Source organism: Telmatherina bonti, assembly GCF_933228915.1.
Source record: "Telmatherina bonti genome assembly, chromosome: 14".
Lineage (NCBI taxonomy): Eukaryota > Metazoa > Chordata > Actinopteri > Atheriniformes > Telmatherinidae > Telmatherina > Telmatherina bonti.
Window position 1 is genome coordinate 10,766,730 of NC_136612.1, and position 50,765 is coordinate 10,817,494.

Genomic DNA, 50,765 nt, shown 5'->3' on the forward strand with positions numbered 1-50,765 from the left:
CTCTGTGATCATGTGACTCCAACAAGGAGCCGCTGGTGACGTGCGAATCAGAAGTTACAACACTGGATGAGGACTGGGAACTGGTTTGTAAAATGCAATGGGAAACTACCAGTTTAACCAAATGGAGAGACTTTGGTTGAAAAAAAAGTGTTTTTCATTTTACTTCTCCAGCCCAAAAGAAACCCGGAGACAGAGGAAGTGGTTGTTGCAGATCATGTGGCCGGTCATTTCCATCTATTCTGGGTCTGCCCAAAGTATCCTGGCAAGCTTCCCACAAATATCTAGAAAATGTTTTCTGTACACGAATCCGCTTTGATTTTTATATTTATAACCAGGCTTGGAATTTCCTAACATAATCAGATTCCTGATATTTATCAGATGAAGGCTTACTGAGAATTATATTAATGGCAGCTAAGAAAGGCTTGAAATGAGAAAATGGCTCCAGGCAGATTTAAAGAAGTGTACAATATAAGCTTATACTGTCACGGAGAGGCTTCAGATGGATAAATTTAACCAGGTTTGGTTCAAATGGACCCTGCATATAGAAACTTACAGAGAGAGTGGATTTTGTTTTTATAATGTGTATTATTAGAGATGTAGTTGAAATGTATTTCCACTTGTCAGGTTGTTTATGTTTGTTCTTTTTACTTCTGCAGTTTTTTGCTTCTTATTTTCTTCGTTTTACAAAAAGAAGAGAAAGAAAAAGGAAAGAAAGAGCAACTATCTTTTGTGTTTGGCAGAAATAATGACTTAAAGGTAGAGTATGTAAGATTTTCAATATTTTCAAAATAAATTAACTAAAGAAAATAACTACAATCATAATTAGATAGTTTTTTAAACATGTAGGTTCCAGTCCGTCCATATTTGATGCGTTATTAAATTACAAGTTTAATTAATGACAAAGACCCTTCTTGTCATTTATTATTAAGCCCATTTATTGCAGAGCGGCTCTGAGCTACAGCTCACAAGCAGTTCCTGCCTTCATTGGAGCTGGCAAGGGTGAGGGGTGAGTTTTGCTCATTACTGCCAACCTGTGGTCGTTTGTGGAGGTAGCAGTTTTGTGGTTTTGCTCACGACCTGGTGTTTGCCACCTGGTGGTGGAGAGAATCGCCTTGAAATCTTACATACTCTGCCTTTAATGTTTGTACAACCAGGCTGATGTATATATAAGTTCTGTCCCATGGGTAACAGTGGCTCAGGTGGTAGAACTTCTTGTCTTGTGACCTGACGGTCGGTGGTTTGAGCCCTGCTCCCATACACTGCTGCAGCCGTGAGGAGGCCGGTTCCCAAGCCTGGATAATTACAGGAGGTCAGGAAGGGCATCTGGTGTAAAATGTGCCAATTCTGTCCAGATTTTATTTATTTTTTAATGTGTAGTGTTTAATTTTAAATTGTGCAGTGTTGTTGTTTGTTACTTTACTGTTCAGCACTTTGGGCAGCTGCTGCTGTAGAAATGTGCGATATAAATAAACTTGAACTTGAATGATTCATTCATTGATGACTGCTGGGATAGGCTCCAGATTCCCCGCGACCTTTCATCGGACCAGGTGGTTTGGATGATGAATGATTTCATGTTTATTTTCCTCTGTGTCTGTCTGTACTGCCTTTCAGCCCAACAGTGTTTTACAGGTATTTTCAGGTGTTTACCTGAATATTAGAGACAATCAGCACATCTGTTTAATGTGTTTTCATCAGTCGAAGAGGAAAATTACAAACATTGCATCCTTGTTTGTCCTGGGTCAACAAATATCTTGACCCAGGACATGCTCGGGGGGATTATATACTATTTCTATTGGCTGGGCTGGTAAGGATGGATGGGCGGATGTATGAAAATGTTTATATTTTTGAGGAAACTTCTTAAAAACGAATCCAAGAAGATTAATTAAAAAAAAAAAAAAGACATTAAAAAGACAGAATGACATCTAATGACCTTATTTTGAACAGAAGCGACTGTGACTCTCCAGCAACATGTTGCTGTAATTGTTATATACTTTGTTGTGGCCTCTTACAAAACTTTTAAACTTTTTAAAGTTTAACAAATACATTTATTGCAATTATGCTGATTGAACCAATTGTTTAAATATTAAGCATTTACCCTATATATAATATTTATTTACTGCTGCATGTATAAAACATTCAGTACAACTTCAGCAGTTCTGCAGCGCCCTCTGCAGGACAAAGTAATCACTAACTAAACTAAAATGTCTGTCTGCTGAGTCATTTCGGTAGGAAAACAAATATTTATAAAGAAAATCACGTAGTCAGCAAATCCTTTTTTAGTTTATTACAGAATTTATGAAAACTGAGCAGCCACAATCACCAGTGTCATCAGATAAAGTGCACTTTATCACAGTAGTGTCATAATCGTAGACTCAGTCATAGTCGACAGACATGACAACATCCGATCCTACTCAGTAATGCACATGATGACTAATGCACACTTAATAATGCACAATATATATTTATATACAATTTAGCTCTGTTTACTAAGCAACACTTTGGCTGACACACACACATTACAAAGCATGCTGCTGTCGATATAAAAGTGTTTTTGAATGAAAAACATACACACATGTAAACACTCTGATGTGCAAAAGGTGTGGACTAAAGTTACCACTTTCATTTATAGCTGACATTCGGGTAGTGTTAAATTACATTCAGTGTACAGCTGTAGAGTTGGAAAACATCATCTTATAAATATATCTATTAGTTTGGAAAATATTGCACATTTTATGTTTTGCTGAGAGCTAGCTTATTAAGTTGATAGCAGTTTACACTTATGTCAGTATGCTAAACATACAGCCACAGGTAGTTAGCTTAGCACAAGGACTGGGTTTAGCTTTAAATTCATTAAAAATTACCCCTTGTCATTGTTAGTGTTGTCTTAACCATCAAAACAATCACGTTACATTAAAGTATTAAATTTTCAAACATGAAATTATTTTTCTTCTCTTTTTTTTTGTTTTGGTCCCTTGGTAGCTATTCGTGTATATTTTACTGATTCAACCAGTTAGCTTAGCACACTAAAACAGTGTTGATCTTAGTTAAGCTAAGGTAACTATTAAAATCTCAGTATATAATACTTTCAGACTGATCTATTTATTTTCATGGCAGAATCATTTATTTTAAATTATCTTACTTCTATTGTTAAAATCCAACCACTGTTTAGTGCAATCAGGGTTAAATTTCTAGCTAGTTAGCTTTGCATTATTTATGCTAACCAGCGGAACATCAGTACAAACTACTGACTGAAACAATGTTTTTCCAATATTAAGGAGCCTTCTTTTTTATTATTATTTTCATTTTCTAGTCAAGTAAAACCAAATTCTATCTTTTAGAAATAAAGAATCCAAGTAGGTATAGAGGCCCATTAGCTTAACACACAAAATATGTTTAATTTTGAACCTAAGCTATAGCTAAAATAATTTCTAACAATTTGTTTATTTTCTTGATGAAGTTATTCATTAAATTGTTAAGATTTTCCCAAAGTACGTCCATCCAGCTAGTCTAGTACAATGAAGGGTATTGAGGTTGAGTTTTAAGCTAATAAATACATGCTATTTTTCATTTTGTATTGATCATAAACACAATTAAATTACTCATTTAAACATCATTTTCAAAACTTAAATACTTTTCCTTTATTTTCCAATCTTTTAATGCTAAATTATTTTACATTAACTAACTTATTTTATATTTACTGATTTATGAATATAACTAGTTAGCACATGAAACAGGATTAATCTTGGAGCTAAGCTAATCTAACAACTTATTCAGTCAGTGTATAGACACTTATACTTAATTTCAGACTATTATTTATATTCCTAGTAAAATAATAAATTATCCTAATTTCCTTGATAAAACCACAACCATTTATGTTGCCACACTGATAGCTTGGTAGATCTTTGTGCTAAGCTAACATAAGTCCTTTGAGCATGAGCGTATAATTGTTATTCTTTTTGTTTGTTTGTTTGTTTGCTGGAAAAGTATAAACTGAGAATCATATTTAAAAAATTCAACTATCATATTGTAAATATGTTCCTCCATAAAGCACAATAACCCCAAGAACTGCACTGAGAAATACTTCTGAGGCAGGTTTCCACAAGTGGGTGCAATACAGGTCATTGATTGTACAGAGAAAATACTAGACAAAAATATTCAAACATCCTCTACTGGGCTAAAAACAAATCCAATTCAGTAAGAAAATCACAGTATTTAGTTAAAATCCCCCTGTACAAGAAGCTGGGACTGAAGCAGTTGGCAGTGTTTGCAGTACAAAGGCCAAAGAAAAGGCCCCAATGCCAGAAAGATGGATGAGAAATGAGACTGGATTAGAAATGTAACATAATTTCTCTCTGATTCTTACAATCCAGCGAGTTTAAAAGCTTACGAACATTTACTTTACACTTAGATATGGTTTTCTGAGATAGTGATCAAGAAAACACGTCAATCAATGCAGAAAAATTATAGATATTATCTGTACCGTGATATATACGTGAAAGTATTCAAACACAAGTAGTGAATCCAGTGAACCTGAATCAACACACTACATTGTATAACACATACAATCACCAGTTTTACAAAGTCACTCCATGTTAACTCGTTTGTGTGTCATTAAACACTTTGTCAGCCTACGTCTACAACAGAAATTTAGATCAAATCTCGATTGTTTCTTCTCAGACCTATGATCTAATCAAGCTGTAGATCAACTGAAAGCAAGTCAAGTTTAATTGAGCTTACTTTTGTTTTTACATTAACACTCTACTGCCCTCCTTAAGTTGCTCGTTGGTTCCACAATTTGCCCTCATTAGCCAACCTCTGGTTTAGCTGACAGAGCTGCCGGAGGAAGCCATCGTTGGGTCCGATTTCTCTTTTCTGTCTCACCATGGCCAGAGCGGTGTGAACGTCCATTTTCTGGCGAAGCATCAGGTAGGCGATGACTAAGGTTGGCGAGCGGCTGTAGCCTTCCCTGCAATGAACATACACTTTACCTGCAAAAGAAAGAAAAGACGTTTTTATCAAAATCTCAGCACTTATAAAGAACACAGAAGTTTCCATTCTGTTTTCTTTACTGGAAAAATGATGCATTAAAATGACTGGATAGAAAAAAAAAACTTTTATCGCTGACAAGTTTAACTGAGGTGAAAAAAGAGAAATGGTTGAAAGGAAAGTAGCTATGGGTGCTACTGCCACACATATTACAATCACTTTGTGTTTATTCCACTTCTTATTCAAGCATCCTGTTTCTCTGCATTATTGTATAATGTATATTATTGTAAAAATACAATAATGTGATTGAATACTTTTATTTAGTGTTTATAACCGGACATTGGCGTCATCGTGCCTCTTCTGTCATTCTCTGAAACACACACACCATACTGTAGCTGTGTTTACATCTTACAGCCCCTTGTGCCGGGCGGACACTGTGCGATTTTAGAAATCTGACTGTCGGGGAAATGCTCCCACTGCACGGTTTGTCCCTCCTACTCTATTTGACCCTACGACATGTGTACTCATACTGTACGACTGCTGTCAGCCACGACTATTGACAACCATGACTACTTGTCGGAGTCGGTCAGTGTGTGACGGCACGACGTGCTCGAGTGTGAACAACGAAAAACAAAGGTTCCTAGTTCCTATGACAACCACAGCGTGCCTGACAACAAGATGGCGAGCAGGCAGCAAGTTGTTGCAGTTGTGTGCGCTGTCTTGTGTGCTGAAACAAAATAAAAAAAGAAAACCTCGTGTTCTCTCCATATCTCTACTAATCTCTCTTCTAGCAGCTGTGTCCACCGCACACGTCTGAAGTTGGGGTTGCCCGCCATTGTTTAAAGCTCCACCGGCGTCTTCTGGGCAGGTGCGAACGTAGAATCGTGACGTAACACCACTCACACTGTACGAGCGACGGCAAAAATTTCTGACATGCCAGAAGTTTGATCGGAAGGTCGCAGCATCATCGTTAGAATGTAGCAGCAATTAATCCTTCCTCGTGAGTGTTCTCACACTGTACGGCTCACGACCTCCCGACCGGACATCCCGGCGCTACGACGTTTCCACGATGACGCAGCGTGGTCTGCGACAGCAAAATCGTGGTGAAATCGCCTCGAAACCGCACAGTGTCCGCCCGGCATTACTCACACCAATTAGGACCATAGCTGTCACCACGGCCACAAACTTGCTCCGTCTTTGTAAAACGGCTGTCCCACTGAGGCATGGAGGGTAGCTGCTGTGATACCCATCTAAATTTCTTCTGAATTGTTCTCATTTTTAAAATTTAATCACCTTTAATCTATACAGGTAGGGCTGGGCAATATGACGATTTGTATCCTTTGGACGATAGAAAACATCTATCGTTTCATTTGAGGCTCTGTTGTTTACGCCACGATAAGGTGCTTCACTGCAGTACTGCAGTATGCAATTTACGGCATGCACGCTGCAATATATGAACAAACATGGAGGAAGACGGTAGCAGACATGTTTCAGAGCAGGATAATTCACTAAAAGATGAGCAGCCAACCAAAACCGATGAGCTTGTTCCTGAAACAGGGAAATTTCTGTTGCATGGATGCGGTTTGGATATAAAAAGACCAACGTGGAACCGACAACAGACTAGCTCACAGTCCCAACAACGGACTCCGACACAGCTAACTCATTTTATCACCTGTGCAAGAATGAGGATAAGAATACATAATAAAGAATAGAGTCAACCAGCAAAAACAGCATCAATTGGCAGCAAAAGCTCTCATAATAAACTCCAGACATAAAGGCTGCAACGGGCTTTTACCCGTGGAACACCATACGGCCATAGTTCCCCCAGATGGAAGGAGATCACTGCTGCTGTTGCCTAGCAACATCTGACACATAACTGATGACTGACACTAAATTACACAAACAGTTTTATATGGTTATGGGGATATAAAATGAGCTGAATCGGGATATGAGATTTTGGTCGTATCGCTCAGCCCTAGATGGAAACACATAAAATATGTTTTTGGACCAATTTATCTAAAAATTCTTGGAAACGATGCACTGCAAAACAGGTCAGAGCGGTGCCACTTGCAGCTTTTCTTTTCTTTTTTATTCAAGTTATTAAGAAAGTTTAGGTATAATTTAATTCTCTACCGGCCTGACCTCTGCTATATACTCTTCCAGACCCTGCAGAGCGAGCTGTGTCCATGTGTAAGTTTAACGACACCTAGTGGCGGGCAAAGAAACTACTTCCAAAGCTGTTTTAAAATTAATAAAACATTCTCATTAATTCTCATTCCCTCCTAAAATGGCTCTGCCATCAATCTGTAAATGTGATTGTAGTGAAAATATAACATTTTAGTAAAATCAGCATCACTTTCAACAGAAACTCGCTCTATGTAATAAATTTCATTGTAAATTAAAAAACTCCCAGTCCTCACCAGATGAATTATTTTCAATTATTTAGCCTTTTTCTTGTGTTTATACACAGAAATCATAATAAAATGTAATCTTGCAAATTTCTGAAAGAGAAAAACATTGAAAGACTTTCAAACAGTGTTGAGGAGTGCTTTTCATCTCAACTCTCATCCTCTGACCTTTTCCATTCTTGTACGCCAGAGCCTTCTCAATAAAGTCTGCTGCCTCTTCAAAGTAGATGCTGATATCGAAGTGGTCGGTGTCACTGGCTTTTACGCCGTGGTAGACGATGCCTGTGCCGGCGTAGTACTCAGAGTTGGTGTTCACGTGCATGAAGGAATTCCCCTCTGCTGCGTTCAGGATGTGGGTGATGCCCAGGCGCTTCAGGCGGATCACATTCATCGCCACGAATCTGCATGGAGTGGTTTGGGGAAAAAAAGACATATTCACCATGATGATTTCCCATTGAGCTAAATTTCATTTCAAAAACTATACAAACATCTGTATTTGGACGGAAACCGAACAATATTTCAGGACAAGGTTGTAAAATTTCAGATTTTGTGTGGGATTTTTCCATTTAAAAAAAAAAAAAGATCTCCAATCAATCAAACTTTATCTATACAGCTCTTTTCATTCAAAAGTAGCTCAAAGTGCCTTACATCATAAACACATCTTTAGAATATATATATATATATATATATATATATTATATATATATATATATATATATATATACATATACATATATATATATATATATACATATACATATATATATATATATATACATATATATATATATATATATATATATATATATATACATATATATATATATATATATATATATATATATATACACACATATATTATATTATATATTAGGGCTGTGACGATATGCTTTTGTCCCGATTCGATTCGATTCCGATTTTTTTGGGTGCCGATTCGATTTAAATTGCGATTCTCACAATTCTTCAATATTGCTAATTTTTGTAGATTAAAAGCAAGAAAAATGTATAAAACTTTTTTTTCCTCATTATTTCTCTTGATTTCAATTAGGGAAAACAACACAGTAGCTAGAACATCATTCTGCTACTATAATACCCAAGATGACAAGTAAAAAGATCAATAAAAACAATAAAAAATGACCAAAATTTTGTAATGAATTTTATTTATTTGGAAAAAAAAAAATCATTTTTTTGTTAAAAAAAATTTATTTTAAAAATGTGAAACAAAAAAAATCCCGATTTTTGATTTTTTGATTCAATTTTCCCACCCCTATTTTATGTATGTATAAACCATTATAGACTCAAGGTAAAAACAGAGTTCAAGAACATACACCTGATCACACACGTCACTTGTCAGGACAAAACAACAGAAGGAGTTCTTTAGAGTTTAGCGACCAAGAAGCGCGACATGTAACGTTCAGCTTGGTCAATCAGTGCCGCTGGGTGGTTTTACTAACTTATTAGTGCAAGGTGTTGGTTAAGACACTCACATTTTCATACATTAGTCACATGAACTAATTTATTTCTTACAATGAAATTAGCCTTTGGAAATTAAACCAATATGACCCATCTCTTGCGTAATATTATTAATCTAACAATATCAATCTATAGGTGCCTTTGCATTACACCGAGAATTGCACAAAAACTAAATATCGCAATAAAAAATGCTCATGGAAACACCAACATTTCAAAAAAATAAAAAATAAAAAGGACTCAAATATCACTAAAAAGTGTTTACGCTCTTATGAGATGGTTTTTTTTTAGACGTTTTGATACAGAAAAATATCGCAAAACTGTAACGGAAACACTTTTTTGCATTTAATTGTCCCCATATGTGACATGAGGGTCATGACCAGTTCCTTTCCGGTAAAGATGGCGCCATGTGGAGCAAATTATAGTGAATTTCAGAGTATTAGAAAAGAAAATGAGGCAAAAAAAAGCTTCAAAAAGCCGTACCAAATTCTGAATTTAATCGTTAGAGTACTCGATTACTCGTGGAAATAATCGACAGAGTACCCGATTCCAAAAGTAATCGATAGTTGCAGCTCTAGAGCTAATAGCCACCATCAAGCAGGTAAAGAAACAACACGACTAAACTCATCCAGTTTTCTTTCATGTAGTAACTATAAGGGACAGTCAGCGCTTTCACCATACTGGTACAAAGAGGTTGAACCTAATCCATGCATTTCGTTCTTTGGGGTTGACTATTATAAACAGCTCACAGTTTGAGCTTTTTTTTTTTTTTTTTTTTTTTTAACTTTTGGGTCATTATAGACGATGCACTTTATGATATATGACATCAAAACTTGTATAAAAAAGGTGCATGGTTCTCGTTATATCTCCTCTCCTGCTGCCGCAGAGGAGGATGTGCTACTTTTCACTGTGATCTTGTGGTATTGTTGCATCTCTTGGCACATCCTGCCGGTGAAATGAAGAAGCTAAAAATAGTGGATTCAGACTGAAGTCAAGACAGCGGAGCCGAGAGAGAAACATCAAGAAGTGCAGCTCAGAGGGAGTCATGAGTGGGCGATCTTCACTCAGCTTCAAACAAGTGTGTGTGCTCCATCCTGATGGGTCTCACATTCCCTCCCCCAGAACAGCCATTTGGGAGTTTTTGTTACTTTGTGACTGCTTTAAAAATGCAAGCACAATAAAACCAGCACCAGAGAGACACTTAAATGACTCATCGTTCTAAAAATAAAGTTTTTGTTTTAGCTTTCAGCTCAGTTATGCATAATTTAGAGCCCACATTACCTCGTATCTCTGGAATATTCTCTCCGCAAACTCCACCTAACGTGTACCAGCATTTTCAAAACAGCAATTTTTAATGGATTTAAACGTCCATTTTATTGTTTCAGAATGTCAATTACTTTTTCAATCCAGATATTTCAGCATTCACGTCTTCTTTTATTTTCAGTTTTAGAGGTAAGTACCTTCAGACAAAGCATGATCCAAAATATTTTAGCCACAACCATAGACTGGACGTAAGAGATGGGCGGAGCCTCCGTGATGTCACCCGCAGGTTTCTGAAGAGATGAAGGCTGTTCCCACAGTCGCCATCTTGACAGTGTAACGTGTCATCACTCCCGTTAAATGTAAAAACGGGTAAAGATGAGGGCTGTAAGCGTGGGGAAGGATGATTGGCATCTATCAAACTCTGTTCTGCCTGTAGCTAAAAGCTAACTGAGCTAACAGAAGATAACTAGCTAACAGAGAAAGTTGTATTAAAGCTACATTATGCTATAAGCTGGGTAAAAACTGCAGTTGTGCTACATTGCTCCTTCTTGTAGCCGGCCATTGGGTACCTGTCAATCAAAATGACATGCCCATAATTATGCCGAAGTTGAGATAGTTGCGATAGTCATGTTTACAACTGTAAACATGACCCAACAGTTGTCATGAAGGTAAACCTTACCGAATAAAGCTAAAATGTTTTTTTAACCAGGCTGTAAACATGTTCATGTCACATGTCTACTTCTGCATGTTTTAACATGAAGCATAGTCGCGGACAGCCACCGAACTCCATAAGGTGGCTAGCTACCATTTGCTCCGGGTTAGCTTGGTTAGCTCTTAGCTACAGGCAGGTTGGAGTTTCATTGACGTCAATAATCACCCCACACTCACACGCCCCCTATAGAGTCTACCGCTTCACTGTTTTTTTATTTTCCGGGAGTGACAGCGTGTGTGACGCTACCAAAATGGCAACAGTGAGAACCACCCAACAAGCTTCAGCTCAGCTTTTCTGAAACCTACGGGTGACTTCGCAAACGCTCTGTCCATCTTTTATACAGTCTATAAAAGGCAGCTGCCACATTTCTCACCATTTTTACTACAGTTTTTGAAAGGACAAAACTTTGTGTGTGAGGCTTTGAAGCTGTAGTCTTCCTTTTTTTTTGATGGGAAGCACCTTTTGGGAACACCGACAGTACATATGTACTTGCTGTTGTGGTGCAGTCATCACTGCACCTGAAATCCCTGGATCTGGAGAATTTTGGCCATTGACGGCCACCGTCCATTCATAACTGTGCTTTGCTTTTGGAATCGTTTCTATGTGTGACTTTACAGCTGGATAAAAGTAATTCTTACATCCTGTACCTTTTAATATTAAACTAAATGAGCCCTAGAAAAAAACAACCAACCTGTGGAGGCAGATGTCCTTCCCAAGTCCTGGTTGCTAAAGGTTTTCCTCTCTACCGTGGTCCAGCTCAGGATGGAGGATTGAATCCTCAATCCTCCATCCTTGTCAATGCAATCTGTGGACTTTCCCAGCTAGATTTTTTTTTCCATTGAGATAATATGGACCATGACATAAGATATAGTCCAGTTCATTTCAGTTCACTGTAGTATGATGATAAATCCATAATTGCAACTATATGAAACTGAATTTAAATCACATGTTTACCAAATATAGGTGGAATGTAGGTTTATTGTCATCATTATTTTATCCTAGGTTTTTGTGGTGTTATTGTTTTTATCTAATTTGCGATTATTTTATGCACATATTCTTTTCTGTGCAGCCATTTGGCTGCTTTTAAATGTGCTATAAAAAAAAAAGAATATAAAAATATGATTCTGAACATAAACTTCCAGCAGCTGCTCCCACGCCATGCTGGCTGCACTGTATTACAGTTTCTTTCCTCCAGACTCTCAGGAATCAGGTTAACCGTGGACACTACAGCTGTTTTTAATTCAACAAGAGACAGGTTTGCTGCTATTTTCAGCCTCATCCACAGCAGCCATCTTCCTGCTTCTCCTGGCTTCTGGAAAACACTCCACCCACCTCCTAAAAACAGTCTGCCACAGCCCACCATGTCTGTCCTACATCACCCAAATAACAACTACTTACATCAAAAACAAGGATTCTTTTCCCTTTACAGTAAATCATTTTATTCTTATCTTAAAAAGGGATAAAAAATAAATAAATAAATAAATAAATAAAGACATTTCTCCAAAACAGACACTGTTTTCAGCTTGATCCCTGCTGCAAACCAAGAAATAATAAGCTTTAATTCCCAGTAACTGACACTGTACAGTCGTATTAACAGCATTTCTTATTCATTATAGGACTTGACAAAAATAAATGTGGTTCTGTTGTTGTTGTTGTTGCAGTAATTCCAGACACAATCATGCGGACAGAAGTGGTTGACCTAAATCTGAGCGACTGGTTCAGAGAGCTCATGTATAAATGCTTTGAAGGGGAATAAACATAAACATGGAAATAATAAAGACTGACTTACGCGTTGCCGATGTAAATCCTCGGGTAAACCTCGTGGAAGTGTTTCGTTGGCCAGCTGTAAAAGCCGCTGTCGTCCGTCAGGAGGTCGTTGAGTTGCTGCAGGGACACCTCGAAGCTGGACGTGTCAGGAGCTGATGTCCTCACGTGCTGCTTGTGTTTATTCTTCATGTTAGAAGAAGACTGAAGCAAGACCTCCAGCAGACGCATTTAGAGGCTGTGAGGTAGTGGACGTGGCAGACAGGTGTCGGTTTACGAGGACAGAGAGAAGAGGAGGGGCGCAGGTCTGCTTTCTGGTCGCTTCTCCAGCTGCTCTGACTGAACTGAGGCTGGAAAACTGAAGCAGATCCACGGCCGCTCCCAGAGAGGCGGCGGCCCCACGTTGCGGGTGCCCAAGACCCAGTCAGAAGTTGGGGGGAAATGGGGCTGGACATATTAATCCAAATGTAACCAGTAGGGGTGGGAAAATCGAATCGAAAAATCGTAAATCGGGATTTTTTTTTCTTCACAATTTTAAAATCGTTTGTTTTGTTAAAAATTTGATTTTTTTTTTTTCAAATAAATAAAATTAATGCGCTATGAAATTTTTGTAATTTTTACTGTTTTTATTTAACCTTATACTTGTCTTCTTCGGCATTATAGCAGCAGAACGATGGTCTGGATACTGCATTGTTTTTTCCTCATTAAAATGAAGAAAAATGACGAGCAAAAAAACTCTTTTATACATTTTTTTTGTTTTTAATCTACAAAAGACAGCAATATTGGAGAATTTTGAGAATCGCAATTTAAATTGAATCGGCACCCAAAAAATCGGAATCAAATCGAATCGGGACAAAAGCATATCGTCACAGACCTAGTAACCAGTGCCACCTGGTGGGTGGAGGCTGCCTCTTTGAGTTTATAAAACACAAGAATTGTGAGGAGGTGCCAGGTGTTTTTGAGGCTGGTGATGAGGTGAGCCCCGTGGAGAGTGAGCTTGGTAAGCATTTTGTTTTTAACATGGATGGTTTTCTTGTTTTCAGTAATATTTGAATGTGGTTACTTTTAATATCATTTTTGATATTGCAGTCTGGCCACACAAGATTTTAAAGAAGGTTCAACCTCTTTATGGCTTCGCTGTGTGGGGGGAACCGACGTGGCAGGTGATTTTCATAATTTGAGCATTTTTAATCGTGAAGTATTAAAATGGTTTGTATTTTGAAATGTTTAGTTAATTGTTTTTGTATTTTAAAGTTGCTGAATGGTTTTCATCACTGTTTCCTGCTGTCCTAAGATTTTGGTTTAGGTTTTAGTTTTGTTAAAGTAGTTAGTCCGCCTCACATCTGATAATCCAATACCATTCAACATGCCCTGCAAGGCCAGGCGGACTAACTACTATAACAAAACTAGAATCAAGTGTATCAATACAGCGACATGGCTGGTGTCGATACTGTTCGATACCAGTGATGAGATTTTTTTTTCTGGCTGAGGGCTTTACAGGGAAAGAGCCAAAGGATGTGGATGAGAGCTAAGCGATAGTAAGTTTTGCTCTTGCTTTGCTAATTTGCACTGTTGGCTTTATTTATTTATTTATTTAATTTTCATTATTATCAGTGGTGATTAGTGAAAGAAAATAATGGAGTTAATTCATTAATTTATTACATTTGTCATCTTATATATTGTTTAAAAAAGCTTCAGTTTAAATATCTCAGTTTAGTTTGTTAAAAAAAATTTAAATCTAATTACTAAAATCCCGCAATATTCTTCTGAAATGAGTGCAATCATTCATGCTCCACTTTTCAAACCAATCAGACCTTTAAACAACATTTTTCACTTTCCACCAGAGGAGAGGTCGAGACACACACACACACACACACACACACACACACACACACACACACACACACTGCAATTTGCTTTGTATCTGCTTTCTGTATTTATTTAGCTTGTTATAAGAGTTAAGGTCCATTTATGCTCATGAGAGACAACCGATACGGATACAGACGGAGAGTTTCATCCGTCTCCTGTTTGTATTATTTGCTCTGTTTCCAAGCGGCTTAGTTGTCTGTAACTTGACGGAGAAAACAAAGCAATACCACCGGAAATTGTGGGGGCGGTGTTGAGTTGTGTAGCCAACACACAACCAATGAAAGGAACCAACAAAGAAGAAAAGAACCAGGAAGAAGTTGGTGCCAAATCAAAAGAACGTAAAACAAACAAGCTGCTTATTTTGAAACAAGATTTACAGGAGTCAAGAAAACTCTGAAACAAGTTTACTGTGCAGGAAGATATTTTATTGATGAAGAGATTCTAGAGAAAAGGTAAAACAACAGGCGAGGCATTAATTAAATCTAAAGTGCAGTTTGTCGTTAATCAAGCTGAAGCAGAGAAGAAGAAGTAGCTCATGTACCAGCTCGACTCGGAGGAGAAACGACCAGGAGAAGGATGAAGAGGAGGAGGAGTCATGTTAGAAGTTACAAGCAGATTTCACCAGTTTGTGACACCAGACCAGCTGGAAACACCAGGAGAGGCAGATGACCTCTACCTCTAATCAACCTGAAGCTTTAGAAGGTTTCTCTGTAGTTTAAGTGAAATATCTCATTGGTTAAAAAATCTTTTTGCCATTTTCCAGATGCTAATCCTCTCATCTCCTCTGGGAAACTGATCAATGAAGTGTGCCTTATAACTCCTCCTTATCTCCATCCCCTAAAGCTTCCTAATACCGACCGATCTGCAGTTAGGATAGCATCTAAGAGGACAGGCGGTAAAAGCAGACCCCCTCCCGGCCCCTGGTCGCGCCGGTTGCCTCTTCAGCAAAGCTCAGGTTGCCTCTTGTCTGCGCGGCAGCGAAGGACCTTCAGGAAGCTGTCGATCTTGTGGGTGTCCCGGCGGAGGCAGGACAGCAGGAAGTTGAAGTTGATTAGTTTGGTTATCTTGTCGTGTCCCAGGTCGGTGCCCCCTCTGTAGGGCAGTGAGAAGATGGCCTGAGCAGGCGAGCCCATCTGGACAGAGGGAAGCGCCGTTAGGATGGAAATGGACAAACGTTTCAACCATGACGGCAGCAGCGAGAAGAAAACCCTTCCTTACCCTCCCAGACAGGATGTTCAGACCGTCTTCCAGGGTTCGGGAGTGTTCCTGCATCTGCTGGAGCTGGTTGGAAATGCTGCTTTGGGCTGGGTGGGACAGACCATTAACGGAGCTGGACAGGACCAGCAGGGGGTCCGTCCAGGCTTGCAGCAGGGATCGAGCCAGCGACATCAGCTCTGGCTCCTGGAACAGAAGTCAGAAAAGTCGACGGTTTCCATGATTGATGTGATTGATGGAGAAGGAAGGAACGGAAACGAAGAGCCGTCTGACTTACGGATACTTGCAGCGTTTGCTGTTTGTCGTTGGGCGTCTGCAGCGAGGAGGTGTGGCACATTTTCATCCGGCTTAGCGTGGGGTAGGAAGCATCCTGGGCAGAAGAGACAACCGCAATGAGGCGGGCAGAACATTTAGTCTCTGAAAGAGCTGCAAAGCCAGCAGGGCATGCTGGGAAACCCCGTGCATTGAAGTCCACACCACTGGACACACACACACATAAGTTCTACACTCCGAGGACAGACTGACCGTATCCTGGGCGAGCATGGTGCTGAGCATGGTGCTGAGGGAGTGCAGTTTGTCGGAGTGCTGAGAGGCTCGATCGAGGAGGTTGCCGATGGGGATGGCTCTGCACATGGCCACCATGTACACCACTGGAGCAGGAAACAGCGTTAAACTGGAGCCGCCCAGTCAGGTCATCGTTTTTTCAGCTCATTATTACTTACGGTGTTGTCTCTACATTATGTTGTTGCTTCTATTAATTTAAGGTTTTATGTTCAGATTTTTGTCATTCTTATTTGATTTATTTATTATAAGATTAGTTATTCATAAACACATTTTCCTGCTTTCAGAAAAAAAGAAAAAGTACATTATTTTAATAAATAAAAGCAGTGAAGTACCAACTAAAAGTAACAACAATGAAATAAAAGTAATAAACTGACCATCAATGAATGATTAGTCAGTCTGATAAAAACATAAATATTTAAGATTGGCTGTTTGTTGTTCATTTTCTTTCAATCTAATATTATTTATGTGAATATAAACTCCTACATTTCATATCAGCGGTTCCCAACCTGGGATCCAGACCCCACCAAGTCCTGCGAAGGAAACAGGGGATCCCAGAGGCTTTGAGCATTCAGAGCCATAATGTTCACACATTGTCCTGTTTTACGTTGGTAATTCCCCTCTAGCTTGATGGAAGGACTGGACGCAACCAGAATACGGCGTTTCACTTTTAATGGCATAAAATGGGGTTTCAGACAGGGGGGTTGGGGGGGGGTTCATGGCTTTTTACTGTACATGAAGGGGGTTAAATAATAGGCTGAGAACCACTGGATTGACTGCCTACATGTTTAGACATATTTTATATTTGCTTTAAATTTATTTACGCTTCAGAACTAAATGTATTCATGTTGGTGTAAGAAAAGCAGAGAGAAAAGACTTCTGCAGTAAAACGATTGTTATAACTCGAGCAGCTGGAAAAGCGCTCTGAGAGCACAGACCCCCGCCAAGCAGCTTATTTACACCTGTTTGAAGAAGAATCCTTTCAAAATATTCCTGTTCCTTCCAGATCGCCTCCAAAACGCACCGGATTGTAACTTAAACCGAGACGTATTCTGTTGGAGAGAAAGTCTCCCAATGAACGACCAGCCATCAGACCAAGTGAGCCCAGCCTGTGGACCAACAATCAGCTTAGAATTACACCCTTATATCCTCTTCCTTCCCCGACCCCTTCTGGGAACATCGTCATCACAGTTCTTGGTGTAGGACCCCCCACAGTGAGGTTTACGACGCCAATCAGCAGGGTGTTAAAGTCCTTTTGTAGATGTTTGCATGTCAGAGACACTTTGAAGTAGGAGATAAGAACTTCTCTACAAACGTTATTCTGACCCTCTGTCTTCTAAAGAGGCTCACAATATATTAGTTACAAGATTTTTCCAACACATTCTCAGAAAATAATCACAAAAATCCACCTGCGATGGACCGGCGAGCTGTCCATGGTGTACCCCGCCTTTCACCCAGGGACTGCTGGGATAGGCTCCAGCTTCCCCGCGACCCTTCATCGGACCAAGCGGTTCGGATAATGAATGAACGAACACTAATTTTCCCAGTTTTAACTATTTTAACCGTTCATCTGCCTCCTCTGACGTTTGTTAGAGCAAATCTCTCAGTCTACGATCAATCCTATGAAATATTTGAGGAAATAAAGCCCCTTCACCCGTTTCTCCCACTTATTATGAGTGTTTAATACTAAAAACAAGTGTTGGTTATTCTGTTGCTGTTTCAAGCTTTCATCATTTTACTAAAATATTCAGGAATGAAACATTTTCTCCTTCTTCATTAGAACATTGAAATGTTAAACTAAAATAAATGAGTTATTATCTGTGGTGAATAAATCTTGTTTCTCAGATTTCTCTTTTTTTTTTTTATCAGTCATTTCAAAGACAGAAACTCCAGATAACAAAGTTATGAACTCACCCATCAAGACGAGTTTGCTTCCTCCTGTTCTTCTGTGATCCATCTCTCTTCTTCTACTATGGGTCAGACCTTTGCTCCTTTTCCTGTCTTTTTATTTCTTTCTCCATTTTGGCTCCGTTTTATAGATCCAAGACTCCGACAGTTTGGATATGCAGCAGTAAGGTGAGTGTGAGTTAATTACAGAACCTGTCTGGACCAGTTTATAATGAGAAACATGGTGTTGGAGCTTTGAATGGATGCAGCAGGATGTGCTCATGTGCATCTCCTGCATTATCCCCTTGTGTACATGTGTGTGTGTGTGTGTGTGTGTGTGTGTGTGCTGCATGAATGGACATTGAGAAAATTCCTCTCTCTTCTTAAATTAATTGAATAAAAACACACATTTTCACAATGAGTTTTGTAACGGGCTTTAATCTGAAAGGAAAGTTGCTTTTAACTATGCAGGATTTTGTCTAACGTGGCCTTTTTCTGATGCGTCAAATCAATCACATTGCTGTTCAGGCTTCTGACATTTGTTTTAGGATCTTACACACATTCATGACTACAAATTTTAGCACAACTTTTCACTTTGCGTTTCTAGCTTCTGCTAAAGACCTCCTGCACAACAGTTCCCTAAATTAAAATTAAGACTTTATTTGGGACTTTAACTAAATGAAATATATGTTCATATCTTTATTACCTTGTCAAAATTGTTGTAGTCCAAACGCTGTCCACCAGGGGGCAGAAGACAAGCTTCAGATGATGTTCAACAGGCTTTTTAACTTTTTAAGTTTTTTCTCATAAAGTGAAGCAAAACTTCTCAGAAACTGTTTGTTCAACTTTATTTAAATTGTTATTCTAAATAGATTGTGGGTGGGAGTCTTTACGGTTGAGCTATGCAAGTTTTACTCAGCCTACTCAGTCTAATGCCAGCTGTCATAGACTCAAGTCATCATGCATCCCTGGAGATAGTATAGTGTGACTTGTAAAAAGAGGTGGTACGGGGAAAACAGTATGGTCTACACTCACCATCCTGTTCAGCTGCCTTTTAGCACAAATATCTACTCAGCCAATCACATGGCAGCAGGTCTACACGTCCAGACATGGAGACATGGTGAAGACAGCTGCTGAACTTCAAGCTAAGCATCGGGATGGGGAAAAAAGGAGACTGACGTTGAACGTGACATGGTTGTTGGTCTGAGCGTTTCAGACACTGGGATTTTCACACACAACCAGCTCCAGGGTTTACAGAGTAGGATCTAAATAGGAGAAACGAACCCGCCCCTGACCAAGCATAACTCAGCAATCAATCAGTCACTATACTTACATAGTGCATCTCAAGACAAAATGTTTTCATGGTGGCTGCACGGTGGCGCAGTGGTTAGCACTGTGGCCTCAATGCAAGAAGGTTGCTGGTTTGGTCAGTGGCCTTTCTGTGTGGAGTTTGCATGTTCTCCCCGTGTATGTGTGGGTTCTCTCTGGGTACTCCAGCTTCCTCCTACCATCCAAAGACATGCATGATAGGTTAATTGGGCACTCTAAATTGCCCCTAGGAGTGAGTGTGAGCATGAGTGTGGTTTTTAGTCTCTCTGTGTGTGGCCCTGCGATGGACTGGCAAGCTGTCCAGGGTGTACCCTGCCTGTCGCCCAAAGCCGGCTGGGATAGGCTCCAGCTTCCCCGCGACCCTGAATTGGAATAAGCGGTTCAGAAAATGAATGAATGTTTTCATGGTGCTGTACACAAAATCAATAGCACGCTTTCTCTTCCTTCAAAATAAAGCCTAAGTCGCGTGTCTTCGGCATGTACAAGTCCATTGACCGATATGCCGAACATTTGGGTGATATTTTATATTTCATGTTCCCAAAACACAATTAACAGACGCCAAATATGGATCAAACAGGGAGGAAGACCTCACTTGTGGTTGAATCCATTGAATATCATCAAAGTTTGTTTGTTCCAAGGTAAGATGCTAACACCAACTAGCACGCAGTTGCTAGCTACAAGACTTGTAGAATATTAACTAAAAGTTATCAGTGCTTTCCCACAGAGTAAGGTAGCTGTGTACCGCTGGAGTCTAACCAACTGTATCAGATAACACTACTAAGTAACGTTGGTGGCAAACATTTAGCAATGGGTTTAACATAACAGATACAAAATCCATAAGGAGTCTAACATTGAAGTTAGCTTAAATAAAAACAATATATTGACTCACCCTGCAATGCGAAACGTTGTTCCTTTATAAGTTTATTTTGTATATAAATAGTCAAGAGGTGAGGTGTTTAGTGTTTGCAACATGAACGGTGAGCCTTTACACTGATTTTAATGTCTTCTTTGTCAACATTGCTCCACTGATAAATGATGTTATGAATGTATTACTCAAAAGCATATTGCAGTCATTTCTGTCTACTTTTCTGATGATTTCCTTCAGGATATCTTTAATTGAAATTGCTGAAGGGAAAATGACAGAATAAAAAACTTGTCAGACATAGCAACAGTAACCATGTGGGGAGGGGTTTATTAAAGGATGACAGCGACCGACTGTTTAATCAATATTTCATGTTCAATATTTCCCCAGGCAGCTAAGCCAACTTAAACTATAGATAAAATAATACTAAACTAATTATAAAGCTAAAGATAAAGCTATTATAAGATAAAGATAAGACAAGAGTAAACTACAATTAGCTAAAGATAATGCTAAGCTAAAATAAGCTAAAGCTAATATGAAGATAAAACAATATAAGACTAAACTAAAGTTAACTAAAGATAATACTAAGCTAGGCTAAAATAAGATAACGCATATAAGATTAAGATGAAACCACATTAAACCAAGATTAGCCAAAGATAAGATGAGACTAAATAAAATATTAGACAAAGAAAAGACAAGATTAAACTAAGGTTAGCTAAAGATAATAAGTTAAGATAAAATAAAAGATAAGAAGATAAAAGATAAATATAAAAATAAACATATTCAGCTAAAAAAGGAAGACATGATAAAGCCAAGATAAGACAAGTTAAAGATAAGCTATGCTATAATAAAATAAAGATAAGACAAAACTCAACTGTGCTAAGATAAAGCTAACATAAGATAAAGCTATATAGATAAGTTAAGCTGCATGGTATAGGAAAAAGAGAATATGACATATGCAGGTTCTGTGATGGACTGGCAGCCTGACCAGGGTGTTTCTGCCTCACTGGGATAGACTCTAGCTTCTTTATGACCCTTAATTAGACTAATCAGTTAAGAAAATCAATGAATGAACAACATGGTCCAGTTTTATTTTTCTGTCAGAGAACACCATAGTACATGTAAAACCTTTTCATTTTTTACCTTTCACATCTCCTAAATAAACCAGCATCTGACCTGTTTTCACTTTATTTCAGCATGTTTGACGTATGTGAGTGGATATTTTATTTTTTGATGTTGTGGTACTTTTTTTGAGAATCCGTTTGTCAACTGAGTTTCTCATGAAGGAGGGCGAATAAATGAAAAATGAAACACAAGCGATGTGTGTGTTAAAGCTCAATGGGAACAGCTGGTGGATACATGTGGTACTACACATTCCTTCATTACAAAGATGATCGGACTTCAATAATTAGGGTTCAGGGCAACAACGTACTTTACATCTTATTGATTAACCAAATAAAAATAGTTTAGTATGAAAAGACTAAATTAGAACATATTTCATGGAGTCATCTATAAACTGGTAAACAGTCTTATTCGGGCTTCCATTGTGACTTAACTACAGATATTTTTCTTCGCTGAGCTACAATGAAAACATTTTCATTCTTCTCATGCTGTAAAGAGATGATGGCAGGCAGGGACGATGCGATGAGATGAGTGGGGTAAGTGGACGTTTAAATGATGAGATGATGATTTTAGGCTGTAAGCTGACACAGTGATGGAAATACATGGGTATGGTCATCGAGGGAGTGACTTTTTAACATTGTGATAGTCAGCATTCACAACAGAAAACAAGATGAGAAACTTTAAATACACAAAAAGAAAAGAAACTAGAAGCACTCAGAGAGTCATTGTTTTTTGTTATGCCAGTAATTGCTGGCATTATTTTTTATTTACAGGCTCTAAAGGCAAATTTATCTTCCTTTCTCCACAATAAAGAATCCTTAAAAAATTTCCAGATCAAAGTGATAATCTGGATCACGCCCAAAATCTAATCACTTGTTCCTCATTCATGCCTGAGATTTCCTGAAAATTGAATCTAAATTTAGTTATTTAGTTGAAACAGACAAACGAACACCATCAGTGACCAAGATGAATCACAAAACTCTATGGAAAATAAAAATCAAACTTTATTTATGAAGCACTTTTCATGCCAGGAGAAACACAGCGCGCTTTACATGATAAAAACAATTCATGTATATTAAAACAAAACAAGACTTCACACACAAAGTAGATAACATTGCAGTATAAAAACGCACTCATCATATTCTCTTTGAGTCAAACACACACACACACACAGAAAGCACCTCCCACCCCCGCACTAACATGATCCCTAACTTCTGTCTCCTAACCAAATGTAGGGACAATTAAATAAAATAAAATAAAAATATGAAAGTAATAATTGTGTGTCTTGATGCTGATGTGAAGGAACAATATCTTTGTGATCCACTCGCCTCAGGAGCCAGTCCCCCCACATCCACAGGGGCTGTCACCATAGCAACCACCCAGATGAAAGCAGGCCAGGGTCCACCCCAAAGCTGTGACGTGTTGCCACCCAGACCGGGGTGATCACCACGGCAACAGCCCCCAGACAGAGCAGGCAAAGCCCCCAGCGTGGGGGAAAACACTGGATCTGAAAAAACTCAGAAATGAACAGTAACGCTTGCAATGTGAGGATACTGTAGCGATGCTTCGACATGGAGCCGTGAAGCAAAATTCAGCTTAACCCTTTCACGCATGAATTAATAAAAAAATTTTAAATACAGTATTTTACCTTTACAGACATATGCAATGATACTTTTCTTTTTTATTAGTGATATTTAGAGTTTATGATGTTTTATCATTATTTTAATGTATTCTATGAAATATTGATAAAATAATATATAATCATAATTATAAGATGTAAATCTTCTATAAAATCTAGTTATATCATTTTCTTTTCCTATTTATTGCAAAGGTAAACTTGTGTAATTACATTATGTTCATTTATATCATATATTCATTTATTCTCCAGTGAATGGAAACATATTGGATGACCCACTAACATCCACTGAAGGGGTTTATTGACAGAAATACCCTCCTCATTCATGAATATGCCAGAAAAAGCTTGTAAATAGGTGTCCACTAAAGGGCCACTGTGCATGAAAGGGTTAAAAATGATGCTGAAGCCTGGAAACAAAGTTGTGGAGTTTCTGATGATCTGGACGCTGCTGGCCAGCGACGACCCCAGAAATATAACCAAAGTCCAACCGACGGAGTTTTTTGTGTCTGAGTGAAAATAGTCGCACACACAACATCAGAGCATTTTGTGTCACATGACGTAAAACCTTCGGTTATTCACATCCATATGCTGAATGAAGCAGAAACGGACTATTTGCAAATCTTCACTTTGGTTGAAGGTTGTTTAAAAACTCGTTATTAATTCTGTAAATTTTCTCGTGGATGGGCGTCCAGATTGTGGAAAAACGTCTGTTTGGTGAGGTAGCCTGCTAGCTGCGGAACGGTGTTGCTTTGACTTCAGCAACTGTCACATCGAGCCTACGTGATTTCAGACAGCTGCTCTGAAAGTGGTCGTATAACTGATCTGCATAATCCAATTGAACCAACTCGGTTCCCATGGTAACATTAATGCTCATTAGTACCTGCGTGCAGGGATATTGGCTTAATCGGACAGCCGAAAGCCGTTTACACCGCATCGTCTTTGTGTTTGCCATCTTGTTTACTTGATCATTTTAACAGACTTAATGGAAACACTGGTTAGTCGTCCCAGATTGGCAGCTGGGATGCCGACTGGATGTCACGGATTTCTGATTAAACCTGACTGAACCCAAACCAGAGGTGCATTTTTACAGTAATTCATTGTGCTTTGTCCTGATGAGGTAAACGGGTCTGAAGGTTTCCTCAGGATGCAGTTAAACATCACTGCTGCAGTAGGCGTCGCGCTAAACTGGTCAAACAAGCTGTTCATGCTCAGTTTCTGCTTGTTCTTGTAGTAGAAGATACCTCAACCAGTATACAGGTACATGCTGGAGATGTTTAGTTGATCTATTTTCTTATCCTGGTTTGGAAGTAGGCTGTAAAAGGCGACAAACCGGCTTCCAGAAAGTTCTCTAAGCTGGTAAAGGAAGCTGAAGTTACACATTTACTCTCTATATGCTGCACGTTCTTCCTGAAGGTGGAAACCCCGTCTGTCCTTCATGCTCTCAGCCTCCTTTTGGGAGTCAAAAGGTCACTCGAGCGTTACGTGTTTCCCATGACACCCCGCTTTCAACACTTCCTCCATATAGGGCCGCCTCTAGCCTTCCAATCCGATGTCCAGCTCCACACATGATATATAGTCTGTATGTTCTCATGCACATGCGCATATGGTCTCCCCTGTGTGACCTACACACTGACTTTGATTTTTTTCTCCTGTCATTAAATGCTGTTGTTTGTTGTCGGGAAAGCTGCTCAGCAATGCTGGTTTTTGTTTGGTAAAACAGCAGCGGGGGGGGTTAGAAGTTGAAGCATGTGCAGAGTCAGCATGTATGAGTGAGGAGTCGTAGCTTTACTCTGAGAGATTGGATGAAAACGGGATGCAGTGGGGGAAGAACGTGGCAACAGGTGATTTATGGGCCGTGGCATCAACGTTGCTGCAGCGCGGCACATCCAGGCTACCGTACATGAAATGCCACACATGTGCACTCCTTTTCCTTCTGGTTTTAACCCTCATGGAATCTCAAACAGGAGTGTTTGCTTCCATTTTTTCTTCTCACCAGTTTCTTTCCTTCTCCTTTTCCTCCCCCAACACTCCCCCCTTTGTCTTTAGCTTCTGGCAGGACACATACCATTGATCGTACACACATGCACACGTATGCACACATGCACACACAGCCATAAACCCGAGCTGCAGACCCCCACCTCCTGCCGAGGAATGCATTCACCACAGAGCAGTTGCAGCACGTCACAGCCCTCCTCTTGGCATTTTCCACTGCTTCCTTCACACAGAGCCACACTCTTGTTTTTTCCAGTTGTCAGACTCTGGAACAAGACACCCATCTGCTGATACCACAGGTAGGGACTGGCAGCTTGCTTACTTACTACTGCGCCATGCCACTTCAGGTACATGGTGTTCCCCCTTGCCCTGCTCCATGTGAACTCACAGGGAAGTGTGGAATGAGCTTCATGGCAGCTTCCAATAGAAGCTGCGGGACTTCCATGTACTTTTACAACTTACGAGGTTTTTATTTGGCACTTTTTTTGTGTCTTCGCATTAGAAAATTCATGCATTATTTCTACGGGAGATTAGGTTTTTGTGTGCAGGGAGATGATTGGTTGGCATTTGATGTTGATGTAATTAAGAGTCACTTTTTCTATGTGGAATATGAATGAGCACAGAGGCTTAGCTGCAGAAACCGGTTGGAGCGAGTTCTAGTGTAGGAAAAGGCAAAAAATGAACAGAAAAAAGAAAAGATAAAAGAAAAAGTACACTCGCTTCCATTTCTTCGACTGCGACCGTGTAGCAACGTGTTGAGCTTTGAAAATAGCCTCAGGTTATGGAGCTCACACAAGTAAATTATTCTGAAGTCTGCACTTCATTCATGGGTTTATGTTATATACACGAGTCTTTAAGATGTTTAGAGATGTGCTCAGAAAACAACCAAGAACTGAAGCCTGGAGGAATCACTTGTTAGAGTGAAACTAAAAACTTAGTAATGATGAAGTTTCTGCGCTTAAAAAGATCTGGATTCAGGTTTCAGGTCTGTTAAACGGTTTTAGCTTAAAGGTGTCCAAGCTGTCGAGATGGTTGATCATGTGTTTTACAAGCGGATGGCAACTTTGTAGCTTCAACACCAAACTGTTTCAGCTTCATGTATTAAAAAAAGGGAAAATACAGAAATAAGAGAGTAAGAATACGTCTTTGTCTCTGTTGTGCTTGTTACACGGCATTTTACCGTCATAATGTATCAGTCTGCAGATGCAAAAGTAGGTTTTTCTTGATTAATTTGAGTTGGAATTAGATTAAAACGACTGACTTTGGAGTTAAACTGTCTTCCAACTAGTCAAGACTCAAAATGTCGGACAAAAGAACAAAAATAAATCCATCCGTCTGTTTTCTATACTTGCTTATTTCAATAAAATATCACAGCAACTGATAAAAAAACATGGGTTTAATTAAGTTTTTATTTGCCATGAATGGTCAAAAATCTTTCAAATTCAGTGTTTTTAACATGTATTCACTTCCTGTATTATTTTAAAATCTATGTCAAGCAAAGGAAAGTTTTAGGAAGTCATAATGAAAGTTTATTCTTAAATAATCCTGTAAATTAATTGACAAAAATGACAAAATAAGTAAAGCATTTTTTTAAAAATCAACCAATTATTTGACAAGATACCATTTTAGGGCAGTCTTTGGCTTTGACCTTGAAAAACTCAGAGACTTTGGTCAAAATGGTCAATTTGAGTTCAAATTTCCACGATGCAGGATCAGAAAGACTGATGGAAACACTTTCTTTGTTTTTTTGTCATTAATGGTGAAAAACCTAAAAACAATTCATAATTTTAGCTTCATTTTACCTTACATAACATTTTAAAAGCTGTCAAAGGAAAACGTCTAGGAATTTATACCGAAGGTTTTTTATATTAAAAAAAAGAACTGTTGAAATTATTGACCATTAAAAAGAAATAAATACATGTTTAAAAACTCAACAAACCAACTAACAAGTTGCCAAGGTCCAAACTTTGACCTTAAGAAAAACTTTGATTGGTTCAAAATGGTCAATTTGTGTTTAAAGATTCAATAAAAGCTAAATTTAGGTCTTTTGTTTTACATTTAAAGGTAGGTAGTTTTTTTTTTTAAGTCAGAAGGTTGCAAGTTTAAAACCTTAAATACGTGATGTATTGTCCTTGAAAAGTGAAACTCTGTGTTCCCTACAATGTCTCTTTTGTTCTTTTGTATTCTAACCATATTTTTCTGTTATTTAGATTACAAATTATGCTAGATTAACATAATATATTGTTGATTTTGTTTACAAATCTAAACAATCCAAAAAGATGGAGCCATAATCATGTCCTACACTCCCTGACCTTTGGTGATTGGCAGCCCTGATAAAGACACAAGCAGGAAAATGCTCAGATCCGCCACTAGATGGCAGCGTTCAGCAGGAGCAGCTTGTTGGACTACTGCCTTGCATCTGCCCTGACTCATACAAACACACAGCCTTGCCACAGTCCACCATGTTGTACATGATGGTAATCAGGTGTTAAACTTCAACTCGACCACCACTGCAAACATTTAGAGTTAAGCGATTTGAAACTGAGGACCATTGTGATCTCATATCTTCATGCTTTCAGGTTATTGCATGGCTTTGATCTGTTTCTTCATACTTTCTGGATTTGGAGGAATCAGACCTCATGATGACTCTATGTCAATGAGGAACACACATTTTTGTCCTTGTCCTCCAGTCCGCTTCCTCCTCCTCCTCCTCTTCCTCTTCTGTAAATGCCTTTGGGTCACTGCCCTTTAACCTCTCCACCCTCCTCCTTCTCTTACCCCTCACTGCTATGAACACACGTGTGCTTCCCTCTCACATGTTTTATCTCCTCCCACCTCCTCCGGCACTCCCCTCCCCTTACACCAGCTCTCTCTCATCTCTACTGTCCCCCTCTCTCTCTCCCTGTCGGTGGTACTGGGAACCATAGGCGTCCAGAGGACAAGAACGAGACAGGACTCGCACCCTTGACACCACACAGCAGCCCCACCACAGACATGTCGGACTCTGAGACAGCAACTGCCCCCGCCGAGGCCCCCGTCCCCGCTGCTTGCGCCAGCATCAAGGCAGACCTGGACAAATGGTAGGTGACGGTATGCATGTTGCAAGAAGAGTTTCCCTATCGTGGCACCGACTTCGCCAATGGTGAAGTCTCCATCCATCCTCTGGTTCTTCCACAAGTTCTCGGGCTTCCAAAGTTGACTTTGTACGATTGTATAAAAAGCGTGAAAAAATTTGTATTCTAAGTGATCAAGATGCCCAACGACAGCGTTGTATGCAAGCCAAAAATTTATCAAAATTTTGGATTTGCACAACAAGGAGGTGAGCTGGTTTTAGGCAGCAGCATCCTAAAATGCGCCATGATAAAATGGAGTCTCATCAGCGAACACTGCGGTCAGCATATAAAACTACCATATTTTTACATGCGGGGATGTAAGTGAATTTGACATCGCAAGTGGGTGGTGAAAAGGGGTTATGAAAACTTGGGGGTACCCATTGTATGGGAGAGTGATTTGGGGGTTAACGATGTGTGGCAGCGGGGGTGATGTTTGATGCTTGTCCATACGCATGGATGAAGGCTGGGAATCTGCTTGCGTCACTGGCCTCCCTTTCCCCAGAATACTTTGCGGTGGCTCCATCCATTTGCCCTCGCTGTCTCCTTTTGCCTCTTGCTATGTCAACGGTCAGGGACACCAGTTAAGGGACATTTAAGGAGGGGTTGTCTGTATTTGCAGCAGGCACTGCAAACAGCAATTACTTGACACTTCAACTCATATAGTGGTTTAATTTGATAGATACTGGTTTCTGTTATGTTTTATGGATATTTTGTAAACGGCCACAATGCAAATGACCTCTGATCAAATCAAGAACATTTTCAGAGGATTTTTAGACTTGTGGATGGGGTCATTCTGTTTTCTGCACTTCATTATTGAAAGCAAAGCCCGCCATGTTTATCTCTGGTAGACTGTTGGGTTTTGATAAAGGGGCTGTGGGTGTGGGAAGTGTTTAGATAAGACAGAGAAGGCGTGGATGATTGGCAAATTCATGCATTAAAATTTCACAAGCTTGTTTTGACGACCTATATTGACTTTGGCTTTTATGTTGAGGCTCACACAGGTCAATGTTTTAGTTTTTCATCATACTTACTCTGAAAAGACAACAGATGCTCTCAGCTTGTGGTAAATAAATAGGCCTCAGGCTGTTTTAAAGCATAACACAATGTGTTTAAGGCTACATATGCTCTGTCACTCCAGCAACACACTCTATAAGGGCTTCAAGTGTGCATTTGTCATTACATATAGCTCATGTCAGCAGAACTTGAACCCATGACTTTGAGCGGCTGAAGCTCAGCCGACAGCAGCACTTATAAATATGGTTTCCAGCATGTTAAGCTTCAACTGTTAATGTGAGGGCCATGGTGGCCCCTCTCAGTCAACAACATCCCTAACCTCGCTAACCCAGGATCTTTGTCCTCTGACCTCTTGTTTTGCTAAAGTGAAATATTTAACCAGAAATTTGTTTTGCACAAAGAAATGTATGCAAGAATCCATTAAGAGCCAGCACAGTCCAGTCTAATCTAAATGAGGAATTTACCTGAAGTCATGGAGTCTGTTATGACTGTGCCTGTGATAGGCTCACAAAAACATTACTTGAATATAAACTCCAAATTCATGTCCGTCTTTATTTAAAACACTGCCCCCTAGTGTTCAAAGGAATTAAACGAATTTCACTTTGGATGGATGAAACCGTCCTCGTAGTAAAGAATTTGACTTTAATGTTTTCCATTACAGATTTATAAAATATATGCAGAAAATAGCTGAATCAGAATAACACTATGACAGTGTTATTACGACAGAAGAGATGGAAATCAGGAAGGTTAGGTTCACGTGGTTGAAGTCTGCTGTGTGGTAGACATGACCAGATTTATTACATATGCTCTACACCTCACACAGATATTTCACAGCTTAAAAGTCCTTCAAATTTTGCCCAAAGATTATTGTAAAGTTTTTCTGCGATTCATATATTAAAAATATTGAGATAGTTATTTTTAAGAATGTGTTCTACTTTTTTTTTTTTTTGAAAAAGTAGAACGCATTTAATAAATGGATTCTCCCTCTGCAATTTCTTTTTAAATATTATTTACCCAAATTAACTTACTTGTTAAACTAAAAAGGTAAATACAAAGAAGAATTACAACAGAATTCAGGATTTCATTCACTGTTAGCTAAAAAGCAGACAAGGTGTTTTTTTTTCCACATACATTAGTTATTTTTTCCAGTTTCCTGTCACAGTGGAATCTTGCTGCAGTTAATTTCTAAAAGAAAAAATATATATAAAATTAAAAACAAATTAAACAGAATTAAATGTTTTATTTAGTTATCAATTACCAGGAAACTGCTAAAAAGGTGTCAACTCTCTTGCTAATACCTTGTTAGCAATAGAGCTAACATGCTAGCTGCTTCTGTGTTAGCTGTTTCACTAGCTTCCCTTTTGTGTTTCAGTCTAATTTATTAAAAAGCAGAAATAACTAGGGCTAATGTGTTAAATGCTTCTGTGTTAGTTGTTAAGTTAGCTTTCCTCTTGTATCTCAGTTTAATCAGTCTCAATTTAAAAACCAATCAAATGTCATAGTTTTATAGTTACCAAGAGTGTTGTTACTGGTCAAAACTGTCATTTGAATGAACACAGTCTTGTTGGTGTCAATTTGGAAAACTGAAAAGATCCAAACATGATCTTCCTTGTCAAAATATGTCCTCTACAACTAAGCCAGTCACACATGAGAGAGTTATGTCAGTTGCTAATGTAGCCTTGAGTTGCTAGCCGCTGCTGACCTTTTGGTCTTAGCAGTCTTTGCTGCTATTCAAATCGACATGTTTGAAATCTGCCGGCAAAGGGTCATGGTAACAGTTTGTCATCCCTTTAGACAGAAGAGGTTGAACTCTTTGATCTTTATGACAGAAAATCATCTATTCTATTTTAAATCCATGTTTTATAGTAATTTCTATTCTAATATTAAGTTTCCTTAAGACAAAGTGTTCAAGTTTCATGCACTCAGTGCCCCTTTGAATCCCAGCCCCTCACTCTGCATGGTGCCCTCCATGACGAAAACACCAACGTATGATCCTTACTGTACCCACATCTGGATTTTCCATTTTATTCCCGGCAACTTTGAGCAAACTATATTGGACAAGGCTTGTGAGTGTAATGAATATTACAAGCTCAAGTGTATTTATAGCCTGCAAAAGTCAAGGATATAATATGAGTGAAACTGTATGTGCAGGACACCATGACATGTTCCATGTCATAGATCACATTACTGTAGCATTTGATACCTGCTGCTTTTAACCCAAGCAAGTCAAAGAAGCAAAGGCCTTACATTCACACCCAGCTGGGGACATGCTGCATAGAGGCGGCCATGTTGCTTTTAGGCCCTCATGCTGAGGTGATAAGCATCCCTGAACTAGCTTTATCATTAATTTATTCTTTTTATCCTATTCAGGAACAGCTTTTAATCAAGTTTATTGGTAAAATGTTTGAACATTTTTTAAATTCCATTTTTTTTCTTTTTTAATGGCTTTATAAGGCATGACCTTGTCAAGGTCTAACCAGCAAAGCCATAGAGATTAAAGTACGGAGAAAAAATAAACAGGAAGCGAGTTGCATGTACAGTATGAATGGAAATGTAAACATCATTAAAAACTTTTGAAGTCCATTTATTTTCAATTTTTTTGTATTTTCATATGTGCATGACTGCCATAGTCCTACAGTAGGCTATACTGTATACTCCCACTCCTCAATCAATCCCACAGTTAACTCAGGTACATTTTATTTAACTGTTTACAAATGTGTAAAATGTTTTGAAGAAAAGCAGATCTTAAAAGTTCAAGTTGTAAAATCAGTTTTTCCTGTTTAGTATGGTGTGACTGGTTGGGTACCTATTTACAGTCACAATAACCTTTATCAAATCTATTATCCAATGTTCTGGTTAAGGTTAGAATTCTTGGGAACTTCTTGGAAAATACTACATCCGCACATGCACAGTCTTCTCACACTGCCCTGGAGCTGTATTTGCAAACATGCTTGTAGATTCTTGTTGTTGGAAACCACCATGGTTTTCACTGTGGAATCTGGTGACTCGGCAAAGGTCTGTAATCTGAGTGTCATACAGCTGATGTGTCAGACTGACACCATCCTCAAACCCACCAAACCAAACCATGTCACAGCAGCAAACTAAATACTCATGTCATTTTGGTTCTTTGCACCTCTTTATTGTTTAATATGGAGCCAAATTCTGATGATGAATTTGTTAAATCCCTGACTGACTGACACAGTTTAACAAACACAAAGGCAAAATCCTTACTATGAATTAGTTAAATCCCTACCTGAGTTTCCATCACAGGTTACTAAACACTTACAACAAAGGCAGGGAGCAACCAATGTAATCACTTGTTTTGATATAAACATAAAAATTACTTAGTTATGATCTTGTATTTATACTCGCACATCATTGACCTTATGCAGACACCACATAGTCAATTACAACTTTAATACCGTATGCACCCGTAGGTCCGCAGAGGCCCACCACACACCTCTTCCAGACCTGAGGTTCACACCTGCTTGCAAGGGAAGTATCCATCAATTCATTTTATTAACCGCTTAACCGCTTCATCTAATTAAGGGTCACAGAGAAGCTTGAGTCTATCCCACAAATCATTGATACGTCCTGTACAGGCGGCCAGTCCATTTCAGTGCCATAAGGGAAGTACTTCCTTGTGGTTGGTTGGTTCGTCATTAGGTGTTTCCTGATTTCTGGAACTTCTTGCTTAGTTTGTGTTTACCTTATATGTGTATATATATATATATATATATATATATATATATATATATATATATATATATATATATATATATATATATATATATATATATATACATATATATATATATATATATGTGTGTGTGTGTATATATATATATATATATATATTAGTAAAAATTCTAATGCCAACTGGCGTGCACTGTTTTCGTACGTAGTTTAAATCCCTGTAATATTGTTCCGTTATTGATGTCACCATAGCAACGCGTTAATAAACTGGTTCAGATCAGCTGGATTTTGACTGGTGAATGAGAGAAATGCGCTGTAGCTTGACAATGGTTATTAAGCATAAAAAGTACTTTTAAGTAACATAAAACAGTTCCTATACTCTACAGAATATTTAGCAAATTTAGTAAAATGTAAATAAAACATTTGTTATAAAATGTTTACCAAGTGGGACGACTGTATAAGTGGATTATAGAACTCTGATCTGTGCATTACCGGTAAACAGTTTTAATCCACAAAGGGGAGTGGAGTTAACGGACGGTTTTAACACATGCATGGTATTAGCTGTAACTGCTACCTTACAGACACAAAAGTTTGACTCATGTTGATAACTTGTATGAGTCCTGGCTGGCTTCCTTAGCGGGCTAGCAATGAAGCACACCTGGCTCTCTCTCTGTAATGACTTTATTTACTCAGATGGCACAGAAGCAGTGAATAGTACCGCATCAACAATGAGATCTAACAGTTTAGCCAGAAAATTATTGGATTGTGGCATTAACGACCCGTTTTCTTTTTCATCTTTAGTTTAGCTTCCATTTTTATGCATACAATTTGGCTCCCAAAATGAACACTTTCTTCATTTCTTCACCTCCAGTCGTCATCCCCCAGCTAGCGCCACTTACATATCCAGTCTACTAACTCCCTCTTGTGTCACCCAAGCGGCAACCTCCGGCGGTTGAAAGTGAAGACTATGCGGAAGTGCATAAAACTGCAGTTCCCCCTTCATCCACTAGGGGCTCCAAAACAGAGCAAATCCCCATAGACTCCCATGTTAAAAAGACCAACTTCACGGCAGAAATAAACATGTTTACAGCCTGGTTCAAAAATCCATTTTCGGTTTATAGGTCAGGTTTACCTTCATGACAACTGTGGGGGGAGTGGAATTTTTTTCTAACTTGTCCATTTTAAAGTAATTTAATCTCAAAGTTCAGCAAATTTAGGGGCGTGTCCTTTTGATTGACAGGTACCAATCTCTGGCTTCAAGTCAGAAGAACGTAGAACAACCGCGGTTTTTAGCCGGTTAACAACGTGACTTAGCTTTAGCCCGTTTACCTCTGTTAGCTGAGTAGCTCCCGTTATGTCGGGGTTAGCTTGGTTAGCTTTTTGCTACAGAAAGCTCGTAGTTCGCTCGATGTCAATCATCCACCATGACGCTCACGGCTGCCCTCTCAGCTCCACCTCTTTGCCCATTTTTGTATTTTCCGGGGGAGACGACGCGCATGACGCTGCCAACATGGCGACGGTAGGAACCGCCCACCGAGCTTCAATTCAGCTCTTCAGAAACCTACGGGTGACGTTACGGAGACTCTGTCCATCTCTTTACATACAGTCTATGGTGTCAGCACATGGAATACCCGGGTTGCTAACATACCTTAATTTTGGCTTTGTAGCTTACTGATGTTGTACAAAAACCTTTTGACAGATTTTTTAGCACAGTGTACTATATAAAATTGGATCAAGCTCAATAAGTGCAACCAGCATTAATTACCTCCACCAAGGAGGCATGTATCTGTTTGTTTATCTGTTTGTTTGTTTGTGTTCAAGATAACTCAAAAAGTTGTGGATGGATTTTCATGAAATTTTAAGGAGTTGTTGGAAATGTGAAAAGGAAGAACTGATTTCATTCTGGTGGTGATCCAGATCACCGTTTGGATCCAGGAAACCTCTTAAAGGCCTTGGTGGAGGTTTGCGCTTTCTGAGTGCTTTTGTAGTTTGTATATAAGGAGCACTAGATCATAAGGTGCACGATGGATTTTTGAGAAAATTGAAGGATTTTGAGTGTGGCTGATGGTCCGAAAATTACGATATCAATTTTAAAAGATGTATTAGTCACGTTTATTTCTTCCATCTTAGATATTCTTGCTAGTTGGCTGAAACTTGACTATAAGGTTCTCCCTGTATTTTACAGATACTTTGCATTGTTATTGCAGTGCTAGTACACGAAAGGCACATAATCAGACTAATTTGTCCTCGGAATCAGAATTTCAAGGAGCTTATGCAAGAAATGATAAAGCAATCTCGTGATCCTGTGTTGGGAAGTTATACGTTGCAGAGGACGTTCAGATTGCAGATTTTAAGGTGGCTACGTCCGTTATCACTTGTATACCATTGTTGTCGTTCATAAAATAGTTTGTATCTGTTAAGTTTTTAGTGAAAACGGCAATCAGATGTTGATCTGGATAATTATATTGTTGAAACTGGCTTGTTTGTAAAAAAAAAATCATGTCAACATGCGTGGTTATTTATCATAATTATCAAATATGGCTGGTGTTTGCATGCTGCACATTTTACAACAGGTTTCTGATTTTATTCGTGTGGTGGATTCTCACAGGTTGAATATTTTAAAGGCGTCCATTGATTCGAAGTTGGTGCATCGGGAACAGAAGTTACCTGGTAATCACGTCACCTGCTCTCAATTGCAGTCTGCTCCCAAGCAGACTTAATATCCACCCTGATAAGAAAAATGATTGATCTGTGGCCTTTATTTATGTTTAGCAGTTAAACCAACATTGAAATTATTTCTGAGATAAATTCTGCCTCCATGATGATTCTGTTTTCAGCAGTAGATAAATTTGTGTTCAGGTCCAGCTCCTTTATACGTTATGGACCTTGTATGTTCAGAGACTTCCTATGGACAATGTTGCTTTATCTTCCATTTGAACTACTGCAAACTCCTCCCCAGGTCGTCATCACTCCTCCCGGCGTCATTGCCCAGTTGACAGAAAAGGATCAGACCCAATGACATGGCAAGCTGAGTCTTAATCACACAACATCCTCGCTTTCGTTTGGCCTCTGCATCGTCCTTACCGCTGGACCTGCTGTGTGATGTATTATGCATGCTCTGCTCAGAGAACTGACGACACCCAGCTCAATCTAAATAATTCAGCATTAATTTCCTGATTGTGTCCCAAACACAAAGCGTTACGTCACCCTTCAATACAAGCAGAGTGGAAGTCAGTCAGGTCAAGAGAAGCTGCCATTTCTGCAGCGGTCTGAAGCTGGTTTTGTACTATAAGAAGTAGGGCTGTGGCGTAAGCTTTTGTCCCGATTCGATTAGATTTCGATTTTTTGACATTGTGATTCTCAAAATTCCTTGATATTTTTTATTTTTGTTGACTAAAAACAACAAAAAAAAATGCACAAAACCTTTATTGCTCGTCATTTTTCTTCATTTCAATTAGGAAAAGCAACACAGTAGCCAGACCATCATTCTGCTGCTATAATGCCCAAGAAGACAAGTAAAACTTTCAATAAAAACAATAAAATGACAAAAATTTTGTGAAGGATAATGTTTATCTATTTGAAAAAATATTTTTTTTTTAATTTAAAAATCCATTTTAAAATTGTGAAGCAAGAAATCCCGATATTTGATTTTTCGATTCGATTTTCCCTCCCCTAATAAAAAGGTTGTGCGTTAGCTTGATGATTTCACTGTATCAGGCTAAGTTGCCATGACAACTCAGCTTTGCCCTTTAACCTTGTAACGAGACCTTGCTCACAGACGCGCTTCCCCTCAGGAGATTGCATAATGGCTTCATTGGTGATGATGTCATCAACTCATCCCCAGCTTATGCATATGACTGCCCTGCTTACTCTGCAGTCCCTACGTTCTCGTGTATCATATAAATATGTGCACAGCTGGAGTTTTGTTCAGTTGCATGACTTAATGAAGGCCATTGATTGCATTTAAAATAAAAGTTATAATCTGAGGGTGGGTCAACTTTAAGGTTCCTGAGCCATGGTGTCAGGATTTAGATTGAGAGGAGTCTGTGTGTGATGGGATGGATTATTTGACAACATAGCTTCAGGGTTAAACATTCTGCTGCTGGGTCATCGGCACATCGGCTTCATACACATGCATGTGTACAGTCCACACTCAGTGGCCTCCATTTCCACACAAACAGCTCACCAACACACTATTTGCCCCTTCCCTCCTGGCAAAGTAAAGCGCTGAGTGATAATCTGCAGCAGTCAGATGTGTGTTACATCACTGATGGGCACACAGCCACATTATAGACACAAAGCAGCAGACGGGGAACTGGGAGGCTCAACTGGTGAATCAAAATGTGTGTGACAGTAATGGGATGGTGATGCTTTCCACACTTTTGTTATCCAGACTATCCCTTTTATTAAGGGCTAAAGGATTAAATTAACATTGATTATTGTATTTATTGCATTGTTTAAACTGTGTTTGAGCAGCAGCTAGTTAGCTTATCCTACCATGAAGATGCAAACATATACTGCAGCTTTGGTGTTAAACCCAACATGTCATATTTTACATTGTTTATATTACGTTGTTTATGTTTATGCTGAAAGACTGAAAGATACAGAAGATCATTCCTGCCAGCAGCCATCAGCCTCCGGAACAAGACCTCCTGTAGTTAATTATTACTACAATATTGAATTTCCCTTTGGGGATTAATAAAGTATTTTTCATTTCATTTTTATTTTTTCATTTAATTTATATTTGTGCAAGGAGAGATTTGTGTTTGGACAGAGGTATGCTAGCTTCTTGCATCGCTTTGAATCTTAGCGCTTTGCTAACTTTTTAGCTTTAGTATTATAATACATTTACAGTATGTAGATGCGTCTTATTGATTCTTGACAAAACTTTTAAAGTTGTATTGGATGGAACATATTCTTTTATATGAACAGAAGGGCAGATATATTTACAAAACACATTGTTGACAGCCTCTAAAGGAAGCTCTGGTGTCACCAACTATCACTGATGCAATACGGAAATTGTAATTATTAAGAAACTAGTTCGCCTCCTGATTTCTTTCTTTCTTTGTCAATATTGTGACATTAATAGGAAATATAATAACTCACTCATTGTCATGCCTTACATTATGTTGTTCAAGGCATAGTTTGCTACTAAACCCAAAACATATGTAAGAAACCAGGTACTCTGTTCAGCAGTGGCATGTTTTAAACTCAAAACCTCCAAAATAATAAATACAGTTGCAATGAGAGCCTGCAATCTCTTGTGATCTAACACAGTGATATATATATACTTAATTTGGGATTAATTTGAAACTTGAATTTAGAACAATATGTAGAAATTGAGCAAGTTGTTGACATGTTACGAATTATAAATATACTTGCTGTTTAACCTCCCATCATACAACTAGCTCCACTGTCAGCGTAATTCTTCGCATACTTGCGTACTGCACTTGTTACCAGAGGATTTGACAAAAAAAAAAGAGATTATTTGGAAGATCAGGGAAAGTATGCAAGGTATATAAACCAAGCATACTGTGTTACTGTGTCTTCCAAAGTCTCCCTCATTTTTACCGCTGTCTTCTTACCATACTTCCAGTCACATTACTGCCAACACTGCCTCACATATTGCAGTTTGATAACATGGATCTTAATTTCTACAAACAACGACTCAAATAAGACCAAAATATTCAAGGCAGCCATCATAAATAAGCATTTACATAAAGTGAAAACTGGCCATGTGATAGCATCTCTCTGCCACGCTAAAGCAGTCCCTGACCACTTCTTTTATTGTAAACAGACGGGCTTTGTAGATACAACACAGCACCAGCAAATAAAACATCTATTTCATCCCATTTCATAAAACTGATCAATTAAAGAAAATTGGAACATTGTCCTCAGTATATGATGTTGTTCAGCTACGCAGCTGGTGTTGCTCCGTTTCCTTTGCTTTGTCATGCTAATAGCACTGTTGCTACGCTAGCTAGCTAACTCAATGCCGCTCTCTTTCTCACCACAAAAGTCACACACTGCAGACAAATCCTATCGCTACAGAGAAATATTGACAACTCTCTTTCCCACCACAAAAGAAAAGTTTGTCCTTAATCTCACTTGACTGGCTGCTTGTAGTTTTGCTAAAAGAGTTGGAAAAGTAGCTAAATCTTCATTGATACGTTTGGAGTTGGCAACACTCTCAAGCTCTGACAAGTGTGTGTTGGTAAGCATCATTTGCATCTAAACATGTCAAATTTGAGAAATAAACAGCTTTGGTTAACTGCTGCTACATCGTGCGTGAGAAAAGGGAGGATATATAAGATTAGATTATCAGCCATGTTATTGGTGGAGCTCAAGTAGCAGGTTAACATTAATAACTTAAAGTTGTACGAAAACGATAATAGTCAGTCAGGAAGGAAGGTGTAAAGTACAAAAAGTTACACTGAAGACACATTGAAGAGTGGTGTAGAAACATCCCCATTTTTCTTTATTTTTCTAGATGTTGACTAATATTGAGAAAACACTGATAGGGTGGCCATACGTCAGGCTGTGAGACGGACAGTACAGTTTTTAAAAGACCTGTCCGCCCTCCGGCGCTGCCTTGAGACGGACACCCATTTGTCCTCCTTTTGAGATAATCATCATCGGTGATGACTGACAGGAAGTGATGTAAAGATCTGAAGCTTTTTTCCTCAAACGGTGGAGGAGGGATGGCGGTAAAAGCAGAACAGAGAGATAATGATGCCATAGGAGGAGCCAGAGGATGGGTTTACTGTCATGTAACATGAAACCCCTCCTCCTGCAGGCTCTGCTTCTTACCTCTGCATTATCACGCAACCTCCCTCTTTCCCTCCCTTCTCCCTCTCTGCTGTCCGGTCAAACAGATGGGCCCATCCACATGCTTTCCTGCTTCCTCCCCCTTTCTTTTGCCTCCTCTCACTCTCTCCCTTCCTCCCACCCTTTCACTCCATCACCCTAATGCGTTGTGGCAGTATCTGCTGCTGTTTACTCCTGAATGGGAGTCTGAATTAATCTGCAAGCATAGATTCCTTCTTTACTCTTCTTCACCTCTTATTGACTCATCCCTAACTTTCCTTAAATCCTCTGCTTTATTTCTATCTCCTGTTTTAAACTGTTAGCACCTGAAACAATCTGTGTTTTGTCAACAAAAGCTGGACTGGGACGGCTATCTTGGTCAGCTGAGTGTTTGAGTTGTAGGTTCACTTGGCTTCAATCTAATCGACGTGTTTTTGGTTATTTTTCTTGCAGTGTGGCGGAGAAGGGAGCTGAAGGCTGCAAAGATCTGATGGAGGCCTTCGCTGCTTGTGTGAAAAGAGCTGCCGAAGCGACGTCATGAGGAGTCGTCCTCCAGCCTATAATGTAAGGATCTTACGTAAGAAGCTGATTCTTTCATCAACGATGACTGTTGGAGATTTAGCCACTGGAAATATAGTCTGTGATGTATCACATGCAAACTGTCAGTGGCTTCATCTCCAGCAGATAATCCACAGCTAATAAGCAGGTAATCCAATATGTAACTAATTAAATAAATGGATTATAAACTAATGAATAAAGACATTCAAATTCAATTTGCTTCTGGAGGTTTTAAGTGCAGCTTTTTGGCTCTGTGCCGCATCACCACTGATTCTTGGGATGCTTGAAAGGGCCAGATCCACAGTTTACAAGACACATTTCATCCAGTCCATTCAGCCTCCACATTCACATGTTCGTTTATCTTATTTTGCACAAAGAAGAAATTAGTTGGTAATTTGGGTTTTAAATGCACAAATTAGTCGGCATTGAGTCTGCAAAGCTTCACCAGCGAATGCACATGACTGACTGATAGGACGTATGACACTTCTTTTTTAAGATTAAATCCATTTTTTTTTCAAACTTTACTAAATAGAGCTGCTAAATAGACATCTTACAACAGAGAAGAATCACATTTTTTTTATTTATTAATTCATTCATTCATTTTTTTATTTTTTTTTTTATTTATTTATTAATTTATTTATTTATATATCTTTTTTTTTTTATTCATTCATATATTAATTCAGTTAATATATGAATGCAACTATTCATTTATTTATTTATAGCCAAGGGTTGTCCAAAGATAAACAAAACTGTAGGTCAGTATTTTAAAAAGGAAACATAAAGAAAGACTTCAGCTTCACGGTGTGTGATGGTGTGTATCAGCATGAGGCTGGACAGCCTCTATAAGCCCTTTGTGTGTTTATTTGTCAGCAGAAGCCAGTTTGCTCTATTGGCTTACATCCTGGGTAAGTAGCAGGTGGGGCAGGAGTTTGATCCCAGCTGGCTGACAAGACTTCTTCCCTTCTAGCTATATTTCAGGACATGATGTTTACCGTAACAAACGTTAAGACTCAGAGGTGTCTTCAACCTCAATTAGCTTTCATTTCTCATCAGTTATCTCTAATTATCAGAATGAAGTCCGTTTGATATTAGATGTAATATTTACACAGGACATTGACAGGATTCTGATCTGATAAATAATAATTAATCAATAAGTTGCAGATATAGCGCGTCATTAACGTGTCAGCTGTTTTAATTCATCAGATTGGTTGTTTCAGCTGTAATCCAGATGTTTGTGCACATGTTCACACCGGTCTCGCTCTCTTCTCCGTCAGGTCTGCTGCACTGAGTCCTCCAAGTTCCCAGCATTCCCTTCTGCACAACAGCACTGGACTGAACAACAACAACGATGATGATGACGATGAGGAAGATGTTTTTAGTGTTGATCGGTCTGAGTTTGGGCTCTGGTGGCAGTAACCACAGTTTCCTCCCCCTGTCCTCCTGTCTAGGCTTATCTGGTGTCCCTCAGTCTAACCGCCATTCCCCCTACCCCCCCCCCCCCCCCACCCCCCTCCAGCTGATATACAGTACCTTGACAATTCCAGAGAGCTGACAGGCTGTGATGTAACCTGTTGACTTGAGATGAATACTTATAAATGGAAATAAAGTATAAAATAATTGGTATAAAACTGGTTGTGATGTCTTGTTTTACAGATTTTGGTTTTAAGACTGTTGATGTTTACAAACATGGATTTATTTTATAGTTACTGTAAGGAGACCAGAAAAAAACAAACGTAGCTTCATATTTCTCTTTGAAAGTCAGAATAAAAATTCCCACCTCTTGTCCACGTTCCACTTTATTAAACACACCTCTCAGTTACCTGTTAACACAAATATCTGATCAGCCAATCACATGGCAGCTACTCAACACATTAAGTCAATGGGCAGACTGGTTGGAGATGATGGAAAAACAACAGGAAGTCCAGTAAGCACTGGTCCCAACCAAGACATGCAGAACATCATGTCTGAACACACAACACGTCCAGCCTGGAAGCAGATGGTCTCCAGCAGCAGAAGACCACAGTGGGTTTCCTCCTGTCAGTAAGAACAGGAAACTGAGGCTACAATTCACACAGACTCACCAGAACTGGACAATAGAAGATGGAGAAACTGGTCTGATGAGTCTGAATTTTGTCTTTGGTTTTTATGCTGCTGTATCTGTTGATACCAAGCGGCAACCTCCGGTGGTGAAAAGTGAAGCCTATGTGGAAGTGCATAAAACTGCAGTTCCCCCTTCATCCACTAGGGGCAGCAAAACGGAGCAAATCCCCATAGACTCCCATGTTAAAAAGACCGACTTCACAGCAGAAATAAACATGTTTACAACCTGGTACAAAAATACATTTACGGTTTAATAGGTGAGGTTTACCTTCATGACAACTGTCGGGGGAGTGAATTTTTCGCTAACTTTCCGTTTAGAAATATTCTAATCTTGAAATTCAGCATATTTAGGGGCGTGTCCTTTTGATTGACAGGTACCCCATATCCTGCTGCTACAAGGAGGAATGTAGAACAACCACTGTTCTTAGCTGGTTAACAGTGTGACTTAGCTTTAGCTAATCTCCATTAGCTGGTTAACTCCTGTTAACTCCAGGTTAGCTTGTATAGCTCTTCGCTTCAGGCAGCTCGGAGTTCGCTAGATGTTAATCATCCACCTCCATGCTCACACCCCCTCTCTCAGCTCCACCTCTTTGCCCATTTTTGTATTTTCTGGACGGGTGATGTCATGGAGGCTCCGTACATCTTTTTATATACAGTCTATGATTGATACATTAATTTTACATCGTTTTAGCCTCATCATCTCACATCTGAGGCTGAAACATCATGTCTGCAGCTGACTGAGATAAAAAGCTTCTACGTGCACTTTAACAACAAAACAAAAACAGGTGAACCAAAAATAGAGAAAAATAAAAAGATTCTGGGGATTTGGAGCCAGGACCATTTATTCCTGCTTTGATCACCAACGTTTGGCCTCCAGCAAAGAAAAACCAGCGCCGCACTAGAACCATTAGCAAAGAACTGCACACACTGAGCCCCGAGGGCGGGGTTATGGAGACCAACTAGACGAGCTGGATATCAAGTCCACCAGGTCAAAAAGTTCAGAACCAGTGAAGCATCAAACCGAAGAGAAAACCATAAAAACTGAGCTTCAAGTGGAAGCAAAGAGGAAGAACAAAACTCAACATTCCCTTTTCCTGTTTATTGTTTTGTTCCATCAGTCATATATGTGAACGTTGTCCGGTGCTTTGCTTCGAACTGCATTCACAATCACCACGTCCAGCCCAAGTTTTAAGTAAAGCTTGTAAATACTTTTATTAACACTGTTTGGCCAGCTCAATCCTTTGGCAACAGCTTGTAGAAATCCAATTTAACACCTCTTAGTGTCTGGAAACAATGGATCACGTCCAGAGATCATTCACTGATAGCTGTTTCTACCAAACTGGTGTTATTTGGACGTCCCTTTGTCACGGAAACAAGACAAATCCTGATCTCTGTGGTCCTTTACAGAAATTCAGACTACACAGGAGGTAGAAAAGACCTTTTAAGTTACATCAAGACGTGATTAGCTGCATTATTTTGTTCCGGCTTTAATGGAGAAATCTCTTTTTCATCAGACTGATGGTTTTAGAAATCAACTGGTTTTACCTTTGATATGTTTCCACTGTCACTTCAGTCTTCTTCAGAAAGTCATCCTGTCGTGTTTTGTCTTGTCCATATCTTCACAAAGATTTGGCTCTCTGATGGTTCTCTGGTTGGAAATACAGAACCAGTTCTGAACTGCAAAAGGTGCATTCACATCAGCCTTTTTTACCTAAATCTGAAGTCTATTTGCTGGGAAACTCTGCTTCGTTTGTAGTGTTGTCAAACGAATTCTGATCCAAATCAAATACGCGGACTCAGTCCACCTACAAATGCAGGTGTTTGTCCGTTTCAGCCAGATCAAATACAGGAAGCAGACTACAAACCAAGGTGCATTGTGGGTAAACACAACCTAAACATACACGTGTGTGGTGAAAGGCAGCTCTGGATGGAAGAAATCGCTCGTGATCCGACGTGAAAGAACTCAGGGATCTGAAGCAGCTCCATTTTTAGCTTTTATGTCCAAAAAAACAAACTTGTTCTGCATTAACCAATAGATGAGCCAGTTTTCTTCTTTGTTTGTGTTTTTCGGCTTCTCCTACAGTAATACGTGGTGCAGCGCCTCCTCTGGTGGAGAATGGAGCATGTTACCCCCCCTCCAGGCCACGTCTACCAGACTATCCTGGTGTGAATGCTCCCTTAGAGCTGGCTGTAACACGGCTCTGAACCAGAATAGATTTGGTGAAAAAGGGGGTAAGAGTGGTGAGGCAGACCCCATCTCTGCTTAGAAAACCAGTTTTTTTGGTGAATGCTGCTTTTATACTAAATCGTGGCACCCTCACCAATTTTGTTTGAAGTGTCTCTTTACTTTGGTGTATTTTATGGCTCTTTCTGAACTTTTTGTGATTCTGTCTTCAAATTTCAGGCTTGTTTTAGATTGAAGAGAAGATATAAGAAATCTTTTTAGTGAAGACAAAGAGAATCATTTTTATCTTTCAATGTCTGCTGAAAATGAGTTAAAATACAAAAATAAATTTCCATTCTATTTTTGAAAGCTTTTCCAAAACTATCAGGTTTAACAGATTCTTTTCATACTGGAAATCTGGTGACCAGGTATTCAGATGTCCGAGAAACATACAAGTGAAATCTATTATTTTTCTGTCGGCTGGAATGTCATGATTATCACTTGCTATGAAAACAAGACAAAAACTGATTACAGAATTACAGAAATTATGCTTATACAGGAAACATTTTGATAACGAGTTTAATAAGGATATGGTTATTTGATGGTTGCTGGGTATAGAATGTTAAGCCGGTTCTTAGCTGGAATTAACAGGTACTAAACCAGCACAGGAACTGTTTGGGGAAAAAAGAGATAAGCGTGATGAACCAGCACCCATCCTTGGTAAGACAAAATAACCATTTGGTAGATTCTACTTTTTTGCCCAACCATGGCACCCTTACCACTCACCGATTAATCTGCTGGTTGTTGACCCTTTCGGGTGGTTTTGTTTCCATTTTCTTCCTACTTTGATGTATTTCTATGGCTCCACCCCCGGTTTTTTTGTGATTAAGTCATTGAATTTTAGATTTGTTTGCTTTTTACATACAACTAATCAGTTCAAGACCTTTTGAATTCACATTTTTCCCCACGTCAGTCTGACTTTCTTCTGCACCACGCTGCAGATCTCCCTAATGTTCAAGTCATGGTTCAGACTAATCCACCTGAGGACACTGCTTCACCTCAACACCAAGCCTCTCGAGGTGATTTTTACTCTAATATACTGACCAGATCTGAGTCAGTCCAGTTTGACCCCTTTCAGACTTTATTTTCCATTCAGCTGAATTTAGTCAACCAATTAACAAAGAAGATCTTCAAAGACGCCTGAACTAAACTCCAAATGTCACATTAAAAAGATCTGAACACTGATGTTCACAGATAGATAGGTTTAGATAGGTGTTGACTGTGCTGACAGGTTCTCATGTGAATTGAATGGAAGCCAATGGGTCATATGTTCAGTGATCTACATGGAAGCCAAACTTGCCACGTACTCGCAGCCATGAGCAGCATCAGCTGTCTTGGCTGTCCTAATCTATCCACAGGGGGTAAATTCGGACTCCCAGATTAGTCTGTCCTCCTTTTTCACCCAGAGCCTTGCTGCTGGAGGTGTGGATCTAAAGGGAGGATGTGCGTGTTTGTTTCTATCTCCAGCCTGGGGACAGTTTATAGTTACATACATAGTTCTGAAGCCTCTCCAGTTTTATCGTATATGAATCACTTTTTTCTTTTAATTTATGACAAAAGAAGTTGATTAAAAACATTTCTGACTATGAAGCCACTTTGGACTCTTTCTTTTTTTTTTTTTTTAATTAGTTAAGTTTTTTACATGGATTTATGCTTTCTGGGTCAATGGGTCCAAGAAAAAGTGGTAATAAATAATGAACAGTAGAGGGCGCCAAACTCTCCTCAGCTGCTGTGGATTTTTCTTATTAGTGTTTATTAAAAGTGTAAAAACCTGCACTAACCTGAAGCTTACTCTCATTAACTCCCGCAATAACGCAACACACTGGCTGAAACCACAAGAAGGTTGATCTAAAAGACCAATCTGCAGAACCACTCCTTGTTTCATGGAACAGGTGCAAACCCGCATTGTACAAGCGGCGCCTGACATCAGATATACCAACTCCTGCCGAATGCCTCAGGAAGAATCCCCTGAGGGGGGAGGACGTTCAGCATTTCATTTAACTCTGCAGAGAGGATCCTAAAGAGCAAAGGGTCTATGTGTGTGTGTGTGTGTGTGTGTGTGTGTGTGTGTGTGTGTGTGTGTGTGTGTGTGTGTGCAAATAAAACCTGCACTAATAAAACATCACATTACACGAACGTATACTCATTTCCAAACTATTTTTATGGCTAAATAAACACAACATAAAGTTTTTTCTACTTTCTGAATCTATATCTGCGGGATTGTGTTTGAAGCTTAAAGCCAAATACATTTTTACAAACAGCTGAACTTCCATCCAGGTTAAACAGTTTCTGTATCAGATGTACTGAAGCTGTAGAAACTTTAAACCACATTAAACTCAACATGTAACATCTGTAAAAAGTAGTTCCAGGATGATGTGTAGCGTCTCCTCTTCTTTTAACATCTGGAAACATCTGGGAGGTGAGGAGAGCAGCTGCTGGAGGTGCTAGGAGATGAATGTTGTCTTCATACTGGTCTGATGCAGATTCCAGCTGCTCTACAGTCCTGGACCATCATGATGCTCCAGATGTTTGTACTGGTGGAAGGTCTGGACTGCAGCAGACCAGTTCTCCTGGTCCAGCATGCTGCTGGGATGGATGCTGGTTCGCAGCAGTGTCAAGCCAGATGTAGAGACAGAATCCTGAAGTTATTAGTTGTTATTTTGGCATAAATGGTCAGGGGAAGGGTTGCGTTGTGTGCCTGTGTGCGTTACGTGTGTGTGTATGTGTGTGTGTGTGTGTGTGTGTGTGTGTGTGTGTGTGTGTGTGTGTGTGTGTGTGTGTGTGTGTGTGTGTGTGTGTGTGTTTTGAAGTGTCAAACTGTTTTTTATATTTATGTTGTTAAGCACTTTGACATGCTTTTGTATGAAAAGTCCTTTACAAATAAAGTTTGATTTGATGGTCCTGCTGAAATCTGCAAGGTCTTCCCCGTCTGGATGGGAGCAGATGTTGCTCTGAAACCAACACCGATATATTAATCTTTAAAAAAAGCCAAATCTGTCAGGTAAATATAGTGTATTATACCAAACAAGTCAGACTGTATCTTAAGATGTAAATAAAGTTTGACAAAAATATTTGTAAAATATGACAAATGAAACATCTTATAGACATTTTACAGACTTAAGTTCTATTATGCTTGTGTATTATTTTTAAATGCCTTTTTATCCACTGTTTGTTTTAATCCTTATGACTTGATTTTATCTTGTAAAGCCCTCTGTGTTGCCCGTGGCATGAAAAGTGCTCAAGAAATAAAGTTTGATTTGATTTGATTTGATATGACTGAAAACTTCCATCACCCCTCTGCAGAATAACACACACTATAGATGCAGAGTAGCGTAACAGCACCACCTTGTGGTGGGATGACGCACTTACACCCACAGCTCCTCTGGATCATCTCGTGAAAACCCTTTTTTTTTCTCGTGTTCTTGTTAAAAATGCTGCTCTGTCTGTGTTGATCTGTGTTTCTGATTAATTCAGTAAAGCTCTGAACTCTGGACATGCAGAGATGGAGGTTCTGGATGTGACAATCACTCTCAGTGATTTACATATAAACCTTCATCTGTGGAATTACATTCTTCCACACAGCAGTGTTAGATAATCTGAAATACATCAACCTGACTATATGCAGAGATTAAGATTAAAGAGGATTAAGATTTGGGAAAACAGCATCAGGCAGATATCACAAAGTGAAGCTTAATCACAGAGTGATGCAGCACTCAGAGGCTTTGTGGGAGCGCGTTCGGACCCGCCTCAGGTGGCTGTTCATCAAGTCAGTTAATCACATCAGCATAACATCTTTAATCCCTTCGACATCAGAGTTATTCTTAACGCTGCTCGGATATCAGACGAAAGGGAGATGAGAAACATGGATGATTTGAAGTTTTCCTCTGAGAACGGTGTGTAGAAACACACAGATTCATTTCCAGCAAATCTTAAAGGTCTTTGTGCAGCAAAAAACTAGATTTAATTCAATTTAATTTCATTTATAAAACACAGAAAGTCCAAAAGTTACACATTTAAACAAAGAAAGGGGTAAAAAGAACAAAAAATGTTGGGTGAAAAGCAAGGAAAGACAAAAACTTTATCAATAACTGCATTTTGTTTGAGTTCATCAACCGTAGACTGGTGAGGGTGTCAGGATTGGGTAAAAAAAATTGAGGCTCCAATAAAGGTTGTGTCTTTGTCAGCAAGAATAAGTAATAAATCACAGTTTGTGCAAAACTTTGTCAGAAAATCTGTTTAGAAATATATTTAAGAGTGCAAGAAATGTTCTTTTACCATTTACAGAGTCGAATATTGTGAATAGATTTGGAGAGTCGTGGGATATGTGAATGTGTAAAGGACCAGAAACCACTGAATGATTTGTACAAGTTTTAATCCCACAGGCAACCACGTCATGAAGAACCATCATGTCAAAGCAGGTCATTTGAGGACAGAGGTGTAGAAAATAGAAGTCCTGTCTGGCAGCTCTTTCCAGTTACTCACTAAACCAGGTGAATTTAATCAGCTCAGCTCCACTGCAGGTAGCCTGAAGACAACTGTTCTAAATGCATCGGTAGATCCGAAAACATGGCAGGACTTCTACTTTAGCTTTACTTCTACTTCTACTCTGGTGGAGGAGAACCTCAACTTTAGCTGCAGATCCCACAGATAAATTAAAAGAAAAGTCTACCTGGGACATTATCAGAGACGGATGCAGAAACCAGTAGCTGTGATGGTACGGAGTTGTCCATGATGAAGATGACTTCATGTGACTGAAGCTATTGAAGAAGAGGCTTATAATGAACTTTCAGACGATCAAGGCAAATTATTTTCTGGAGGTGTGTGTTTGTGTGTGGTTATAACACCAGCCGTCATTCTGATGTGTGTTTGACTACCATACATCCCGTTCAGATCTGACACTGAAAATATTCAAGTGCTTTGAGGAAGAGAATCAGACAACAACAATCAGAGAAAACGTTTTAATCACAGAAAAGGAAAGTGTATTTGTATAGCACCTTTAACGTACAAGACAAGCAAAGTGCTTTAGTTTAGTTTAGTTTAGCTTAGCTTAGCTTAGCTTAGCTTAGTTTAGTTTAGTTTAGTTTAGTTTAGCTTAGCTTAGCTTAGCTTAGCTTAGTTTAGTTTAGTTTAGCTTAGCTTAGCTTAGCTTAGCTTAGCTTAGTTTAGTTTAGTTTAGTTTAGGTTAGGTTAGCTTAGCTTAGCTTAAAGTAGCTTAGTTTAGTTTAGCTTAGCTTAGTTAAGTTTAGCTTAGCTTATCTTAGCTTAAAGTAGCTTAGCTTAGCCTAGCTTAGTTTAGTTTAGTTTTCCTTTGTTGTTGAGTTTTTCAGACATAAAATGTGAAATGTACTAAAATGAATGTGATCACTGAAGACGATGCAAAATCTGTTATTTGTGTTTGTAGAATAACAAATGACAGATTTAAAACTTCTTGTTGCATTTCAAAACACAAGAAACTTTGTAGTTCTATTTATTAATAAAAACATTGGTTTTGTAATCATTATATTCTTTATATTCATTATGTATTATATATTTTATATTAGCCTCATAAACTTCATTAAATAAATGTTTTAATGCTTAGTGAGTTTTGACTCCTCTTCATTGACTACTGATGTGCTTCTAGTGTTTCTTCTGGTGTTATTTTGTCTGTCCATCTTTTGTTGCCAGGGAGACAGGTCCAAATGCTCTGACATAACAATTTCTAATTAGTTTAATGGATGGTATGTGTGTATATATATATATATATATATATATATATATATATATATATATATATATATATATATATATATATATATATATATATATATATATATATATATATATATATATATATATATAGTTGTACTCATATTTATTCATACCCTTTCATTAAAGAAGGAAACAAACAGCTGCCTTTAAAATAAGCTGAAATTGACTAAATGAAAATCATTACATTATTTTCTAATTCTGGTTCAATAGAAATATTTTTTCAAAAAAGCAAACAAATAATTTATTACATATTCCATCAGTCATAAAGTAATATTTAGTTGAACAATCCTTTAATGTTTCCGCTCCAGTCAGGTGTTTTCTGTTCCTCTTAGTCAGACTTCTGCACCTGTTGACAGGTATTTTGTCCCACTGTTCAACAGAAAAGTGCTCTAATTTGTCCAGGACACATTTGTTTTTTTGTTTTTTGTT

General features: G+C 38.8%; 2 protein-coding genes and 1 long non-coding RNA gene across 4 annotated transcripts; 1 reads left to right on the plus strand and 2 right to left on the minus strand.

The window, feature by feature from the left end:
- Positions 1-2,302: 2,302 nt before the first annotated feature.
- LOC306764952 (dual specificity protein phosphatase 3-like) lies at positions 2,303-12,915 on the minus strand. The gene is made up of 3 exons (XM_079252257.1): positions 12,629-12,915; positions 7,563-7,795; positions 2,303-4,988 (listed from the first exon to the last, which is right to left on the minus strand). The coding sequence occupies exons 1-3, from the start codon at positions 12,832-12,834 to the stop codon at positions 4,771-4,773; spliced, it is 657 nt and encodes a 218-aa protein (XP_079108383.1). The 5' UTR covers positions 12,835-12,915; the 3' UTR covers positions 2,303-4,770.
- A 2,498-nt stretch (positions 12,916-15,413) lies between these two features.
- Positions 15,414-24,986, minus strand: prl (prolactin; the record flags this gene model as incomplete). The annotated part of the gene is made up of 5 exons (XM_079252668.1): positions 15,414-15,605; positions 15,691-15,873; positions 15,965-16,057; positions 16,213-16,360; positions 24,874-24,986. The coding sequence occupies 5 exons, from the start codon at positions 24,984-24,986 to the stop codon at positions 15,414-15,416; spliced, it is 729 nt and encodes a 242-aa protein (XP_079108794.1).
- A 248-nt stretch (positions 24,987-25,234) lies between these two features.
- Positions 25,235-41,892, plus strand: LOC306765859. Of its 2 annotated transcripts, XR_013771582.1 has the most exons (4): positions 25,235-25,375; positions 28,004-28,156; positions 40,160-40,270; positions 41,539-41,892. It is a non-coding gene; the product is annotated as an uncharacterized lncRNA (long non-coding RNA). The 2 variants fall into 2 exon arrangements; XR_013771583.1 differs by lacking the exon at positions 25,235-25,375 and having other exon boundaries at positions 27,956-28,156.
- Positions 41,893-50,765: the final 8,873 nt, after the last annotated feature.

Excerpts from the sequence above, each read along its gene's own strand:
- LOC306764952 (XM_079252257.1), bottom strand. The coding sequence starts at position 12,834 with ATGCGTCTGCTGGAGGTCTTGCTTCAGTCTTCTTCTAACATGAAGAAT. Across the intron at positions 7,796-12,628 it reads AGGATTTACATCGGCAACGC|ATTCGTGGCGATGAATGTGA; the intron begins GTAAGTCAGTCT and ends CACTCCATGCAG. Across the intron at positions 4,989-7,562 it reads GGCGTACAAGAATGGAAAAG|GTAAAGTGTATGTTCATTGC; the intron begins GTCAGAGGATGA and ends TTTCTTTTGCAG.